Here is a 67,513-nt window from a genome sequence, read left to right as displayed (position 1 = left end):
TCTCTGTTAGATAGAGCATGTGTTCAGCTCCTCATTTATCTCCAAGCAAATTTAGACTACTCAAAATCGATTTGCTGGTTATAATTTTTCAATGCCTATGGGCAAACTCTTGGCTTCTGCTGTTCCCTGTTGCTGTTCCTGCTGAGCATTGGTTGCCTGGCTCACATGGGCCTGAGATCCCTCCTTGCTGTGTGACAAAATGTTATAAATAGAGGCTGGGGAAAATCACAGTGTTTTCACAGTGTTTCACAGGTGGGATTCATGGCTCAAAAGGGCTCTGCTACACCACTCTTACATAGTTAGCCCCGAAATTCTGATTCCCTCTTTTTTAGAAGTCAGTTCAAAGCACCTGTTCTTTAAAAGAACTGGGTGCACATGTTAACAGGCAATAAAGAGAAGCAAAGCACGTCAGGCAGCAGCTAAAGAGACCTTAAAAGGCTTCCCTGAGTGCCCCTGAGCCAGGAACCTGCAAATATCCATTAATGAAAGTGATTTTGCTGATGCAGGTTTCTCACAATAATTTGATTGGGTTGGATTGCAGTTTGGGAGGAGTGGACCTAAGGAGCAAACATCCCTGGACATTATCCTGGGGAGCCTTTTAAGGCAACACCAGCCCAGTGTCAGCACATTTTATGGACACTGCTGCAGCTCCTCTAGCTACTCACTGGATGGGATTCAAGCAGCAGCCTGGAGGGGATTTCACAGACCTCTGGCCTTTTCTGTTGAAGCTGCTGCTTACCCAGGATCCTGTCCAAATTTTATTTAGATATTCCTATTTGGCCTCCCAGTTTAGAATTTTAGTTACATTTGGCTGTTCCACATGCCATGAATCCAGTTTTCTGCTTCAGTGGGTTCTCCTCAGCACTGAGAATTCCTTACCTGTGGGGGAACCGAAGGGTCCTTCAGCCTTTATCACTTGTACTTCCTCTGAAACTCTGGGCTTGGCAGCCCTGCCTGTCCCAGAAGAGCTTTCCCAGGAGCAGATCTGCTGCTTTTAACCTGTGTAAGAAGCTGTGAGAGCAGCCCAGACTGAGCTTAGCTCTGTTATCAGGAGATTCTGTGATCCTCTGGAAAAAAGCTGCTGTTCCTCACACAAGTGACACAGGTTTGTCTAAAGCTGCTGCTCCTCACACAGGTGACACAGGTTTGTCTCACGTCACTCAGCAGCTCCTCTGATGTTGGGTTTAGCACTGAGCCATTGTGCCTTCACTGGGATCCTTTGTTCTTGCAGTACCTTACACCAAACACACTTTTTGGAAATGCTGAAAATTTACATGATATTAAAATGCATGTTCCACTGGGCTTTCCGGTTAATTCTTTCTCCTTTTTTGCCTTTTTTTTTTTTTTATTTTTTTAAACAAATAGGGCTCAGTTTTACCATTGTTCAATTTTTTCTCTTTTATTTAAGCAAAATCTTCAGCCAGTCAGCGCCTCTGTTGAGATTTTTTTCTTTCATTACTTTATGGCAGATGAAAGTTAAGAGGTCCAATTACTAACATTTTATGATAGCACAGAATATTATTAAAGCACTTAAGAGGTTATTAACACCTTTTATGTACCTCATTATTTAAAAGCCTGCCATATTTAATCATTTTAGCACCATTAAATTGGCATTAACAACAACCCTATGACTTACACTCAGAAATGTCACCATTTGACAACACTAATGCAATAAAATATCTCACAGAAACCTGGAGGCACCAGGTGAACTATTAAAAAAAAAAAAAAAAAAAAAAAACAACAGGGATTTTTCATGGGTTCCAACCACAGAGATCTGCAAGGAGAGGCATGGGGTGCCCACCTCACCCTGCTGGCAGTGCCTGCTCCAGAGGGAATGTGTTTGGCAGGAGAAGCTGGGTTTGCTGTAGGACCCTCTGCAGTGGGTGAGGGACACGAGGGACACTGAGAGCTCCCTGTGCTCTTCTCTGCAGCTCAGGGCTTGGGCAATGGGAGTCCTGGGAATCCTTTTGTGTCCCCGTGGGTCTGTGGCACCTTTGCTGTGTCCATGCCACAGCACAGCTCAGGCTTTGAGGGTCCTTTATTCAGTGACTGTCACACTGCTCCCTGAAGGTCCTAAATTCTGTAATTGTCACACTGCTCCCTGAGGGTCCTAAATTCTGTAATTGTCACACTGCTCCCTGAAGGTCCTAAATTCACTGATTGTCACACTGCTCCCTGAGGGTCCTAAATTCACTGATTGTCACACTGCTCCCTGAAGGTCCTTAGTTCAGTAATTGTCACACTGCTCCCTGTGCCTGGCGATGGACGAGCACACCTCACCTCTGACAGTGAGAGAACAGCAAAACCCTTCTTCATTCCCTGTCCTGCCAGGGCCCCACGTTCACAGCAGTTACACATGTGCAGTTCCTTCTTAAAGTTGGATAATTATTCCTCCTGTGAGTCTCCCCTTGGATCCCTCTCCTTTCTTTTTTCCCCTCTGTCTGTGCTGGGGGCTGACACAGACTGGTGGTTGGTGATTGCACACTCAGCATCTGCCTCTGCCCTCTGATTATCAAGGACAAAACCCAACAGCAGACTGGAACATCATGTTAATCAAGGCAGAAATATTATTTTAGCAGCCTTCTGATTATTTCTAACAACCTGCTAAAAGCCAGTGGGACTGGGTGGGTCGGAAAAGCTCTGGTGACATTGGGAGTGTTCCAGCCCCTGGAGGTTTTCCAGCTCCTGCAGTTTTCAGCTCACCAGCTGAAGGTTTAATTCATGTGGGACTTTTCCACAGCAAAATATGGGATGAATTGTGTTTTCTCTGTAAGGTTTACAAATAAATCCCTTTCCTATAATCATTATTTTCATAGACAAGTGTTACTAATATATTTTGGCATTTTAAAGCACATCCTTGAATTTACCCTGGCAACTGCTGTACAGCTGAACACACAATCAGGGAAATCTATTCCATTACTTTAGTAGTATTTGCATTCTTTGTGATGGTCTAACAAGGGAAAAAATGGGAAAAAGTCCCCAAAGCATCAAATTTAGATCCATAAAAGGCCTCCTGAGTTATTTTTCAGATGTTGGCACTCAGACAAGTGACTGTGTCAAAAACCCCAACAGGTCTATGTACAAAAGCATCTGCTGGAAGGGTGCCAGCAGCACTATCAGGATATTAGTTCAGCCTTCTGGGGAGGGTAAATGTCAGTGTTTGTAGCTGGGGAGGGCTGGGGTGTCCAGTGTTAATGAGGCTGCCTGTCCACAGCCCAGTCCCTCCTTCCTACAGATCTGTGCAATCTTCCCTGTTTCCATTGCCCTTGAAGGGCTGGTTAATATTCCAGCTCAGCCACGCTCGGGTTTGCTTTGCTGTTTGTAATACATCCATGTCTGCAGCAGTTAAATGCTGGTAGGTCCTCAGGTCTGTTAAACAAATTATGGGAGCCTTTAAACATCATTGCACTGGGCTTCATCCCCCACAGCCAGCATGCAGATCACTCAGGTGTGAGTGGAGAGGAGGGAACGGGGCTTCCTGCCAATCCTCCTCTCCAGCAGAGCCGACTCCTCGTTATCTGGGAAGGAGGGGGTTAATCAGCATGTCTTGGTGTAGGGTTTACAGCAGTGCCCTGGCCCTGAGGACTGAGCTGTGCTTTCTCCCCCAGGTCTGGGTCAGTCTCTCCAGGTGTCTCTGAAGTTCCCTGGCCCTCCTTCCCCATCTCCCGCTCTGCCCAAGGGTATTTGTGTGTTTGCCTGCTCTCTCACCCTTCACTGGGAGCTCTGCCATGGTGATGGGGCCAGCCTGTGTCCTTGGGACCTGGGCCATGGGCTGCAGCCCTGCAGGACCCTGGGGAGGAGGGAGGCTGTGGCTGAGGTCTCTGTGCCCAGCTGCTGCTGCCAGCTGGGCTGTTTGGGACAGGAGCTCCCCTTGCCATGGGCAGTGAGGGTCTGATGCTCCTGCAGGGGCTGTGCCAGCAAAGGGAGGGATCAAACTGGGCAAGGACTGGGGAAACAGCTGCTATACATTTATATTTTATTCTATATGATGCTATTCTGAAAATGGCAAAGTCCAGATCCTGCCTATAGGAGCAAGTTTGATCTGTTACATCAATACACTATTGCATTCAGTGCTGTACAACAGCTCCCATGTGGCTTTTCTTACCAAATCTTCACTACCAAAAGAGGTAGTGAACATTTTTTTTTTCTTTATAGCCAGTTAGCTAATAAATGGTAACTATTTTCCTGTAAAATCTGGGGATGATGAGACTCTAGGCCCAAAGGCAGCACTGCCAGGTGAGAGTAGCCATGGGTCACTTGGCATCAGCCAAGGGAAATGATTCAGTCCCTGTGGTATTTCAGACTCACCATTGTTCTTTACTTGCTGGGTTGACTTAAAAACCTGTCTCAGCACTTGTTCTGCTCATGCCTAGGAACTGCCCTGGAACACCCATCCCAGCCTGTGCAGCCAGGCCAGAAGTTTCTAGTTTAACCTGCCCTTCCTCAGCAAGCAGAGCTGGACAGTTTGGCTGTGTTTTGCAGAGCATCATCAGCCCAGGCTGGTGCAAACCCAGGATCATTTATCATCTGGGGCTGTGATGGATGAGGTGATGTGAATTGGTGGCTTTGCTCCATTAGTGTTGGAACCAACTGATCTCCTTGTTGGCAGCCTCAGCTGGAGAGACTCTTGTGCCCTGTGCCACCTTTCCCTCTTTGGAGAAGCCTCTGTCCTTCAGAGGGGACTGTGAGCAATCAGCACACTGACCCCTGAGATTTTGCTGTCTCTGCTTTCTGGAGCTCTCTCCTCCTCTGCTCAGTGGCTATTTCAATTCCTGCTGTGAGGCTGAATCAGCTCCCTGGGGACAGTGCCCAGGACCCCCAGGCAGGTGAGGCAGATCCCACAGCTACTTTGCAGCCTGGGATTTGCGTGTCTGCATAGTGGCTGGTTTGCAGCACCGAGTTATTTGCATTTCTGTGGGGTTTTTTCTGCCCCAGATCCCACAGGAGCTCTGCTCGGAGCTCTGCCTCTCGCACGCAGCACAGCCCAGGCTGCCTCACTCCTGCAGCTCACCTGATGCTTGCCACAGATTCAGCAGCTCAAGTTAAAGTTAGCCCTGGCTTTTAAGGTCTATTCCAACCCATTTAACTCCTCGGCTTTGTGTGAAAAACAAATGGGAAATATAAAAGCTTACATCAGCTCCTGCAAAGTGGATGGGAAAGCTGCAATAAATTTACAGTCAGAAAAAGAACTGTGTGTAAACTCTATTCAAAGACAGTTTATTATCAAAAGATAATTTTAGGTGACAGTTGTTGCTGGGGTATTTTGTGCTTTTTTAAAAATTATTACTACTTTTTAGTTATACAGTGTAATTCTTGAGCAGATACTCAAACAAGCGAGATTGGCTCATCATTCCTCTTTAATTCCACATCATGTCACTTTGGAAGGGAAATGGCTTGGTAAAAGCCAAAGAGTTCAGATACGATGCTGGCAGATCGTTATGAAATATTCACAAGACATTTAGTTTAACTTGGTGCTAATTGAACACTGACAGCACAAGTTACTCCTGCCTGCAGCAATAGTCTATCACGTTTAGGCAAGTGGCATTCCTTCCCCTTTGATGCTCTCCGAGATTGGAGGCTGTGAGGGAGCACAGTTAACAACCAGTAAACACTCGGGGAGCAGCACTGCAGAGGATCCTGCACCGAGAATCCTCCAAAAAGTGGAGAGAGTTCATTTGCACAGGGGCTGTGCTAAGGCTTCCACCTTGCCTATGAAAATACTCAGCATTATGTGAAAGGTGACTAAATTGAACCAGTTTTTTTTTTTGTTGTTGTTGTTGTTTTGTTTTTTATTTTTTTTAATATTCTCTTGAGTGAAGACACTTACAAGCAAGACTATTTGCAGACTACTTAATTTCTGAAGCCATGGCCCAAAAGGTCTCCTTGCCCTGAGATGAGGTTTCCAGGGCAGTTATAGCTGTACTGGTGTAACTCTATTTTTCTATGCAGACATAGCCTTGTTTACTTCTTTCATCTTTATTTCTATAGCTCAAAATTCTGTTTGCTGATATTTGTGAATTTGTTTCTTATTTCTCAGTTCAGCTTCCCAGTGGACATTTAATAACAGGAATTTTCCTACCATTTTAATTGTCTCTTATTCCAGAGCCAAGCAGAGTTTGAAGCAGAGTATAAATGCCATCATTTTAGTCATCAGACATGATGTGTGGTCTAAATAGCTTGGATCAAACTTGGTGCCCAGCTTTTCCTGAAGTCCTCTGGCCATCTGTGGCTTAGATGCAGTCATCTGCCTTGGGTGCCTCAGTTTCCCAGCTATGGAGAAAGGCCAAGTTGTTACTCAAGGACTTTTCTCATCTTCCCATTTGGAGTTTGCTGCAGCCTCCTCCTGTGTGGCCAGCACAGGGGATGCCCAGCAGGAATGTGCAGGAACAGCTGCCTCAGCAGGGACCCTGCTCCCCCTGCACTGCGCCCGTGCCAAGCACATTTTGTCACTCTCAATGCAGCAGAAGGATTGAGGGACTTCCATGTGCAGCAAAATATTAGAGAAGTGACCCAGAACATTTTTAATCTACCAGGGGAAATGTCCCTGTCTGCCTAATTCACCTGTCCCAGGGAGTTCAACTGGAGACAGATGGAGTCACATCTGAGAAGGTGCCAATGAAAGTGTCACTGAGCACTGAGGTGACAGTGGCTGAGATTTCAGGAGTCCCTCTAGCAAATGGGGTGGTGACTGAGCACTGCTGGCTGTAGAAAGGCAGTCAGTAGTGCAGCCACCATGACTGACCAAAGCAGTAGCAGTACAACTGGTAGTAACCATCTAGGAGCTCCAGCAGCTTGGAGTAAAGCCCTGCTCTTCAGTGCTTCTACAAATGCAGGGAAAATGGGCATCCCCTTCCCCATAGCCCTGGTGGGAAGCTACAAATGGGTGTAAACAGCCAAGGAATGAGTTAAAATGTGAGGAATATTGCACACACTGGTGCTGAGGCTCTGTTTCTCCCTTTTAAATAGAAATCATTAATAAATGGGGAGTGCCAAGAAAGAATTTTCAGGAGATATCTGTGATTTCTTTGAAGCTTGGGGTAGGTAGAGGATGAAGGATGGTTTCTGAGCTGGACAGACTGGAACCAGCAGCTGAGGGTGATCCCCACTCCACTTGCCTCCAGTGCCAGTCATGGTGAAATAGGGATCACCCCAAAAGAGCTTTGTCTGAGGTGGGAGAAGGACTAGAGGAAGGACTAGATAAATTTAAGCAACTAAGAAAAACATAATTTCATTAGCAGAAGGTTTTTTCATCCCAAGCAGATTCTGGATATAAGGCCATGGCTGAGCTGAAAGCCATAGAAAAGGAACTTTCCTGCCCTGGAGTTTTTTTTTGCACGAGTTGGTTGATGGTTGGTAGATAATGATCTGCTGAGAAAACACACCTTGCTTTCAACAAAAACATATTTTCAAAAGCCAAGGATGCAACACTGGACTAAAAGAGCTTCCAGACTTCCTTCCCATAGACCCCCCACCCTTGGATTGTTGAAAATCACTCTCCCAGTGATTCTGTCTGTGGGAGGGTTGAATAAACTAACAGTCCCCCTCTGCAGAGAAGCAGCAGCAGAGGGAGGGACATGAAATGTCCCATCCTCCCCAGAGTCCTGTTCCAACTGCCTTCCATAAGCATTGCTCTCCAGGAGGGAAAACAAATGAGGCTTTCAAAACTGTTTTACTTAATTCATTTCATTCTGGGCTAGAGCAAGGCAAATAGACAGTGGGAGGACTTCACTGATAAAGTTTTTTGGGTTTTTTTCAAAAGCTGAGAATACCAGAAGATAACACAACAGCAAATTAATGCATATTTTAAACCCTTGTAGCTAAACATTCCCTTTTGGGGCTGCGCCAGGTATCTCGTGGTGCCAGTGAAAATGGGATACAGATGTTCACTTGTTTGGATGGAGACACTGCAATAATTCATGCCTGCTACAAATGATCAGCTGCCTCGTGCTCACAAAAGAATACTCTGATCTTTTTGTCAGGAATAAGGAGATATATCCCCTGTACCTATCTTAAGGAAAATAAGAACTGTGAAATGTGTTTTTCAGTTTTCAGAATGTGATTTCTGTTGTAGCACCACAGCCTGTGTTGGTAAAAGTGCAACCAGCACAATTCCAGTCCAAGGGTGTCCTCAGTCCAAGGGGAATGAGTTGGTGTCTGGGACAGGTATAGAGCATTAAAATACCTGATGTCAAATGTGTATTCACAGAGCTTTGGGATGCTGTCCCTGAGACATTTTCCTTTGTTTCCTTTTTTACAACTTCAGCTTTAAATATTTGTGTCTTTTTGTAACACAAATTTAGGTGGTTTAATATGTTTTACCTCTGACTTTGAACTTGCTCGTGGTGAAAATGACCTCACTGAAGTCCACAGTAAGAGTGCTCAGGAATGTGGTGTGTCTGCTGTAATGGACATGGTGGAAAAGGGAGCTGCATCCCCACAAAACACACAGGGACCTGAGGAGAAAGAGCTGAGCCCATCAGGCTGTACCACAACAGCAGGGCTGACACTCACCTTCTGCTTTTCCGTGTACAGCAGAGCTCTGCAGAACTGGCAGCTGCCAGAAGGATTTGTTCCCTCCCTGAATACCTGCACTGCTGGTTCCCCCCTGTCAGGAGAGGGACAAACAGGTTCACACCTGCTGCACAGCTCGGGCTTGAGGAATGCATGTGCAAATCTGGCAGGGGGAATTGCTCTCTTCAAATCACTTCTTGAAACAGGAGCTCTCTGCTTTTCCTGCCTGCTGTTCTATTTTTCACTTTCTTCTTGCAATGCCCATATTAAAATGAAGATTTTTATAACTTTTTTTTTTTTTTAATCTTCTTAATTCATTTTCATGGTGGGGCTGTAACCAAATCCAAACTGGCACTTCTGGGAATTCAGCCCCAATGTTGTATGAGGGTTTTAAAGGTATGACAGTTTTTTTCTCTCAGTCCCCCAATAATTTTTTTATTGATAATTTTTGTGATGTGGATTTGGACCTGACACAACTGGCATCATTTGGGACCTAATGACTTTTTCTCTTGGTTTATCTGGGAGTTGTTTAACATTTTGTTTACCTTTCTCAAGTTGTAGGTGACTTCTAATTGAAAAATCCAATTTAGAATCAAAACCCACTGAAAATCTTTGGAATCATTGCACATAAATGCAGTGCTTTATTTCCCTATTTTTTTCCAACTGTTTTTCTTGGCTTAAATGACTCACCAGATTTTTTTTCCAATTTAATGAAAAGTTTGGCATTCTGAAAGGGCATTTTTTGCAGGACTAACTGTTAACTGATTGCTTTTTCCTGTTGCTGTTTACTGCATTGTAATTGTAGTTTTTCACATCAGTGCAGACCACAGACAACCCCAGCTGGGCATATATATATATATATATATATATATATATATATATATATATATATATATATAAATATATATATGTGTGTGTGTGTGTGTGTATGCAGACTGTTCAAAACTTTTCAAGGGAATTGTGGATCCCTGGATAGCAAATTTATCTCTCTAACAGCTGACTACCTTTCCTCATTTCTCTGTGGACTCCTCGAAGTCCCCAGCCCCCAGAAGTTCACAGAGCACAGCTAAAAACCGTTTCAGGTTCATTCCCACTTGCTCACAGAATGTAGTAGTTCAGCCAAGACGTGCTGCCCCACTGGTGCTGCTTCACTGGAGCAAATCACAGCCAGAAATAAAGGCAGGGGCTATTTTTTTCTTCTCTAAGTATGTTCAAAACATGAATTTCCATGAGTTTCCAACATAAGACCTATATCTGCATGGTAAGTAGAGTCACTTTCACTTGCAAATGAGGTTGGATCTGCTAAAAAATCTGCTAATTTGCAATAAAAATAGCATCCATCTTTGCTCTGCAAATATACTCTCTTTGAAAACTGTCCCATTTTCAGAACTGCAGCAGCTTGTAGGATGGGAGAAAGGGGAAGGAGGAAATACCTTGCATTTGAAGTCACTTCGTATTTCTCCAGGACTATTTCACACACCTTTAGTCATTATGTTGCATTTTGTGTTGTCACATTAATTTTCACAGTAACAGACTGATATAAACAGTGTGACTGCACTGCAGAAGCGAGGGAAGCTGGATTGATTGGGAGGGAGAAGGATTTGTTCAGACATAAATATCTCCTGCCATATTGAGGGGAGTTTAAAAAAAAATGGCCAGCCAAGAAATTGCTTTTTTGTAAGAACGTTCTGTTTCTCTCTTTTTCCTAAATTTTTTAAAATTTTTTCTTTTAATACATGCTTTAATGTGAGAGACCAGGAACAAGGGGAAAGCAAGTGGCTATTTAATGAGTCTGAGGTGCTGAATCCAACTGTTCTTTCTGAAACTGCAAGGAATGGGAGACAAGGAAGGTGAAGGGGTTGTGGGAGATGGTATTAAATAAGGAGCCCTGGTCATGTAAGGTCTTGTTGGGGAAACTGCTGACTTTCTTGCAGGTTAAATGCTTAAAGAAATTGCAGAGTCAGGCTCCTAGAAAATGAGGGCACACACCAAAAAATCAGCACCTCAGCACAGAGCCAGGTGAGCACATCAGGTGCAGAGAGGAAAGGCAGAGCAAAGCCTTGTACCCCAAACTCCCTGCAGCCCAGGAGGGATGCAGAGACTGCAGAGAGCAGCAGGCATTGCTGTCCCTGTACAGCAGCACCGCCCTGGCCACCAGTTTTGTCCCTGGGATGGGGTTGCTCTGTGCAGCTCTGCCCAGACCCCCCAGCACTCACATCTGCTGGCTTGGCACTGCTGCTTTTGCCCTGCCACAGCCACTGGGATGAGTTTCAGTGCAGGCTGGAAGCATTCCCTGGGCTCCCATGGCTTTTCCTTCAAGGGAGGAGCTGAGAGGTGCCTCAGCTCTGGAGCTGACTGAATTTTCTGCTGGCACTTGTCACTCCTTGAGTATTCTGAGCTAGAGCTTGTGCTCTGGTGTAAGAAAATAAATCCGCCCCTGAGAAGCCTTGAAGAAAAGTCCCAGGATCTGATCAGAGGTTTTGCTGTTAAGGATGGGATCAGTTGCAGCTCTAGGAATGCCTTGTTCCTCACACTTCTGTGCTAAGGACAGCTGGGATGGGTCACACTGTCCCTTGTGCAGCATCTGAGCCTTGATCTGAGGTTTCCACTTGATATGTCCAAGTTTCTGACACCAAAAGCCTTGGGTGGAAACTTGCTTATGTCTGGCTGGTTGGCAGCAGGCAAAACTCTTAAAGAACAGCTAATTGCATATTCATAATGGCACATACTTGAGAAAAGCCCTTAATTTCTGCTGTGGTGGATCTGGAAATTCACCCCTGTCCATGCTCAGCAACATCCACCCCCAGTCTCTGAAGAATGTGGACAAGAAGAACTTTTTGGCCCTTTTTCCCTGAGAAACAACCACTAATTTCTTCAGTTGGAGCACATTATTTTTTTAACAAAAGAGCATGATACAGCTCTATACACCAGTTGGAAGCAATGTGATTTGTGTCATGAATACTAATATGCATTTGACGGTATCCTATAAATTCAACACATTCTGAAGAGCGTTAACAAGAGTTGTAGGAACCATACTTAAACTCTTCCCCTATTTTTTTGTCAATTAAAGGAAAAGGAGGCTAGTGAGAGTCTGTATTTGTATCCAAAACAAATATGGCTTGGGTCACGACAAGACTTCTGCACGCCGTGCTAGACCTGGGTCTGCAGTGCATTCATTGATTTTTGTCTCTATGAATCACCCTAAAGCTATAGGCAACAAAAGCTGAAGCTATGTAGATGTGATTTCTAGTTCATTTGTTGTTCATTAGAAAGATTTTGTCTCTCTCATTTGCAGCACCCCTGCTGCTGCGTGTTCATTAGGAGAATGGAACGTATTCCAAATATTTCCTAGCTCTGGCAGGGCAGATGGTGGAAAGTAATTTTCCAAACTCTTCTGGAAAAGGGGGGTGGGGGGGAAACACACCCAAATAACCCCAAGTCACCCCCTGCACACCAGAAGAATTTGGTATTTCTGAGTGCAGACGTGCCATACACTCTCTGTCTCCCTGGTTGTACAGTGCAGCGTGTCGGAGTGGTGGGAAGTGTGTATGAATGGGAATGTATCACATTACATGTGGGATGTTAGCAAGGCTGGGAGTTTTTTTCACAGGAAACTGCATTTGCAAAGAGCACACAGCAACACGCAGAACCCTAAAAGATGTGTGTGAAGGAGTGAGCAGGATTCATTTCCCTAAATCTTCTGGGCAACCCAATGCCTGAGGGAATCCCAGGGAGGGAGGACAGAGCCTGGGCCCCACTCCAGCTTCCCGTGCAGCCCCGTGCAGAGGCGTGAGGCAGACTGGAAGCTGCTCAGACACCCCATCCCCATCGCCTGCCCCGGGCCGGCGCGGGCACAAGGATGTCCCAGCGCTCAGACAATGGTGCAGGAAACAGCTCTGGCTGCATTTCCCTTCTGCTCCCTGGGGAGCCAGGGGAGCACACAAGCCAGGGCCAGATTTAGCTCTTGGATCCACATGAAACGTCCCCGTGCCGACTGCTGCCTTCCTGCGTGCTGGGGCTCCAGTCACGGGATGGAAGTGGCGCCCAGAGGGAGCAGAGGGGCCGAGCCCCAGTGCAGCAGCAGGGCTGGCAACACAATGAGAGGCAGACAAAGAGCAGGGCTGTGTGTGCTGCCTTCCCAGGCCATTCACTGCTGCTGGGAGCCCCTTTCCTCTTTTCAGGAGCCTCTTGACCTGCAGCTCCCTCTCGTCGGCAGCCAGACCCCAAAGCTGGATCCTAATGCCTCTTGAGATCAAACCAGCGAAGCACTCGGCGCACAGAGCCCGAGCTGTGTGTTTGCAGCCAGGCTCTCAGCTCCTTGGCGCTGGCACCGGGGGCTCCTGTTTGTTTTCCAGCTCCTGGGGACAGCAGTGGTGCTCTCAAAGTCAATACAAACAAAGCAGGAGAGGCTTCAGGCGGTGCAGCAGAGCATATCCAAGCGCTGCTGTCCCTGGGACTGGCTGTGCCCATGGAAGGTGCCTCCAGCACTGGCCTGGGCTGTCAGCTCAGGCCTGCACACCCCAAATCTCACACAAAGAAACCTGGCAGGACACAGAACTTCCTCAAAAGAAGGGGGCCAATTGATCCATCCATGCCAAGCCACTCGACTTGGGAGGGAGGTGCTCTGACAGCTGCTCTGAATCCGTGTCAGATTTTCAAAGCTCACTACCAGTGATGGATTCTCAAGCCCTCTCTTTCCCCAGGCACTCTCACATTGCAGTGAGTGGGTGCAGGTGGAGGTGCTGGGGGCTATCACTTGATTCATTTAATAGAATCACAGAATGGTTTATGTTGGACCCTCTGAGGCCATCAAGACCAACAATTCCTCTAGTTCTGCCAAGGCCACCACTAAACCCTGTCCCTAATCTCCACAGTTACACCCAGCAAGAGGCAGGAGAACCCATCTGAGCCCGTGTTCAGCTTTCATGCATCCCCATCCCCTGGCACCTGCCCTCTCTGCAGTTAGGTGCTGTTCCTACACGTGGTGCAGGCTCTGCAGAAGCGGGATGGGAACAGATCATCCCAGAGCCATGACCTCAAACCCCACTGCTCGCTCTCCCTGCAGAGAAAATGGGGAACATTCCTTCCCAACAGCAGAGAGTGGTGCCCTGTGGGTGCTGCCTTCCCTCTCTGGCTGGCCAGAGCTTCCTCCAGCTGGGACTGTCCCACCAGCTGAGATTTGGGGATTTGTGTACCCTACACCCAACACCTGGCTGTGTTTCCTGCAGCCAGGCTGAGTTTTCAACTCCTCTCCATCAGCTACAGCCAGTGGCCTTCAGAGATGAGCAGGGGCTGTAATTGATTCGTCAGGGCTCCTGTTAATTGGGCTTTGCTCAATTGTTGTGAAATATTTAGTTCCCGATTATTACGCTCTGGAGCCAAGGTTCCTTTAGGTAATTTATGCTGTAGCCTACGTATGTGTAAAAAATTTATTGCAATCATGTTTTTAATTAAAATGCATGCGATAATACTAAAAGCAGAGGGGGAAAGGGAGGGAGGAGAACACAGATTAAGTTTTTAATTGTTTTAATAGTGAGATTTGTTTCAGAGAGAACAGGGCATATTGGTTTCCTTGGAAACATTGGCGATGTATTAGCTGTATAAAATCTAGCATAAAAGATTTGAGAAAGTGAAGCCTTTAGGTTTTAACTGATGTTGTAACTCTTTTCATTTGGAAAATCAGATTCTCACATGCTCCCTGGAGTCCAAAAACGGTGTCTTATTTTGTGTTTTCTCTTAAACCTTAGAATTTATAATTTTGTAGATTATCAGATTCGTTAGAAATCCAAAACTGCAATAACAACAAGAAAGAAAACCCTTCAACAATTCAATATCCCTGATTCATACAATTTAATTAGATGTGCCTGTAAGTTCTCTTTGTGCCAAACAGTACCAGGCTCAGGCAAGACTCCACGTGATTTGAGAAAGAAGTGCAAGAAACTTGGCTTTTATAAATGTTCCAGTAAAACTAGAGATTATTGGTAATGGACAGGGGTGATGTTTTATATACATCCTGTGTTATTTTATTGTACATCACCTGGATGTACAATACACAATGCACAGACAGTTTCAAGTTCGGGGAATCACTGATGCTGCTGATGATGATCTGCCCTCACACAAAGTCTTCAAGGCCTCTGTTTTTCCTAGCTTGTACTTTAGGAACCAGAGAACGCCCAGAGAGCCTCATCCCCAGAAACAGCACATCAGTTTGGGGGCTACAGCACTCCAAGGCAGTACAGGAGGTCAAATGTACATTTTAAGGATGTTCCCATCTGAAGTTCAGACACTTTCTCTTCATCCTCTTTGAAAAGCAGGCTCTCAAATTATCAGTTTTGTCTCTTTGTGAGGGAGGATTCAGCTCTCTGCAGTTGAGTGGGACTGAAACAACCACTTTTAATATCTGAGATTCACCTCTGAGCCCAAACTGTGATGATACAGTGCATTTGGGGATCAAACACTGCAGAAACGCTCTCTTTGAAACAAAAGGGGGGAAAATAGACTGCAGATAAAGTACCAGATGTAGGATTTTGGACCATCAGAGTAGAGAATGGATGGCTCGGTTTTAGCACGTAAGACTAATCACTCAGTTGAAATCATTTCAGCAGCTGAGTAAATAGACTTATGGAAAAGACATTTATGGGAACATTTGTGTTCCAGGATCCTCCCTCTTTCCTAGCCCTGCCGTTTGTTTGCTTTTCTGTCTCGCTGGTGTCACAGCCTCCCCTCTCGCAGGTTTACGAGGCAGCGGTGACGGTGTCGTGCCCCGTGCGAGAGAGGAGCTCCGGGCTCGGCTCCGGGTCAGCGCCAGCTGACAGACCCGGGCTGGACAGACCGGGCTGGACAGACCCGGCTCGGACAGACCCGGCTCGGACAGACCCGGCTCGGGCACACCCGGGCTGGACAGACCGGGCTGGACAGACCCGGCTCGGACAGACCCGGCTCGGACAGACCCGGGCTGGACAGACCCGGCTCGGACAGACCCGGCTCGGACAGACCCGGCTCGGACAGACCGGGCTCGGACAGACCCGGGCTGGACAGACCCGGCTCGGGCAGACCCGGCTCGGACAGACCGGGCTCGGACAGACCCGGGCTGGACAGACCCGGCTCGGACAGACCCGGGCTGGACAGACCGGGCTGGACAGACCCGGCTCGGACAGACCCGGGCTGGACAGACCCGGCTCGGGCAGACCCGGGTCGGACAGTCCCGGGTCGGACAGACCCGGGCTGGACAGACCAGGCCCGGATAGTCCCGGCTGTCCCACCTGGCTGTAACCGAGAGGCACCGGGGGGTGTGAAATGAGTAAAGCCTGAAGAAAAGCAGAGTTTAAGGGCACGGGCAGGGCAGGGCAGGCACAGGGACGCCCTGCCTGTCCGTCCGTCTGTCCATCCTGCCCGCTGGATGCAGACAAACTCTGTCTGTCCGTCTGTCCGTCCGGCTGCGCACGGCGGCTGTGCCCGGCTCAGGGCAGGGCACGGTCACCGCTCGACACCCCGCAGAGGCGATGCCATATGTCCGTGCCTGCTGCGCGGGTGAGCCGGTTCATGACCGGGGCAGGGAGCGCTGGCAGCGCCGCGGGTGCCGCGGCACACCCGAGGCACACGGGGCCCGCAGCGCCGGGGTCGGGCCGGCGGCGCGGGGCCGCGCGGTCCCTTTAAGGCGGCGGCGCGGGAAGGCGCGCGCTGCGTCTTTGTCGCGGCCCCGGGTCACGGCGCGGTCACGGCCCCGCCCCACGTGGCGCCGCCGCCCGGGCTGCCGCGCGCCACGCCCCCCGCGCTGATTGGCTGTCTCGCGCCCCGCGGCCGCCGCCGCCACTTGTGATTGGCCGAGCCCGCGCGGCCCGGCGCGGAGGGGCGGGGCGGCGCCTGCCGTGACACCGGGGCCAGCTGGGGCTGCCCCGCGGCCTCGCGCCGCTTAAAGGGGCCGCGCCCCGCCGGGCCAGGCGTTCGGTTCTGGGGCACGGTCCCGCCGGGTTTTCCGTACGAGACCGGGGGTGCATTCCTGGAGATACCCTAGTGGTACCCGCGAGTGATGGTGATGGCGGGAGGAGGGCTCGGGCTCGCCCTGTGCTGCCGCTGAATGGCGGCTTAAGGCAGGGGCATCTCCAGATCCTACTCTCCTCCTCCTCCTCGCAGAGTTTCCCTGTGGCCGGCGCGGAGCGGCTCCCGGGATGAGTCCCAGGGTGCGGTGAGCGGGGCCTGCCCTGCCCGGTGTGCCCGGGCAGAAAAACGCAGAGCAGAGCCTGGCTTGGTCTGAGCTCACCTTTCGTGCAAGGAACAAAAGCGCCAAAGCGCAGCCAATGCGTTCTGACGAACGCGAGCGTGTGTAGTGGTTCTGCAGGGAGTGCACCGGGTGGGTGGAGATGGGCATCAAACAGGGACGGTTCAATGCATGAGCTGTTGGCAGCTGCTCCGCTTCCAAAGTCTGCCGAGAGCGGTTCGATGCCTTCCAGCATCACTCAAGTGCTTTCCTCGGATGAGCCTGAAGTCTTCACTTGGCTGTGCCAGAGCTCAGGGTCACCTCTGTTTGCTTTCCAGAGCGCCATCCCCCTCTCCAAAATGCCTCTTGTTCCAATAAGAAAAAGTCGGGGATTATTTTATATTTTTGCAGTTAGAACTCTTCTCTCGGTGCTGTTTTGTTTTACATGTTCCATCCTGGATTCTCTAGCACAAGGAAATGAAGTGTGCTCAGGCAGGAGCTGTGAATTCAGAGGGTGATGTATTTCCTACCAGTGTCTCAATAAAATGTAAAGGTAGGGTGGAGTCTTTCCAGTGATGTCTGACTTAAATCAGGCCCCAAATGAGAGAGAATGGGTTGGAATTACATTCTGGTGGCTTCAGTGAAAAATTTTCGTAACAAACAAATACTAACTGATTTTTATCCCTTCTGGTTGGGAGCAAAACCTCCTATGTGGGGCCCTTAACTAAAGCTGCTGAGCACCCATGTCCCCGTGGCATTGTTCTCCTCTGTAGCAGCAGAGATCCTGTTCTAATTGTTGGGGAGAAAACCCGAGTTTCTGGTACCAAGCAGTTAAAAAAATAAACTTCAATTGAGAGGTTAGTCACCAGAAAGTGGAAACCATGTCTGGAATTGTTAGAAATAAGGCTTGCTTGAAAATAAATATAGAATTATTCACCATGGTAACTATTGCCCTATTGCGTTAGTGCGTATCGATTTAACATTAATCCAAAGACTAATGCTGTGAAATATTTGGACTCTTTAATGGACAACTGTTTAGTTAACAAAGCTTTGGGGAGTTGGGGAGTTTTTTTGTTTTGTTTTTCCTTAGGTTGTCTTGAACACGATTTGACTCTTAAGGTTACTTATTTCTCAGATGGATCTTGCTTTTCCGTTACATTTTATGAATGTATCCATGGCGCTGCACTATAATGATCTAAGTGATGCTGGAGTGTTGCAATGAGGAATAAAAGGAAAGATTTAGATGTGACTGCACAGACAATACCTGACTTCTGGTCTGGCACTGAGTGAAATTACATTCCAGTCCCCAGAGCAGACTGATGTGCCCATGTCCTTCAGTTTGTCCAAGGATCCCCATGATCTCAGAGCTCCTGTGTGTCCCTCTCCATGGCTGCACAGCTGGAGGCCCAGGGAGCAGCCTTGGCTTTCCCTGAAATTTTACAGCAAGCCCAGGAAGTGAAGGGAGATCTCACTGTTCCAGACTCATCCTGGAGCTGTCTGAGGTGTCTCCAGGGAAAACATAAAAAGAAGTGGAAAAAAGCCCATCAGTGACAGACTACAGGAGCCAAAATCAACAACAGTGTGTTCTGGAAATGTCCCATAGATGAGCAGCACTCACTGCTGGGACAGAAGCTCTGACAAATGCATTGGGCTGGAGGCTGGATGGTGTCATTACAAAGAACAGGGTGAAGCACTTAAGTTAGCTGATGTACTTTTAATTTTTACAAGCCCATCTGGGATGACTTTAATTATTTGTTCTTAAATCATGGTGGAAAAATGCTGATTATTCTTAAAGCCACATGAGTCGTTCAGATGAAATGGGGATGGTAGTAAACAGCATTTTTAAACCAGCATCGACTTGCAAACAGTTATTTTTTCTTTATTTTTAAAGAAGGTTGGGAAAATGTGAGAACTTGCAGCAGCCTGCACCTGAAACAGGAGCCTTTATCCACCAAAGCTTTGTGAACTTGTAAAAACTCCCCCTAGAACAAGCTGATTCATGGGGTGAGGGCAGCTCCTCTCCCCTGCTGGGAGAGCTCCAGTGCAGCCTGGGCACCAGGCTCTGGCAGTGCCATTGCTCAGGACACCCCATCTCCTGTCCCTGTGCCCAGGGCTGGTGCCTTTTGATGCCTCTGTTGCAGCAGAGGTTGCAGAGAAGAACCTTCCACTCAAGGCACTGTCCTGCCTCAGAATTATCCTCTGCTTAGAGCTGCACTCACTCTCTTGAGACTGTTTTAGGGTGTCCCAACTGTCTTAAAATCCAAGAATTCTGAACTAAACGTGAACTGTGGCCACATCCACGAGGCCAAGGAGCTCAGAGGGCTGGTGCTGCCAGCTGGGATCTCACATGACACGGGGACACGTGCAGTCTTCACCTTGATTTATTTATGGCAGTGCTACGTGTTTTCAGTGCAAAGGATGTGAGTTGCAGGCTGTAGGCTCAGATAAGCTTCCAGCCACCTTTTCTGGCCAGTCAAGCAAGGTCCTTTGGAAAAGTGTCGCTAATATTCAACTACCAAGTGTTTTAAACATAATATAAAGATATATTTCCAGATAAATGATAGTAAAAGTGGGTTAGTTGATAAAGCATATCTGAAATGGAATTTGTCTTCAGAATTTTGACCATGTGTATGTTTGGCTTTAACTTCCTTTAACTTCCCAGTGGCTGGTGGGCCCAGAAACATAACAGGGTAATGTTTCTTCATATGTTCACATTTTCACAAAGTATTTCTAAAAATCTGACAAAAGAAATTGAAACCCCAGAAACAACCTGAAGGAATCAGGGTTGCCTCTCCTGCATTACTGATGAGGGAACAGAGGCAGGGAACAAAATATAAAACAGGAGTGGAAATGCTTTTTCTCCAGTTCTAGCACAGACTTTTTTTGGGTAATTGTCCCTAATCTCCCTGCACACCAACTCCCACCTCTGGTGCCACCCCAGCACCTTCCCCTGCCTTTGGGAATGGCACTTGTTGGATAACTCACATCTGCCCAGTGCTGGGAAGCACAAACTTCTCAAAGCTCACTTCTATCCAATCCTCTTCCGTGTTTCCTTTGGATTAGTAATTGTTGGGAGTTACCATCTGTCGAGTGGCAAAGAGTAAAAGATTAAACAACCTGGCAATTCCTTGTTCCTTCTCTCCAGGCATTTTCACAGGACTGGATGGGGCTGCAGGAGTAAAGTACAGGTGGGAATGTAACATTAGGTTGTAGTAGCCATGTAGAAATAAATTCCTTTTTTTGGGCAGGGAAATAAACCTTACCAACGAGTGCCACTGTCTGACCCAAATTTTGAGACCATCCATCTTCTGTGATTGCTCCAGCTTTGTAGGGATAGGATTTCTGCTGGTTGGTTGCCTGTCCCCACCTCTGTGCATCTTCCCAGCAGCATCTCTGGGGAATGCAGGCCCAGCTGGGGATGCCTCAGATGCTCCCAAATCCTAAATCAGAGCTATCAACAGTTATGGGGAAATGTGCTTTCTTAGAAGATAACTGAAGCTGCCTTTATCTCCCAGTAACAGGATTCACCAAGTATTATAGCAGCTACTTCACACCACTGTAGTTAAGCTTGTTTCAGCATTTTCATTATAAAGCTTTGTTTTCACAGGTTTATTTCCCAGAAACAAATAAAAATCTGTCATGACTAAAGCTTAACACACTGAGCCCTTAGGGAAGAGATGATATTTTTTCCTTTCACCTGTCTTGCAGTGAATGGGGTCACTCCATTTTACATCATGGGGTTTGAAACAAAAGTGGGAATGTGTCTGGAATAGTTCCTGAGCTCTGAGCATCACCACTTCTACCATGGGAGCTAATGGTAGAATTTTCACTGAGCTCAGCCATGGCCAGACTGGCCCTTACAGGTTTATCCCTGACATTTATTTTCCAATAGTTCCCATTTTTCTGTCTGAAATGCTGTGCTGGGGGCTGGCTGTGTGAGGTGAGGCTGAAGCCCTGTGGGTCAGTGCTGTGGGGCAGGGGCTGAAGGGGGTCCCCACAGCTGGGTGGGTGTTGCAGGGTGAGTCTGACTTCTGGGTGCTTTTCCAGCAGGATACACAAATCCAGGCGCTTTTGGAGCTGATCTGCAAAAGCTCTGCTGGGTCCTGCAGGTGGCTGGGAGCTGGGGGTGCCACTGGACCCTCCTGGGTGGGCTCAGTGCAGTGGGATTTTAAAGATCACTGTGGGTGGGTGGGTGCAGTGGTATGGCTGGAACATCTCTGAGGAGGAAAGGCTGAGAGAGCAGTTGGACTCGAGAAGGGATGATGGGAGGGCACCTCATCAGTGTGTGTAAATACCTAAAGGAAAGGTGCCAAAAAGATGGACCAGGCTCTGCTCGGTGCTGCTGAGCAATAGGACAAGAGACTACAAACCTCATGGCCAGGAATTTCCACCAGAACATGAGGAAGAACTTTGTTCCTGTGCAGGTGAAACGAACATTAAACAGATTGCCCGGAGAGGGTGTGGAATATCTCGCTGGAATATCTTGCTGGAGATACTCCAGAAGCTGTCTGGACACAGTCCTGTGCCCTGTGCTCTGGGATGACCCTGCCTGAGCGGGGCGGTGGGACAGCAGGGGAGGGGAGGGGAGCGGAGGGGAAGGGAAGGGAAGGGAAGGGAAGGGAAGGGAAGGGAAGGGAAGGGAAGGGAAGGGAAGGGAAGGGAAGGGAAGGGAAGGGAAGGGAAGGGAAGGGAAGGGAAGGGAAGGGAAGGGAAGGGAAGGGAAGGGAAGGGAAGGGAAGGGAAGGGAAGGGAAGGGAAGGGAAGGGCAGTCCCCGTCTGGCGCTGACGTCACGGTCCCGCCCGCGGCGGCGGCGGCGCGGCCGCGTCCCCGTGGCCGTGAATGAGCGCGGGGGGCGGGAGCGGAGCGGAGCGGGAGCGGGCGGGCCGCGCTCCCACCGCGCTCCCACCGCGCCGCGCCCCACAAAAGTGCGGGGCTGCCGCTCCGGGCCCAGCGCCGCCGCTTCCCGGGCCGGAGGGGCGCGGAGCAGCGCGGGCCGAGCGGAGCCGCTGCCGGGGGCGCTGCGCCGCGCCGGGTTTTTTATTTCCAATTTCTGATCGCAGCTGCATTTCCCTCCCTCCGCCCCCCCGCGCCGAGGAGGAGCCCCGGCTTTATGTGGTGCTGCCCGGGGAGCGCTCGGCGGCCGGGAAGTTCTTTGTGTCGCCGTCGCCTTCCTTTTTTTTTTTTTTTTTTTTCCTCCCCCCCCCCACCTTTTTTTTCCCTTTTTTTTTTTTTTTTTTTTTTTTTTTTTTTTTGGTGTGTGTGTTTAAATGTATAACTTCATGGGGCTGAACAGCACGGCCGTAGCTATTCAGCCCAATGTGTCCTGCACATGCAACTGCAAAAGGTCTTTGTTCCAGAGCATGGAGATCAGTAAGTACCCGTCCTGCTGCGGCCGGGGAGGGTGCGGGAGGTGCCGGGGCTGCGGGAGTGCCCGGCGGGCGGGGAAGTTCCCGCGGGGCTCCCGGCGGTGCCGGGACCCTTTGGCTGCGATGCGCTTTCCCGGTGCTTTCCCCCCCTCTCTCTCATCTGTTGCCGCTGGGATGTCGGTGCGGGTGTGACACGGGCTGGCGGAGCTGCCCGGGATCAGCCTGCTCCCCGCCGGCACCGCGGCTGAGATCCGCGCTCTTCCCCATCGCCGCTCCATCCCCGCCATGCCCCGGTGCCCCTGTCTCGCCTTCCCCTCCTGCGGGGTGATGCTCGCGGGCCCCCGAGCCTCCTCCGTGTAAATCACCCTCGCCCCGGTACCGGGGGGACACCGCGGTCCCCACATCCGAGTAGGGGTTGTGTTTCGGAACCCATTCCCCCCGTCTCCAGCCCCTCGAGGCGTTTTGTTCCGAAGGGCGATTTGGGTTTTTTCATTAATATTTTTCAACCCTCGCAGAGTAGCTGTGAGGGCAATGCCTGACCTAAATATCCACCACTTCTCTATGTGCTCTTTTCCTCTTGGAAATGAAATGTATGGAGGTGAGGGAGAAGGAATATTGCTGCCGAAGGGAGAGGAAGGAGTTGGGCTCTTTGGCAGTTTTAAGCAAATGGTATTTTCTGTAAAGGGAAGGTTCTCAAGGCATCCCAGACCGGGAGGGTTGTCAGGATTGCAGCCTGCTTAGCACCTTGTTCAGTGCCGTGAAATCCAAACCCTGCACGGACTAATGCAAAATGGCCCAAAAGGAAAACTTGGGAAAGAGTCTGGATTTTGCATATATTCCTGGCACTGCGGCGGGGCAGGCTGGCGCTCGGTGCGTGCAGGGAGAGCCAGCTGAGCTGTGCCTGTTTCTGCTAGCACAGGATCTGCCCCGTTACCTCCAGCAGGGCTGCAGAGCATCTGTCCCCTGCTATTTTGGATGGCTTTTGTCCAGTGTCAGCTGCCTTCTCCTTCTCCAGCTTCATCCTTGTTTAATTCAGGTGTCTGAGTCCCGGAGAAGGTCTGCAGGCATTTGTACTAAAATGTGTTCATTCTGAATTTTAGCATAAACCATACCCTTTGTACTGTATGCACTTTTAATCTTGATTTAATCTCATTCGTGTTCAGACAAAACTAAGCTGGATTTGCCTGATTTTATTAACACTACCGGTACTGAATAGACCATTATTCTTCCCTGACTTTAACAGGCCGGGCTAGATGTGCATACCAATAGCAGTGTATAAATAATGAAGATACAGTTCTTTTTTGTGTCAGCCAGTTGCTGAACATAAACTCTGTCCCACAGAATCCCAAGGATGAGACTTTGTGTCTGATCAAGGCTCATGGTTGTGGTAAAAGTTGTGAATTAAAATGTGTCAATGTCTTTTGAAGAAAAAGCTTCTCTTCCAGTCTAACTCCCGACATGAGGTTTCATTGGAACAAGTCAGGCTTTCAATTTCACTTCTTGACTTTTTAGAAATAGCACAGTTTATAATTTTTCCCCCCATTTTTGTCAGCATGTGAAAGGTTTGGTAAGAGGCAGGTGCTGCTTATGGACAAGGGGTGTGAGAGACAGGGAACAGTGAATTACACCGCAGGAGACCTTTCCTGGGTTCGGATGGGTGTTGTGGCAGCCTCGTGCCTGATGCTCCCGAGGTCCTTCCCTGACTTGTCCCCTGCCCTCTGTCAGCTCTGGGGTCCTGACACTCGGGTGTTGGGTTCCCATTAGCTCTGGGAGCCTTGGACTGAGGTCCCTTATTGCTGCCCTTCCTTATTTCATGTTGGGGTAGGTTTCTTATCACCGATGTTGTTATTTATTTCCTGCTGATGGCGGGCAGCATTCGCTCACCTACAGCTACAGGAGAGCTTTGGTGGCACTACAGGGGCTGTTACCTGATCGCTTCCTCCACCTGGCTCCCGTGGAAAGGGCAGAGCTGAGCCTCCCTGAGATAAATTCATTCTACAGCGTTTTTCCTCCTCCAGTCGTTTGGTTTTGTGTCTCTTTCTGCTACGACTTTGAGGGAGCCTCAGAGCAGCTACCACCAGATGCTCCTTAATTTTTCAGCCAAAATTTTCAGTTACCGGCAGGAACGCTTCAGGAAAGCGGCACGGGGAGGAACACGCAAACTCCTCTGATGTACAACCCTCTAAATAGGTTAACTGTCCAAGCGATGCCCAAACCCCTTTTCCTCGCAGGCTTCATTCCGTATGGCGGCTGCGGCGCTGCGGCGGAGGAAGCAGCTGGTTTCTGTGTGTGGCGCTCCCAGATTAGGATTATAAAAGGGTTTTTTTGGGGGCGGGGGCGCGAGTCTCGCCCGCCGCCGGGCTGGAGTGCCAATATGCCGGGCGGTGCTAAGCAGCCAGACGTCTGCAGCAGTGGGCTCTAATCGCCTCGGCTGCGTGAAGGAGGTCAGGGGTGAGCGGCGTGGCGGAAGAGGCTGTAAATAACTAATTATTTGGCGGGGGGAGCGGAGCGAGGGGCCGCGGCCGCCTCCCCAGCGGGCACCGGCACCTGCCCGGTGCGGGATCCCGCGGGCCCCCGGGCATCCCTGCGGGCAGGTCTCCGGGGATGGTGGCTCCCGGCAGAGGCTTTGCTCGTGCAGACACTTTGGAGTGTCACCGAGGTGTTCAGATTTTTGGGAGGTGTTGTTGCATCTCCCGGGAGCCGAGGCCGATCCCCAGCTGCGGCGCCGTGCCCGGCTGGGCTGAGCGAACCGTGAGAGGGGAGCAGGTTCCTGTCCAAGCCAAGGCTTCTAGTTTTCACATTCTTTGGTTTAATAACAAACCAAATGCATATGGCTCAACCAGGGATCACATCTCCTTTCTGCTTTCACTCTGCTTTTGTGACAAATGCGTTTCTTTCCTGACACTGTCATCGGCAGCTATGGCTTATTCCAGCAGAGTGGATGAGAACCATGTGCTTCTTTATTCTCCCCAAAGTTTTCCTCGTGGAGCGAAGCCAGAGCAGCTCCCAGTGTTTCAGCAAGCCCAAGAGTGCTTGCACAGGGGATGTTCAGTCTGTGGCATCTCAGTTTGCCCTCAGCCAAACCAGGGAGTTCCCTGTGTCTGGCTCTGGTCATGTGTCTGTGACAAGCTCTGCTTTTTGCTGAGATCAGCGTCCCAAGGTATTATCCTGGAGGAGCAGAGCACGGGTGGCTTTTGCTTCTGGTGGCCCAAGAGCTGCCTGTGTGTGCCCTTGGCCATCCCAGGGGACCCAAACACGCTGCAGTCCCAGCCCTGTGGGTCCCAAGGAAAGGCCTGATTCCCTGAGCCTGGAGAGCACAGGGGTCTTTATTAAAATTACAGTTAGTGATTTTAATCTTAGTGTTTGACAATCGATGTTGAATGGGAGAATGAAAAGACACAGAGGGGGAGATGCAGGGGAAATAGTCAAACTTTGTTTTTTCCTGTGGGTGAACACCTGGACTGTGCTGTGCTGCACAGCGGGCCCGGCACACGGCACCAGAGATGGTCCTGTGTAATCAGAGGTGATCATTTATAATGCCAAGTGGAGGCAAGACATGGCTCATTCTGCCTTTTCAGTCAGTGTCAGGGTGTTTTCAGAGGACTGTGTTTGCTGCAGTAAGTCTTGTTACCTTCTGGCATGGAGGCATCCTCCACCCCCTGAGTGTTTGTCTCTGTAGTGTGTTTTCAGATCCTGGTTGTGAGAACACCAGAACTGAAGGATATGTGGGGAACAGCAACCATATTATTTTCTTTACAGCCAGGAATTCCCAAGGTAGGATCTGGGATTACTTCTAAATTTTTGGAATATTGAATTAGATGCTATCACTGCTTCCTTTGCAAATGGAGAGAAGAGCACCCACAAGCACATGTTCTTACTTTTATTTGCTGTTGCTCACCAAATATACTAATAATTTTAGCTTTCCCAGGCTGAAGTTGGTGATTTGATAAATCCAGTTTTAGAATGAATTTGTAAACCTAAATTATAAGCGGAGAGACATGAGGAGACCTTTCCAAGGGAAGTACAAAACTACATGGTGTCACTAATAGAGGGTAATTACAATCCAGCTCCTTTCCTGAGTAACTCAGTGAACAGTCATGTCTGTCAGTGTTGTTTCATTCAGGTAGCAGCAGCTGTCAGAATTTGCTAAGCCTAATTAGTGAAAAAAAAAAGGTAATTTATTTGCAGTGGTGTCTCATGTGAAAACTGCCAACCAGTTTGCTTCCTGGAGGGAGATGCTGTACTGGTGTGCAGTTTGTCTTACCAGATCCCTCCTGCTCTCTGAAACATGGTGCATCTGCTCCTGGCAGGTTTCATCCAAGTGACAAAGCCTGGCTGGAGAGCTGCTGAGGAGAGAGGTGCAAGGGCCACTTTGCTGCAATTAAGTGCAAACCTGGTTCACGCCATGGGCACACCCAGACGTCCATAAAGCACAGGAATCACTGGTGTTGACAGGGATGTTTTTGTGCAGTGTTCTTCCTGTCTGTGTGGCTGAATTGCTGGGTGATTATTTTATAACTATTTTGGGTGGCAGGAGGTAGGTCACTCGGGCAGGTCCCAGGTGAGGAAATGAATCCCAGACCTGCTCAGTCTGTGAGCGGCACGGGGAGGAACAGGGAGGAATTCTGTGGCAGCAGGATCCAACCCCTCATCTCCATCTTCCAGAACTGATCAGTGGCTGCTGTGCTGCTGCTTCCTGGCTGCAGGGAGTGCAGTAGTGGTGTGGGAGCTCCTCCAGGAGCGATGGGTGAGTGTGGGGTGTAGGGGAGCAGGGTCAGCGTGATCCCAGTGCTGAGCATGGGAGCAGCTCCCTGAGTGCCAGCAGCTGGAACTGCACACAGTGCTGAGAGATAGAGACCCTGCACACAGTGCTGAGAGCTGGAGGGACCCTGCACACAGTGCTGAGAGCTGGAGAGACCCTGCACACAGTGCTGAGAGATAGAGACCCTGCACACAGTGCTGAGAGCTGGAGGGACCCTGCACACAAACCCCTCTGAGATACAGAGACCCTGCACACAGTGCTGAGAGATAGAGACCCTGCACACAGTGCTGAGAGATAGAGACCCTGCACACAGTGCTGAGAGCTGGAGGGACCCTGCACACAGTGCTGAGAGCTGGAGAGACCTGCACACAGTGCTGAGAGATAGAGACCCTGCACACAAACCCCTCTGAGATACAGAGACCCTGCACACAGTGCTGAGAGCTGGAGAGACCTGCACACACACCTCTCTGAGAGATAGAGACCCTGCACACACTCACCACCAAGGGCTGACAAGTTTTCAATACTTGAGGGGTCTCAGGGAGCTCTGTATGTGTGCACACAGACATAAACACATCTGTGAAACTTAATTTAGTAATGCAGGAAAGTGGCTCCAAATGAACTGGTTAATGAAGCAGTTGGTAACCAGAGAAAGGAGTTGTGGGGTTCAGACTTTTTTGATAGTTTGTTTTTTTTTTTTTTTTGTTTTTTTTTTTTTTTTTTTGGGTTTTTTTTGTATTTAAAGCAGATAAATTTCAGCTGTAAGAATTTATCATTCAAATCAGTGGATTTGGGGAGCTATTGAGAGTAAAGAGAGCTTTGATGATTTGGCAAGGAATACAGCTTCTAAGGCAGCACTTTGATCTGCATTTTAAATGCTTCTTTGTAATGACAGTTTCACAATTTCTTTTCTCATTTTGAGTCAGTTTTGCAGAGGTATGTTTTGAGAGAAAATAGTAACAGCACACATTATTCTTGTTGGCTTTGGAGCCAGCTAGAACTTGTAGTTCATCCCAGATCTTTTGGCTACTGTGGTAAATTTATGATTGCACCAAAGAGGAAATTAGTAAAGATGTTAAATATTATCAAAGCTTTGCAAGTCTTTTGAAATCTCTCCGGTGTGAAAACTAAACTTGCATTAGCATTTCTGCTGTGGTGTGTTGAGCAGTGTTTATCCAAGCATCCACCTAATACTGCAGGTTCCTGAATTAGCTTTTTTTTTTCCTTCAGAAGGACACACTACTGTTTAGCACATGCATCCTTTTAGTCTTGCATTGCACCTGAAACCTTGGCTCTAATGACTTGAGCTTTCTAAAGACAACCCTACTGGGAATGTTCTTCCTTCCCTTCTATCTACAGCACCTCCTCAGATAAACTCCTGTTGGAGGGAGAAGGTTGTTGGTGCCTGCATGTTCTTACAGAAGAGAGCTTGTTGCATTAATTGATGTAGTATGGAGAGGGATAGGGACTGGGAATTTTTATTAATTTAAATTTTCCATAGCATCTTGAATCCAGTTTGGGGAGGGGTTTATACCTCTCATTGGAAATCAGCAGCCTCAAGCACGAGGACCAATAAGCAGGTTTTCCCAAACTGGTGTAGAGCTGTGTGGCAGCTCTCCTGGTGCTGGTTTTGGCTCTCCTGAGCTGTGCCTCTGAGGAGCTGTACCAGGCTGGCAGCTCTCTGCCTGTGGAGCTGGTGTGTAAAACAGGGCACACATTTCATTTGCAAGGTAAATTCGCCCAGGAAGTTGGGTCTCAGTACATGCAAAGGGTACTGGTAGGCCTTAGATAAACAGTGCTGTGTGAACACTTGACTTGCATCCCTCCCAATCTGTCAGTGCCTGCTCAGTGGGGTGTTAGCCCTGGCTTTGGATCTCTCTGGTACAGGGTGCTGATTTGGAGCATGTGGCCCTGGGACATGTCAGTCATCCATCCCACTCAGAGTTGGTACAGCCAAGGCACTGTCTGTGTTCAGGCTCAGGTTGGCATCAAGTCCACCTTCACTTTTAGATTTTTTTAACTAAATGCTGTTGTTTCACTGTACAGCAGTGCTAAGGCCATAATCCATCAGTATCCCCTTTTTCTCCAGGTAGTCAGACTTCCCATTTCTCCCTGATGCAGGACTAGGCTGATGCTCCATTTAGAAGAGGGTGTGTTTTTCACTGTGTGTGGTGTGTGTTGGAGTGTCCCAGACTGTGGGTTACGTAAAGACACCTAGCACATCTTTGGAAACTTGCCTCACAAGTTGTCAGTGTTGGTGGATGTCCACAGTGCTTTCAAGTGGTTCACACATTTATGTTTGGTGTATTCAGTCTCGCACATCTCTTTAATAAAATGCCTCAGACTGGGTAATTTTTCACTTGCAGTATATATTCAAAAATGTGCAGTTAGAAAGGCAAGTGCTTTTGTACATGGCAGTTCTCTGAACTGTTCCTGGGACCCTGCTGATGCCTGCAGAGCTGAGGGATTGTGCCTGTGATGGTTTGTGCTCTTCAGCAGGTGCAACAGGATTTCCCACATTTGCAAACTTGGCCCAAGCATCCCAGCAAAGCAGAATTTAGCCTTGGCGAATGAAAACTGATTAACCCCCAGGCTTGGAGCGTACCAAGGATGAAAAAAGTTACTGGCACAAAAATCAAGGCTACTTTTCAAAGAATATGTGCAAGACATGGCTTGGGGATTTTTTTCCATCTCTTCATTCTGTCCAATATGTAAAGTAGCTGGTTTGTTACTCTAACCCCCTACAAATGATTGTCAGTAATAATTCTGTAAAACTGTGAATCAACTCTGCATGACTTTGTGCAAATAGACTGAGTAATTTCTTTGTTCTTTTCTTCTTACTTTGTAATTGGAGTCTGTAAAAGCCCAAAGGTTTGGTCTTGTGGAAAGCATGATTCATTTATTGGTGTCTGTGCCGACTAGTTATCTTTCAGTAATTCCAGAGTGCTGCTACAAGCCAAGAGTGATTCATACATGGCTAAGTGCACAAACAAATGGGGTCATGGCCATCTGCAGAAACTTTTCTAATCTATTTATGGTATCGGAGAAAGAAGTGGGTGTATTAAGGATGATGGAATAGGTGTCAATTACATTAGTGACTATAACTGGTTAAGTAATGCTCAGCATTACTCAAAACCACATCTGCTCCTTGCTGAAGATCACAACAGCAGGTCCTGTTAAAATGTTAACACAGGTCTGATAGGAGAGATGGATCGAGTGTCTGGCCTGCCTCGCCGTCCCCACAGCTCTTCTGCCTCCTTGAGATTCAGACAGGGATCAGGAGCTTGACTGGGAATATTTGTAGTGGCAAAGTCCATCTCTGCTGTTGCAAACTTTGGTCACTGTAAGCTTTACACACAGAATTTGGCCTTAGACTTACCTTGTGTTGGTGATCAGGGTAGGGTTTGTCACTGGCACACCAACATCTCATGGTGCTGGTCAGGTGGTCAGTTTTCCTTCCAAATGCATCTTCAGTAGTTTAAAATCTTGAGGGAAGATTTTGCTCCTGCCCTGCTCAGGGGTGGGGGAGTTGAGCCCAGGGCTGGAGTTGGTTGTGAGGAAGAGAGAGTTTGAACCAGCAATAGGAAACAGCAGGGCAAGAGGCACTCCAGAGGTGGAGGGTCTTTGGTGGGCTCCCTCTGCAGCCCTGACTGCCAGAGCCTGCCTGCTCATCAGCCTTGCACAGCTGCCTTTGCACCTGAGATATGTGCATCCAACAAGATGTTGCCCTTGCAGAGCACGGAGTGGTCTCACAGTGTGTTACAGGTGTCCCATGTCTGCAGGGTGGATGAGTGGCTGCTCAGGATGAGGTTTGGAAGTGGCTTCGTCTCCCCGAGCCCTGGGAGACCTGTACAGTCACTGCTCAGTTTGATTTCAGAGGACTTGACTGGAACACAGAGCTCACAGACTCCAGTTTCTGTAAACTGTACTTAAGCATCACTCTGGCCAAAAATATGGAAGAATTTGGCATTGCATTGTTGTTGTCCTTTCACTGATGTTTTGAGCACTGTGTTCTGCTGCACCCTCCCTGCACATGCTCCCATGAAGGGACACGAGGCCTGGCTGACACCCTGAGTTCTCTGTGCAGGGGGAAGTGACCCAGACTTTTGCCCAAAGGACTGATGAGCCTCTCCTGATGTCTGAGCAGCTTTCTTCTCCTGCCTTTGCTTTACTTAAGTCAACAGATTGTGTAAGCCACATGCGAGATTTACCTGCAGGGCAAGTGGGAGAGCAGCAGTGCCATTTGGATGGATTCCCAAGAGACATCTAACCACTGAGTGCTCAGGCTCACATTTCCAAGCTGGAGTCCTACAGCAACCCTGAGTCTGCTCGTTGCCTTTTCCATCCGTGGCTTTGGCTGAGGACGAGTCCCAGGGACTTTGCCGGGTGCAGCCGCTGGCTGCAGCTCCCCTGCAGGCTGGGCTCTGTGCTGAGCAAGCTTGGAAATTCTCCCCCTTAGTGGTTTCTGTTTGATGTTATGATTAATGTCGTTATTTCTCACAAAAACCAAAGATCCCCCCAAAGCGAGCGGAGCCTCCCGCGCTGTTCCCGCGGTGCTGAGGGGACGTGGGCTCCCCCTTGGAGCCCTGCACGGGTGAAACCCACGGCTCTGCAGCTGAAATGGCCTGTCCTTGGTGCCTGTTCCAGGCCTGAAACCAGGCTGGGTTTCCTTGTGCTTGTCACAGGTATTTGTGCAATGAGACCTCCAGAGTCAACATTGTTGGTGTCCCCTGTGCTGGCTTGGCTGCAGGGGCTCACCGAGGGCAGATGTCTTTCCTGGAGGAGCAAATCCTGCTTTTTCTGTGTTGTTTTCATTATTTCCACCTTTATTCCACTTTACTAAGGGTGACCTCTTGGCTTCAATACCTCAGAATAGCATATACAGATCAAGCTATTCATCACTGAAGGTACCTTGTCCTGCTAGCTGCTCTCTTTAGGACCCTGAAAAAACAACATGATTGATGGGCACTTGCTTCACACAATTCAGGGAAAAGTTATCTTAAATTGCAATTATTTCCCATGTAATAAGCAGGAATCTCATTTTTGTTGTTACACTTACATTACTGTAATGGGACTTTGCTTGAACGGGAAGATGTGTTTTCAAATTCACTGTTTCCCTCTCCAACTGCACAGGCACGCTCAAGGTGTGTAACATTTAATGATACTGATCACTGGTGTGTAATGCAATCAGGCTTTATGTTTCTCTAGTGTGACTTATTGATGCCAATATATACACACTGCACCTTCCTCAGCTTTTTCTCTGGGAATGCAGGTGCTGCCTGTCCTGTCAGCTGATGAGCCAGAGATGGGCTCAAAAACAAGGAGAGGGGGCAGAGGTCTCTCATGGGGGTCCTGTGCAAGGTGCAGAATGAGCTGCAGCATTACAAACACGTTCTATCCTGCTGATAGCTTTTAATCCTCATTGTTCTCATGGGTTTTCTTGATAAATACACTTCTCCACTGCGTTGCCATCCAGGCCTGAATTGTAAGGAACAATAAACATAATGGACAGACTCAATTTAATAGATTTTGCTATGAGCTTTTTATTAGTGCAGCTTTTTAAAAAAAGAAGGAAAAAGAGATGACTGCATTTATTTACTTGCAGTGCAGAAAGCAGCTCTGAAATCCAAGGGATGTCTGAGTGGGCTCAGTTCAGCTGGTGGCTGTGGAGTGAGGGAAGGATCCATCCTGCAGAGCTCTGGCCGGTCTGGAAGGAGTTAACAGCGCGTGCAGATGTTCAGGAATTCCTTTTTTAACTTGACCGTGGGGTTTTGCTGCTCTTCAGAGCACAAGTGCACTCCAGTCTCAGCAGGTTCATGGGTTTGGAGATGCCTTTCATCCTCTCCTGCTCTTGCTGCGTGCTCGGGGAGGGATCACGCCGTGTCTTGCAGCCATGTGTGTTCCTTGGTTGTGTTTCTAGAGATCTGCAGACCCACGTAAAGCATCCATTAAATGAAATGAAATGGCCTTTAAAAAAGCTACGTTTCAAGTGGAAGAAATGCTTTATGTAACGTAGGGGTATGTGAGGGGACCTAAATACAAGCTTAAATTGGCTGTTACGAAAATAGGTATAATTGGGTTTTTGCACAGTGATTTTACAGCTTCTGGGTTTAATGTCCTGATGAAATCCTGCATCCACTCCACGTGCAGCTGAGGAGATGGGGGTTGAGGAGCCTGAGTAATGGGACTTGTTCTAGGAACAGCCTTGCCCTCGATTGCAAAACTGGACATACCTGTCATTTGCTGAGGCTCTGCTGTGTCTGAGAGGTGTCTGGAGTGGTGATTCCCTCTCACCTGTGTTTGCCCTTCTGTCTGTGCCCTCAGCCGCCCTCTGTCAGGGGAAGGGGCATCTCTGACCGTGCTTGTAACTGCCTGCAGGTGAAAAATGCAGCTGTACCCTCCTAACTGGGCACGTGCCAAGAGCTGCAGCTTTGTTTTCCAGCCAGATCAATGCAGTTCGTTTAAGTCGTTGGGTAATTTAGTAGCTGGAGGCACTTCTGTGGGCTTGGCACGAGAGCCACGGCTTGGCCTCCCCCCTCGGGAAGGCTGGGGAGGGTTCCCTCTGAACCCAGGCTTCCCCAGCTGCATCCCAGCACAGGTGATGCTCTGGGGTCATTGTCCAGCCATTCTGGGATCAGGAGCCTGAGGAAGTGGAGCATATCACATTTTGACCTTGCATCCTCGTATTAATCCCGATGGTTTTTCCTGCTTTAGTATTTAAAGCCTTTCCGTTCTTCTGTCTGGGGAGACAGGGTAGAGTATTGGCTCTCCTGGGTAAGGACTGACACATCCTCTTTTGGAAAGCTCGTCCCAAAGCAGGTTTTCTTCATAGAAATCAAGGTGCCTTCAAATCCTGTTGGTAGGAATTAGAAGAATATTTTTGTTTTTTTTAATAATTTGATCTGTCTTCCACCACTTAGGCCTGAGAGCCAGTTTCCTTTCTAGCTTAGGTCTTGAAAGGATGAAAAAAATTCTTTTGCTTTCCTTGGAGTCTCTTAGCCAAGGCTTGGGAAGAAACCCTGGTACTGCAGGACAGGGTGGAAAAAGCTGAGATAGTATTTGCAGCTTCTTTGAAACTATCCCTTTTTAATTGTCTAAACAGCATTTCAAAGAAAATCTCTGCTCTTCTCTATCTTCTTCCAGAATTATAATTCTATATAATCACTTTTCTTTCTCTAAAAGAATAGAGCATGATTTTTTTTTCCAGAAGGGATAAATTCCAGATGTTGCTGGGATACATTTTTTGCCTCTGTTTAATGTTTAGTGGCTTTCAGTAAATATGCTGCAAGAGGTGGGGCTGGTGTTCTTATTCCAGAACAAATCATCTGCAACAAATCCCATCTGCCATTGGGGTGAGGATATCTTTTGGGTGTGACCTGGTGGGGTTGGAGCTGATTCTGCCAGAGAGTGAGGCTGGCCCAGCTGCTCCTTTGGGGTCTTTGCCCTTGGTCACTTCACGCTGCTCTTCCCACCCCAGTGCTGAGCCCCCGCTCTGTGAGCACAGGGGTCGGATCCCTGGCATGGGATTGGGCACTAAACTGGCACAGGGCATTTTTGGGAGCAGCTCTGCTCTGCAGGCAGCCATGGCTGGGTGAGGGCTGTCATGTCCTCTGTGCTGTGCCACGTGGGATGCTCGGCTTGGCGGGACTCTCCGGGCAAGCCAGGAGTTCTGGTGCTAGCCAGGGGCTCTGCAGATGGGCAGCCCTTTTCCCTCCTTTCTTGCCCTTTGAGTGCATGCTGTGCTTGTCCCTGTCTGCAGCCTTGCAGGCTGAAGCAGCAGTGATTTTCCAGCATGTGTTGCACAGAGGCGGTGTGGGACCGACACGGCAGCTCCGTTCCCTGTTTCATGTTTTCACCTGTTTAGGCAAAGAACATCTCTGCTTTGTTGGCAGCCTGTTGGGTTGCACAAACAGTGTAAGGCAAAACCACGAGCAGGTGTTGGTCCAGCCAGGGTAATTACTGGTTCCATGCTGCTGCTGGTAGGCAGAGAGCCTGAGCCACCCTTCCCATGGAGCTGTCTGGCTGCACAAGGGCTCTGGGCACGGCTCAGCCACTCCCTGCATCTCTTCCCTGCTGCTGGTTGCATAAAAAAGTTTATGCATATAAGGAGGGAGGGAGGAGAGCTGGGGGTGGCTCTGGTCAGATTTAAAGCACCAACTTTATGTGCCAATTCTCATTTGCATTTTAAAAGTTGGCAAATGCGTGGCTGAACCTAAAGGGCAGATGTGGGGATGGGTGAGGCAGGCGTGCTAAGAGAGAGGGGAGAAGCAACATCCCAAAATCTTGCCTGACTTCAGAGGGTTTGGGCTGGCTTGTCCCACACATCCCAGACCATGGCCAAACATTTTGGGTGAGGCATGATGGGGAACACACATCCACGTGTGCACAGGGTGTCCCACTGCACCACCTGGGCTGTGGTGCACAGAGGAGAGAGACATTGCTTTCTACCCTTTTGTAAGTTTAGCCAGATAAAAGCTGATCCTGATCCAGCCAGCTGCATGCACAGAGTCTCTTTTTCTCAACCTTTAAATTCCCTTTGGACTCCCACCCTTCTGGGTCTCCCAAGCCATTTTGGCATCCACTTTTTCTCAGACTCTGCATTTGACTTTTGGGACTCCCACCCTTTTTGGCCTCCAGTTTTCTTTTGGCCTTTCACTCCTTTCCAGCCTCCCACCCCTTTTCAGGCTTTGTGCAGTGAGCTGGCTGAGCAGGAGGAGGAGGAGGAGGAGGAGGTCCAAGCTTGTTGCCACACGCTGGAGTTTGGCTCGGCAGAATTCCTTTCTCTCCTTTGCTGTCACACTCGGTGTTGGTGCCCGTTCCAGGGGGTTGCTGATGGTGCACATGGGCCTGGGGGCTCTCAGCTGCCTGTGTGCATTCAGGTGACACCTCTTGTTTGCAGGCTCACTTGTGAACACCTGCATGTGAAGCATCTGAATCTGCCTGACTTCACATCAGTGAGCCCAGCCTGCTACCCCTCGTTATTTAGCTGTGCAGTAATTTACAGCGACTCTCTGATCCTTCATATTTTTCTGGGATTAAAAAGTTGCTTTTCTCTGTCCTCCCAGGTGCATGGAAAGTAACTTTTTAAAGCTTTATTTGGGAGCAGTGGTGTGCTGATGCAGTCCCTTGAGCCTGCTCTGCGGCAGGAGCAGTGTGAGGAGCTGTGTCCCTGGCCCAGCGTGCCGTGTCTGGCAGCTGCTGCCTCCCTTGCTCTCGGGTTAAAGGCCATTTTTATAGGCCAGTAGGACTCCTTCCGATCAGACTGTACTAATTAGTACCAATTAACCATTATCAGTGACAGACAGTTCTTACAGGCTTCATAAAAGAGTCCTGTGTGCACGTGTTTCTCTGGTGAACCTCCTGCGGGATGCAGAGCTCCCACCCAGCCCAGAATGTCTCAGCTTGCCAGGCACTGGGCAGGATCCATGTCCTGTAATCCCTTCAGTGTTGCAGGCAGTCACACACTGATGGGTGAGAGAGAAGTCATGGGTTGCCTTCTGTTGCAAACTTTTTGCTGCTTTGTTCTTCTCACTTGAAAATTCATCTGCTGGAGTGTTGTGCAAGATTTTGCTGTGGGTCTTCCTCTTCAGCACTCCACAGCCAGTGCCCCCACTGTGGGCATGGGGTGTCAAGAGACCCTGAGCTTTCACCAGGCACAGCAGCACGTGGGGCTCAGCTCTGTGTGTTTGCAGAGGAGACAGAATGGGATAAACAGCCCATCAGTGCCTTGGTGTGCAGAGTGCTGCCCTGGGCCACGGACAGGCAGTCTGGCACTGTTGGATGTGGCAGGGGAGGGTCTCTGGGGTGGGCTGAGTGATCCCAGAAACTTCACAAACCTCTGTGAAGCTTTGGCATTGCCATCAGGCGAGATGAGGAGAGCAGTCCTGGGGTAGCAGGGGAGAGAGGAATGGGACCTGGTGTGGCAATGTCTGGTGTGGGAAGAGCACGTGGGGCCATTAGGCAGGAGTGGTGTCACCTGTGGTGCTGGTGGCCCTGTGGAGATGGTGGGAGCAGGTGTCTGCTGGCCAGGGGGAGCTCTCCAGGCGAGTCCCCAGGAGGGAGCTGGGGTGTGTGTGCAGCCGCTCGGAGGTGGCTCCCATCACTGACAGATCCTTTCTGTTTTTCTCTCAAATGTCTCCAGGCACTGAATGTTTAGGTCGCACCTTTCCAGGTAAACTGGGTAAGTGAAGTATTTCAAGAGTTGCCAAGATCTAATTATGAAGGCTGATTGCATGATTGCAGCTGCTGTACCATAAACAGCTGGGTGCTGCTCCACGGGATGGTGGGACATTGCCTGGCCCCCAGAGCAGCAGGTTCCTGCTCTTCTGCACAGGGGGATGCAGTGGTGTCTTCAGAGGCTGTCTGTGCAAACCTGCTGGTTTTTGTCTGGCCATATCTGGCTCCATTTTGGTAATCATGGATGGGATTTTTTTTCTTCTGCTGTTCAATGTAGCAACATAATCAAAAGCTGTCATTTTAAGCACCAGTATTCTTTCATTTGCTGCTACTCTGGAAATGAGCAGGAAATTGAGGAAATTCTATTTTATGAAAGTAAAGTAGTTGCCATCCTGAACCTTTTTAAGCCATGGGATGTGGGACTTCTGCTGAGTGTGGCCAGAGATGCCCATGTTCAGCACAGACAAAACCAGGCATTGAAAGCCCTGTTAAACCAGGCTCCTGGATTTGAGCCGAGCCTGTTTGCAAAAGAGCATTTAAAAAGACACAGTTATAATGTTTATGAGTCTGTCTCTCAGTTTAGAATTGAGTTCATGACAGTACCTCAAAACTAAGGTGTCTTTGCTCAAATATGATGTCCCAAGCCTGCTGGTGAAGAACTAACTAAATATGGTGTTAACAAGTGGTGAATAAATGATTTTAATAAATGGCAAGTCAATTGCTATAGAGCCTGGAAAGTCAATAGAGCTTATGACCTTGGCTTATAACCACACTCAGATCCTTAACATGCTTATAATGCCTACAAATCATTCATTAGGCTTTTATCAAGCATCAATTAGTAAAAGTAATAATCTAAAATAAGAGTTAAAAAAAGAATTATTTCAGCCCCTTTATTCTGAGCCTGGTGGCACAATTTGGTTGCACAGCAGGATAGTCCTTGCTTATGCAAAAGAGCTGTAAGACACCAGCGCTCCCCCGGCAGCGTTATCGTGGTGCAGACATCAGGCAGGGAGCCTGAGGCTGGGATCAGCCCTGGAGCTGGGACACTCGCACCAGCCCGTGGGGAAACTGTCCTGCAGCAGTCAATGGTTTATTTACATTTATTTTATATTAATGCCTGAAGATCTCAGCAGATCAGGTGGGCAGAGGGCGTCCCAGCGCTCTGAGCGGTTCTCGGGGCGTTTTCGCTCCACAAAAGGTGTTTGGCTGTTGCTCTGTGGTTGTAAAACTCACACCCGTTTTCTTGTGTGTGATTTGGGAAAGTGTGTGAGCGGGGATGTGCTGGAGCTGTGCTGCTCTTCCTGCTTTCCCTGGTCTTCCCATTCTGTGTGTGTGTGTGTGTTTGTGCCTCGGGGAGGGAGGCAGAGATGCAAGTGAAAACATGTGGTTTTCTTAGAATATAAATAACAGAAAATTAAGTATAATTTTTGTTTGTTGTAGAGTCATTCCCTGCAGTCTCCAGTTGTTTGCTCCTTTGCTGCACTCCTGTACTCTTTGGGTTTTTTTCATCTTGCCAGATGGATACTGTTTGGAGTGTGCTGCAGGACACTTCAGTGATCTTGCTGCGGGGTTAATTGTGCGCCCAGCGAAGAGCTGTGCTTGCAGACATCAGTGCATGCCCGGGCTTCTGAAAGGCCGGCCTGCCAGACGGGGCTGCCTCTATCAGACGGCTTTTTGCCTCGCCTTTGTTGTCTGGGTCCTTGTCTGCAGCTCCAGCCCGGGCCGGCATTCCCAGACATCAACACCTCCCCACCCGCGCCCTGCCGGAGCGCTGGCGCTGCCTGCAGAGCCAGGACGGGACAGATGTCCGTGCCCACCCCTCTGCCACCTGGGGTAAAGCCCTGGGTCCGATCTCCAGACCGGGGCAGGGAGCAGCACTGCCTCCTGCAAGGGAGGCTTGGCCTCACTGGGCTTTTTTTTTTTTTTTTTTGTCTGGGTTTTTAAGGTATTCCACAATCTCCCTGGTAACTCCTGGGTGTCTGTGGTGTGGATGTCAGAGTCTTGGGTTCCTGTGAATGATTTGAGAATCCCTCTCGTGCCTGCTGAGAGGGAACAGTTTGGCTGAGCTGCAGCCTCTGCCCAGATCTGTGCCCTGGGGCATGGTCAGGCACCACTGTGTGCCCTCCGTGGGGAGAAAAAGAGGTGCTGCAGTTTCTTTTGGATTTTCTGTCAGCTCTTCTGCCTCTCACAGAGTGTGGCTTGGAAATGAGTACAGAGGGGGAAGGAGAGAATGCCCTCAACAAATGGCTGTTCATCTTATTTAGGAGGAGATGCATTCCTTGAACTCTGTAAAATCAAAGGGCAGGGTGGAGGGTTTGCACCAAGCAAAATTCACATAGCTAAACATGTAAGTACATGAAAATGTGTGATTTCTTAAAAGTTTGGGTGAATTCTGAGAGAAGCTGGGTCATGCTCTGCATTCACTGCAATGCTCCCCTGTGAAAATGCCAGTGTGCACCATTCTTTATTTTATTGTTGTGGGTTTGGACATTTTGTTATGTTAGTCTTAAATGCATTTGTTTCCATAGCTGCACACTGCTGATAAAATCCCAGTGTGGGATCTCTCAGTCTCCCTGTGCATGTGCACCAAAAATAAATCCCAGGCAGTTGTCAGGAGATGAGCTGCTGCCATGGCAGGTGCCAGGCTGTCAGGGAGCTCTGGCTGGACCCTGCTGAGGCTGCAGGTGTGGAGTCCTGCCCCAGTGTCACCATCCAGTGTCCTGCCACAGCTCCTGGCTCTTGGTGCCACAGCAGCCCCAGGGACCTGGAGCACCTGGGGAAGGAGTTGCCACAGGACTGGTGATGTTTTGGGGATGGGGTAGGAGGCAACAGAGGCAGGGGGAGAAGAAAGTCCTTGTCCCTCACCTTTTTGTTGTGTAAGGTATGGATGTGGTGAGGTGTGCTGGTGGAGGATTGGCATCTGGTGGCTACCAGGATACTGAAACTCCTCTCCTGCTCTGAATTCACTGTATTCACCATCAGCTGTTGATAAATCACTTCTCATCAGGAGGAGGTGGGGATCTAATGGCTGTTTAAGTGATCTCAGTTGCTGGGTCTGGCTTTGCTGGGTCTCAGGCTGTAGCTCCAGAGCTCCAGCAGAAGGAGGGAGGGTTCCCTGCAGCTGCCTGAGGTGGCTGCTGGCTGTGCCAAGGGCTGCAGGTCCCGTGTGGAGCAGTGCCACTGGGCCAGTGAGTGTCACTGATGCCCAGGGTGGCACCACCAATGCCACCATGAGTCACACTGGTTTAACATCTGTACAGCTGGGCTGGAGCACATCCTCCAGGTATTTACCTTTCCTTCAGGAGCAGTGTAACTGTAGGGTTTTGCTTTGCCCAGTGTTCTGGTCTGTGGTTCCCAGGTTTGTGTGCAGCCCCACTCTGTGCTGGCTGTGCTCAGTGCTGCTCCTGCTGCCTGTGCTGGCATGGTCAGGGCATGGCCTGGGTGTGGGATCACCCCAGAACCTTATCCTGAGGGCACGTGGGGGTGGTTGACTGGGAGTGCTTCCCCTCACTGCTCTGCCAGGGGTGTCCTTAACCCTCCCCCACCCCCGGATGCTCTCTCTCCTTTAATGCATCTTTTTAAGTACTGGGTAATAGTGTTTTCTTTCTGGCAGAGATGGAGGAGGGCTTTTAATAGGTCTTTTATTTTCTCTTCATGCAGTTCCCTGGCAGTAACCTGCCATTAGCTGCAGCATTTATTTAGGGTATTTGTGTTTTTATATGCAGGGACCTCAACACTGGGAAGCCAAGGGTTTTGATTAGGGTCACACAAGAAATATGTGTTAAATCTGGGACTCTGGCTTTTCCTGAATGTTGAGCTGACCTCTAGGCTTGGCAGAGAGGGAACATCTTGGTTTGTCCCCTTTTAACTGAGCCAGACAGGGAAAGCAAAAAAATAAAGGCTCTGTGGAAGGAAGCATGTATTTCTTTTTTGCTCTTTCCTGTTGGCAGTCTGCACGGGGCTGGAATTGCAGGATCACTGTGTTCAGGGATGCTCTGTGCAAAAACACACAGAGGCAAAGGGAAACCAGGGGCTGGAAATCTGATGGGCAGGGGTGAAGGAAGGTGAGTCAGGGAGAAATCAGAGTGCAGGGGTTGAATTAAAGCCTTTGGATGGATTGAAGTATATTAAGCCCCTCACACATAATGTAGATGTTTAAGTTAGTAAGTCAGTAAGTTTTAGGATGAGTTCTACTGCTTTTAGTGAGTGAAAAGTTTCAAATGCCATAGTAGTAGAGAGTGTTCTAGTTAAGGTTGAAACACACTGATATCTTCAGTAGAGGCTCCAGGCCCACAGCTGTAGAAAGGACTTAGACATAATAAAGCTATAGTAAGAATATTGTTTACATTTCTCAGATAGAACAAGATAGATTGCATGTGTAGCTCTATACATAACCTGGTGTGCTAAGAAACTGGAATTCTAATAGGTTAAGGAGTGGTGGTCTGAGTTTGCATCTTAGATGGTTGGAAAAAATCCTATATAAGAGTTTGTATTGGGGAGGGTTGGTGCTTTTAGCCATTGGCTTTTGCCAGGGCTTCTAGCCATTTGCTTATTGCTGCTGCTTTGCCATTGCTTGTCTGCTTGCCTGTTGAGACTGATGTGCTCTGTAATAAATAACCTTTTTACTATTAGCTGCTTTGCTTATTTAGAAGATTACCCGACAAAGTAGGAGCCTAAGAGCTCTGGAGTAGGAGCCTATAGAGCTGTGGAATTTGGTGCCTGTAGAGCACCGGGGGTCAGAAAGAACCCCCACAACTGTTGTCACAAAAAATAAAGGCTCTGTGGAAGGAAGCATGCATTTCTTTTTTGCTCTTTCCTGTTGGCAGTCTGCACGGGGCTGGAATTGCAGGATCGCTGCGTTCAGGGATGCTCTGTGCAAAAGCAGACGGAGGCAAAGGGAACCAGGGGATGGAAATCTGACGGGCAGGGGTGAAGGAAGGGGAAGCCGCTGTGCTGGGAGGGAAGGGCTCGGGGGGGCTGTGTGTGCCCCCTCCCCGGAGCGCTCCGGGCGGTGCCGCAGCTGGGGCTGCGCTGCGCTCCTGCCCCGCAGCGCTCCGCGCCCAGCCCCAGCGTGCCGGAGCACAATGCTCCCTTCACTCCCCGGCAGACTGCAGGTCTAGACGCTCTCCCTGCCTTTTGTTGTCCGGGGTCACAGGTTAGGGAGCGTTCCCAGCTCCTTTTCCCTGCGCTGCTCCCCGCACGCAGCGCTGCGCCGCTGCGGAGGGAGTCACCCCGCTCCCCGAGCACATCCAGACCGAAAATTACTGTGGCAGCTCCCAGAAAGAAATGTGCTTTTGAAAGGCAGCCGGGATCACCCCCACTCCAGCTCTTGCCGGCACAGATGCTCAGCTGACACCAGCTAAATAGAAACCTTTTAGCCCTTGCCAGTAAGTCTGGAGCAAACTGCCAAAAAGCGTCGAGGACCAAGACACAAAACGAAGTCAGGCCCGAGCAAAGTACTTGCAAATGAGGGATGGAACTGAAGTGTTCTGTCTCTTGATTTTTAGCGCACGAGGTGCTTCAGTCTCGGGGTTGGTTTTTTTCCAAAATACAATGGTTGCATTTTAAAGGTTTTCAGCTGATACAAAGCAAGTCCCCTAGCAACAAAGGGAAGGTTTTTACCTTAATGCAGGCTTTTTTAACATGAAGCATTTGTGAAATTTTCCTTCCCTCCTAAAAGACAAGTTTGGCTGAAGGAGACATTTTTAGTGGCTTTTAGACGTATTTAGAGATGGGACTTGAACCTGTGCTGTTGGCCCTGCCCCAGCCCAGCCTGGTCAGCCTTGCCCTGGCCAGGAGGTGCCTCTGGGCTGCAGCCCCTTGTCTGCAGGAGGGAGGTGCAGAGGAGGGAATGCTTTGATAAAGGAGTTGGGAACAACTTTTTTCTTCTTCCTGGCCAGAAGACATAACAAAAAATTGGCAGGTTCATGGTTTTTAATATTGAATTAAAATCTATTAAATAGTCACAGAGAGCCAAAACCTGAAGTTGCTGTTAGATACTGCTCTTGGTGAAGTGAAATGCTTTTGAATCTGGCTCAATTCTGCATTTTGTGTGTGTGTGCATGTGTATCATGTGTGAAGAATGAGTCTATGAAGCTCAAATAGAGGTTTTAAATAGAAATAATGCTGGCAGCTCTTTCTCCCTGAATCCAGGGCTATTATATGTCTGGCTCTTGCCAACATGAATTGCAGAGGAAGAGTTCATGTGAACTCCATGGCTTTGACAGCTGCACAGCCATGGTGGCTTCGAAGCCCAGGCACTGTTGAGCAGAAGTGATGACATTTTTTGGTGGTGAGGGGGGACCAAGGGAGCCTGTTTCCCACCCCAGTCCTGGCACATGCAGGGACGGGCATGTTGAGCAGTGGTGGCCCAACTTCTTCCCCAAAGCTTTATCTGTGATCCCAGATGCTTCCACTCGCAGGGGAATGTCACTGATTTCTCACAGACCACCCCACTGGCAGAAAAAAAACCACAGAGCCCCCAGACCTGCCCCTCTTGCCCCTGTGGGAATCCTCATGCACCTGTGTGCAGTGGGAACAGTTTGGGGTTAGTTCCTCTGCAACCCAGAGTGCAGCAAATGATGCTGCTTGTATGGGGTGTGGGGGGGAAATAATGTTAAATTAAACTCTCTGTAAGGGAAGAAAAGCATCCAGCCCCATTCTTTACTGCTCATTTTAGTAATTTCTTCCAGATAACCTACACATCTGTGTCAGTGCAATTAAAGCAGAAATTCTGTCTAATGAACAGTTGTAGCCCTTGGGCTATTACGGAATGAACAATGAAGTTGGAAACAGTCTTATTAAAATAATAATTAAGAAACAAGGGTTGGGAGACAGAGGGAGGTGCAGATGAGGTGGTGGTGGGATGCTATAGGGTGAGGAGCAGAGAAGAACTGAGTTCAAGCTGGTTCTGGGTTTCCAGGGGTGACTCTCACTGTGACCTCCCCCTGAAGAGGGCACTGGGCAGTGGGGTTGGACCCAGGGCTGGGCACAGGGTCGTGCCAGGGGCTTGTGCTCATGGCAGGTCACAACAAAAGCCTCAGGCCAGCCTTGCACTGGGGTGGAAGTGTTGGCCCAGTGTGGCCTGGCCTTGTCAGGGCAGTGTGTGCCCTGCTGTTCAGCAGATCTGTGATTTCACCTGTATATTTTATTTTGGGTGTTTTGGTTCTTCAACAATTGATAAAACTCAGAGAGGGAGAGTGTTTTGTTTTTTGTGTTAGACAGGATTGTATTTTGTTTTGCTTTTTCCAGAAAACCATCCTTTCTCAGTACAAAATCCAACACTCTGCACACCCGCATAGTTTGCTTTAACTTTCTTTTCTTTTTTGCATTCCTGAGGATGGGACTGAGCAGGCTCAGCTGTGTCAGTGATGGCGCCAGTTTTTCTCATGTGATACAGTTTATTCTTTTGTTTCTAAGTAAATAGAAACAAAAATTCCTTTTCGATGTTTTTAACCCTTGGGGTTATAATAGTGTTTTTCCACGAGTCATCATTTTATGCCAATAAATCAGTTAAAACTTGGAGCTGTTTTTTTCAAACTTAATACACTCCTATTTAGAAATGCATGTGCTGCAGAAAGCTTCTGACATCTCAGATTAATAAAATAAATTTAAAAAAAAAAAGCAAATGCCATAAAAAAGAGGCCAGACAAATCCCACTGGAATGATACATTGGAATGATTTTAGTGGGATTTATATCTATGAGCTGTGGGGGTTTTGTGGGTTTGTTTTTTTTTTTTTCCTTTTGAAATGGTTGTGAACCAGAGTGATTACTTATCATTTTCATTTTAACTCCATCTGACAAATCGTTTTAGATGGAGAAAGCAATACTGCGTCTTTAAATGGCCACTCTGTCAGCGCATCTTGCAGGGCTTTAAATGCCCTTTGTTATCGCAGTCTAGACAGGACGCAGGCGGAATATTTGATATGTTATAAGGCAGAGATGTGACAAGGTTGAATTAATTTACTGGCTTATTTAAAGCTGAATTTCAAAACATTTTTCCTTACAAACTTGTCTTTTTCTCTCTCTATCCTGTATTTCTTTTTTTTTTTTTTTTCCCCCCGAAGTTCGTGCAGTATGTTTCAACTGTTTAGACTGGGAGAGGAGACATTGGCTTACTGCAGCCTGCAGTACTTTAATTGCCCTTTTTATGACTGTCTAGACATCATGCAGATGCATGTTTGTGGTGAGAAGACATTTCCCCCTCTGGTTATACGATAGTCTGAAACCTTTACATTCCCTATCTCCTTACCCCCTCTGCCTTGGAATGCGCTTTACTCCCTCCATCCCCGAAAATCACTTTTCCCCTCAGTTTTAATTTTTCGAAGGACACTTCGGCCCCCGTTTTCCTGCTCTTTTCCACATGCTGGTGTGCGGACGCGTGGTGGGGATGGAGGTGTGAGGAGGGGATGGCCGCCCCGGGGTGTCCCGCAGCGCTGGCTGCGGGTCCCCTACGAGCGAACATCGCCGGCCCTTGAATGGGTGCGCAGTTTTAGTTATGCAAATCGCTGCATTAATTAACCCCGTTGCTATAGCTACTGCTTTATTGTTAAATGCAGTGAAAAAGGGGCAGGCTGTGTCCGTGGATAATCCTCCCGTCGGTGCTGTGCCCTCTCCCGCCCCGCGCCCGGTGCGGGGCAGCTGCCGCCCGCATCCCGCATCCCGCATCCCGGCGGGCAGGTGGCGGGGCAGGGCCGGGGCTCCTCCAGCTCCCCCCGAGCCCTTTGTGGGGGCTGACCCGGGGGTCGGCTCCCCGCAGCCCCCCTGCCCCGCGTGTCTGGGGACGGGACGGGGGAGCGGCACAATGGGGCGGCAGGAGGGGCGCAGATGGGCCGGGATGGGGATGGGGATGCTCGGGGGAGGGGGCAGAGCACCCCGGGATGGGGATGGAGATGCTCGGGGGAGGGGGCAGAGAACCCCGGGATGGGGATGGGGATGCTCGGGGGAGGGGGCAGAGCACCCCGGGATGGGGATGGGGATGGGGATGCTCGGGGGAGGAGGCAGAGCACCCCCGGATGGGGATGGGGATGCTCGGGGGAGTGGGCAGAGAACCCCGGGATGGGGATGGGGATGCTCGGGGGAGGGGGCAGAGAACCCCGGGATGGGGATGGGGATGGGGATGCTCGGGGGAGGGGGCAGAGCACCCCGGGATGGGGATGGGGATGCTCGGGGGAGGGGGCAGAGAACCCCGGGATGGGGATGGGGATGGGGATGCTCGGGGGAGGGGGCAGAGCACCCCGGGATGGGGATGGGGATGCTCGGGGGAGGGGGCAGAGAACCCCGGGATGGGGATGGGGATGCTCGGGGGAGGGGGCAGAGCACCCCCGGATGGGGATGGCTGGGGAGAGCAGGGGTCCCCTGGATGAGAATGGTGATGGGGACAGGGATGGGGATGCTTGGGGGAAGGGGCAGAGCACCCTGGGATGAGGATGAGGCTTCTCGGGGGAAGGGGCAGGGATCCCCGGGGTGAGGATGCTCAGGGAAGGAGGGAGAGCACCCCAGGATGGGGATGAGGATGCTCAAGGAGGGCAGAGATCTCTGGGGTGCTCGGGGAAGGGGGCAGAGCACCCCGGGATGGGAATCGTGATTGTGTTGCTTGAGGAGGGCAGGGAACCCCAGGATGAGGATGCTCAGGAAGGGCAGGTGACCCCAGCCCTGTTCTTGGCCCCAAACCCCATCTGTGCCTGGCCTTCTCTTTGTGTGTGCCCTAAAACCTGCACATGCAGAACCCCACCATGAAACAGACTTCCCAGCAGATCTGCTGTGGGAGTTAAAACCTTTCTCAGGCTGTTGCTGCAGCTGAGGTGGAAGTAAATTTATTACCTTTAATTTTGTCAGATTTGGGGCGGTTGTACTCACCTCCCCCATTCACTCTGGTGTGTGTGTGTGTATATATATATATATGTATATTAAAAAATACAATTTCTTTTCCCATCTCTGTGAGACAGTGCACATGCATTCACTCCCATCTGGTGGTAGCGACCAGTTCAGACCAGTTCAAGAACTGAACCTGAACCCTGCAGTGACCAGACACAGTGTGCCTTGTCTGGGCATTTGCATGCATTTTGCATATTTTTTCCCTGCAATGCATAATTTTGCCTGTAACTTAAGACTGTCCTTGTTCCTAGGAGTAAGTTGCCCTGTGGAAGGTCACTCCTCTGGCGAGCAGGAGCTGCAGGGTGGCACAGGTGATAACAGTGCTGGGGCAGGGCAGAGCAGGGAGCGTGTCCCGTTGTTTGGCCCTGGACCGTGCTGAGGAAATCCGGTCGCAGTTCCAGCCCTGTCATGACCTGTGTGGCTTTGGCCAGCTTGCTCAATCTGGGTTTCAACACCCGTCTGCGAGCCAGGGCAGCCCCTGTGGCACTGCTGCACGTCCTGCAGCCCCTGGGGGAGCTGCAGCCTGGGGACAGGGGCACAGCAGGGTCCCAGCACCGTTCCCAAATGCCAGGGGGCTCCTCGGGGCTGTGCTGGGTGATAAGTGAGGTGGTGTGGGGGAACCATGCTGGTACAGAGTAGAAATGCTGGAGGATCACAGGTTACCCAGCCACAATTCAGAGTATTCTGTGGCTTTTCTGCACCTCAGTCGTGTCCCTGAGCTGGGTGCTGGGTGTGAGTTGATGGGTGTCATGCTTGTGGCAGGGAGGCACAGGCACTGCTGCTGTCTGTGCCTCTCTGGAGGTGCCCCTGCACGAGCACTGGTCCCACAGGACTTGCTGGGCACTGTGACAGGGCTGGGTGCTGCACCTGGAGCTGCTTTGGGCTCTGTGACAGGGCTGGGTGCTGCACCTGGAGCTGCTTTGGAGTCTGGCATGGTCATGGCTGAGCACACTGGGAATTGACCAGTGGATGGTTTGATCCCAAGAATAAGTGGAAATGGAAACTTTCTAGGGGACAGCCAGCGTGGAGAGACACCTGGTGAAACCCGGTGTGTACAGCCCCTGTTCAGCTGGGAGAGGCTGTGGTTGATGCTGGTGACATCCACAAACCCCCATCTCCACAGCCCTGTGCTGTGTCCCTGCTGTGTGCAGCCTGCTGGGCCCTCCTGACCTCCAGAACTCGCAGCCTGTTGTTGACAAATGCCTCCCACGTTCCCTGGTGTCCCCTGGCAGCAGCAGGAGGGGGCAGGCTGCTGCCCTGCTGGGTGATGCGCAGGTGGATGCAGCTGGGGCAGGCTGCAGGTGCCTGTCAGCACGAGGCAGCTCCCTTGCAGTGGGAGACGGGCTGGGAGGGAGCTGGGATCAGAAACAAATCCCTGTAATTGCCCCTGGCTTTCTGGAGAGCGGGCAAAGCCCTCCCTGCATGGAGCACTTGCTCTCCTTGGAGCGGCCGCGTCTGGCAATTTGTCTGTCGAAACAGATGTGGGCAGCGACAAACATCTATTTCTATAACTAGAAACAAATTTGGTAATTGCCTCTTTCAACAGGACTTGCTCAAGCAGGAAATGAAATTCCTAAATGGCAGTTAGCAAAAGTATTTATAGCTAAGTTCATAAATGAGATGTGCTTTCCTTTGTCATGAGTTTCTGCTGGCTGGAAGGGAAAAAAAACCCTCTACAGTAGCAAACCACATATTGATCAGGAGTGTTTCCAGGGTACACGAAAATACTTATTTATTAATGTGTTTATTTTTGCTGGCTGTTAGAAATACCCCTGACAAACAAAACCTCTTTGGTCTTTCGGGGTCAGCTGGTGGGGTTTGTTCCGGATATTGCGTGCTGTGTTTTTTCACTCATTATTTGGTAGATTTTTTTTTTTTTTCTGGTTCAGGCTGTTTATGATTGCAGATGGTAAACTCTTGTTGTTGTGTCCCTCTCTCTTGGTGCTCTTGTTCAAAAGGTGGGTGATGTTCTGCCCTCACCCTGCCCAGACATCATCCAGGCCTGATGCTATTGTGCTTCCTCTGGGGAAACAGGAGATATTTTGGATGTTCTCAGCTGCTCAAAATTTTCTAGCAAGCAAGCAAATTTACCTGTCTTTTAAGTGCAAAATCAAAATGACTTTATTCTTTTAATCCAGTTCAGCTGTTCTCACCCTTGGGAGTAACTTCAGAAGCCATGTACTCCTTCAGTCATCTCGGCAGGCTGGGATCAGCCTGACTGTGTGTGAAATACCTTGTCTAAAAATCCTGGAAAAGGGGAGGTTGAGAGAAATAGGCAGAGAAAAGAGAGAAAGGGTTGGCATATGCAAGATTTCAGAGAGTCTGTGTGTCCCAAAGAACCTTGTTAGCTCTCATTGCTCTGGGGGAGCTGTTTCATGTCTTCAGGAGTTTCTCCAAACAAGTGTCCAGTTGACAGGTCTCTGCTCAGAGCCAGGCTGTCCTGGCTGGCAGAGCTGCTGACCCCAGCTCTCACATTTGCCATTTCCCTGTACAAGCTGAGTTCTGCCATGCTGATGCTGCCTCTCTGGCCCTTGGATGTGTGTCCCCCTCCCCACAGCTGCCACTGAGCTGAGTGAGCTTGGGAAGGGAAGGTCACCTTCTGAAAACAAGCCCAGGACAGTTGCTGTGTTTTTTAAGCACTAAAAAATGTTCTGAGCCCCAATCAGTCTGATATTTCTGTGACTATTAAGCATGAAATGGGGCTGTTTCCTTTAAAACAAACAAAAAAGGAGGTGGGGGGATGAGGCCATCATTTGCCAGTGACTCAGAGGATGTGATGCTTGATTACCTGGGGTGACATCTGAAGAAAAAGAACTGTATTAAACACAGTTATGGCCAAAAGCTTGGCACTATGAGCAGAACTTCTTGAGGCCCTATCCCCTGTTTTCCAGCAATGATTTTTTTTTTTTCAACTGGCTCCTTTTTCTGAGTCTCACTTGCTCCCTGCCCTCCTGCCTCACCTCAGCCTGTCCTCACTGGCTCACACAGCATCATTTCTGCTCAGAATTGACTGTGCTGAATGCAGAAATGAAGTTTAGCTGTTAATTGTGCAGGCCCAAAGTGATCCCTTCCCAGCTGTCCTGCCTGTTGTCCCAGGCCTGATCCTGGTCCCTTTGATGCCTTGGTGCTGCTGCAGGTTCAAGGTGCTGCCAGTCAGTGCCAGCAGCAGCACTCTCAATACTGGGGTCATATTCTGTATCTATCTGCAGTACTGTCTTGTAAACAAACACAATTGTTGACAATCTGATGGCCCTTCATATCTGGTTTATGGAGGTATTAGAAGATAAATGTAGCAGATGCTAATACAAAAATAGTGCAGTAATGACTTTGCCTGCTCTGATTGTTTCTAAGATGACCTAGTGGATGAGCCAGGGTGAGTAATCTGCCATCTGAATTTCTTTGTTCTTTCACCTCTTCTTTGCTGTCCACAGCCTCTGAGAGGGGGATCACTCTTTAATGAGAGTAAGAGCATGTGTGAGTGTGTAGGAATGTGTAAGAGGGTGTGTGAGTGTGTGAGGGTTTTTTAAACTCTTTTCCTTAGGAGTTATGGCTAGTGCAGCTACATTTCTTCATCTTAGCTGTTATCTCCTGAGTAATTTCACTTTTTCTCATCACTTCTCACATGATACACAATTCCAGTAGATATAGAAATTGTAATTGAAACTCAGGGATGATTGGTTTGACCTGCAGATGTGTGTTATATGTGGCTGAAAGTACAGGTCATCTTGGCTGAGACCCTGCCTCTGAGCTGTCCTGTCCACCTGTAAATGATAGGTGGAGTGTCTGGAATGATTGCAGCAAAATACAGGTTTTATTTGTTTTTTTTCCTCCTTTATACTTGTGGTGGTTTGGAGAGTTTGTGTTCTGCAGATATACTCTGTGTGGAAAGAAGAGCATTAATAAAGTTTATAGGAAGCATTTTATGAACTGAAATGTTGCTGTAAAAGGCAAGGCAATGCATTTAAAATACAACCCTATGGCTGTGAGGGTGCCCCCAGCATCACCATTGACTCAAATCACTCTCCTCCTTGTAAATACATTAATTAATTTGAACCTGTGGGTGCCAGTATTTTGTTTCTAAGGACTCAAGGAAGCTCCCAGAGGCACCTTCCTGCAGCAGCTTCTGTGGGAAGAGCATGGCCAGCACCTCAGTGTGGGACCCACACATAAATCCATGAATTTCAGACGCTCATGGTCGTGGTGACTGGGCAGCAGGGTGGGCAGCAAGGGCATCAGCTTCTTCTAAACCCAGCAGAGTGGAGTGCACAGGCTTTGGGAAGCAGGAAATCTGCATCACTCCCTAGGAGATCTCCATCATCCTCTGTGCAGCCCTTGTTCAAGGCCAGGCGTGGTTGGAAGTGGCAAGTGACTGTGAAGGTGAAGAATGGGAGGTGCCAAGTGCTGCTCCCTGGTCAGGAACGCCAGTTTGGGGCTGGGGAGGGGCTGGGGGGGAAATGCAGAACGCTGCACGCACGGCAGGCAGAAAACACGGAAAAGCAGGTTGTGTCACTTAAATGTGATGTCTGAACCTGTTAGTTTGAAATGTATTCTGGAATCAAAATTATGCAAAATTAAATTAGTGCGACCTTGCCTTGCATTTGGAGGCGGAATATGCCCGTCTTGTAAAGCCTAGTGCATTTATAACACTTCCCTTGGGGAAAATTACAGAGAGAAATGGAATGAGGTCTCTTCTAATTGAAAAGTGACAATGATTAGGAAGCCAAATACAAAATGTGTTGAGTGGTTTTTTTTTCTTGTTTTGTTGTGTGTGTGTTTTTAAGAATACCAGTAGAATTATAAATTATGTGCTTTGCAGTTTGGCTTGTTTTTCATTCCCCAAAGGCTTTTTATTAGCATAGCAGCTGAATTGCACTTGTATAATAACATATTAACTCAAACTTTGGGTTTTTAATGATCTTTCTTCATTAGTTTGACTGAGCTGCTTGGATAAAAATCTTACTGAGTATATCCAGCTTTGCAGTGTGTTGGGTTTGTTTTCCCTTCTGCAGAAAAGAAACCCATGAAGACAAGTTAAAACAGAGGGAGAGTTGGCAGAAACTTTGGTGCCTCGAGTGGGTATGAGTCTCTTGAAACATGAAAAGCACAAATTGAGTGTGTGGGTTTTTTTTTTTATTTGGTTTGACTTTTATTTTATTTTTTCCAAAGGCCAGATTGGGCAACCTGAGTGTTCTTGGGATTAAAGCTCATCCCTGCATAAGGGATGGGTTTGCTCCTGGGCATGGTAACGCTCCTCAGAGCCTGGGCTTGGGGTAGAGATGGGGCAGGAGGAGCATCCCTGCTGGAAAGCAGCATCCCCTTTGTCCTGGTGATCACCCTGTGCCTTCCTGGGGCACCTCTTGGTGAGCATCCCCAGTTAGAGCAGTCCCAGAGTGCTGAGGGATGGAGGAGACACTGGTGTGTTGTCCCAGATGCTGCTGGAATTCCCACCCTTTCTTCTGCTTCAGGCTCTGCTGGCTGTGTGTGTGCAGGAAGCCTGGTGTGGGTCATTTGTGAGTGTCACATCTTGTGTGTTCCCTCCTGAGAAGGAGTTGGGGCAGCACTTCCCAATGGCCAGAACTTCACCTGTGTCACTGAATTGGTCAGGACCAATTTAGCAAGGTTTGGTTCATTTAAGGGATCTCTTGTTCTAGGAAAGGAACTTGTCTTTACTACTACTTTGGCCTTGTTTTTCTTTAGAAATATAACCCCTTTTAACAGAAAAGGAAGTTTTCCATCACCAGCTTCGTTTATATTTTTTCTTGTGTTTTCTTACCATGGCCAAAGCATACGCTGCATTTTGAGGCTGAAGTGACTCATCCTCTTAAAAACATTTGGGGTTTTTTTTTTGCTTAGTTTTTCCTTTTCCATGATGCTTTGTGCAGGAGATGGGCTGTGCACCCAGGCTGGGTGGCTGCTGTGCTGCCCAGGGGGAGGGCAGGCCCAGGGGCTGGGATCTGGCTCTTCATGGGTGACCAGAGCAGCACCCAGGGCAGCTGTGGGGTGCCCTGTGCCTGGCTGGGGTGCTGGGCTTCACCCTGCTGGGGGCTCCTGTCAGTGCTCAGTTACAGCACCAGGACATGTCTTTGGGATGTGTAGGGACACCCCTGCACAGTGTATGTGACATGGGAAGAGTCACTGTGACTTTTCTAAATGGTTTTGCATCGCCCCCTTTCCCAGCCCTTTAGGTTTTGGTGTGGTTGTGCCTGTGGTCAGTCTGGGTTCTGCTCAGAAGCAGTGAGCTCCTGTTCCAGCCAGTTCCTCCAGCACAGGGCACCAGGAGCAGCTTTTGGGTCCCACAGATGAGCTATGCTGGATCACATTTATGGGATATGGTTTTCTTCCACGCTCTTCCTCTCACAGTGGTACTGGACAACTTGTTTGGCTTGCTGTGAAAGACACAGAGCTTATCTTTTATTCTAGCTAAAAAGCATTTTTAAGGCCAAACTCTTGTACAATGTTTGTTTTTTAATCCCTCTCTTCCCACCCCACGTGTAGAGGCAGCTGTGTTTTAAGGGTGCTGGAAGGATCTGGCCTCCAAGTCCCTCATCCATCCAGCTCAAAGTGCCAGATAAGGCTCCTGCTTTCAAGGCATAATTCTGCTTTCTGCAGGCAGTGGGAAGAGCTGGTGGAGCATTTTGGGCAGTGGCAGAAATAGCTGCTGTTTAGCAGAAAGAGCTCCAAGGTAACTGGCAGCCCTCACCACCTGGACTGTTTTCTTGACATTTATTTGCTTTTACTGGCACTCAAATGCCACCTGTCAGGAGAAAACTTTCCACAAAAAAAAAAAAAAAAACCCAAACAACCTAAACAAAAGAAGAGAAAAAAATCCAAACCAAAAGCCTAATAAATTTGCCTGACTCAGCAGAAGCCACCCCAGCTGGTATGAGTGGTGCCCTTTGAGGTCTGATGGGCCTTGCTGTGTGTCTGCAGATCTATATGTGTGTGTCTGTAAAGATTAAATATAGATGGCAGCATCCATGATAGCTTAGCTTTCCCCAGCTGGATTTTACAGCTGTCACTGCTGAGAAGCAAACTAAGTGTAAATCCCTGGAATGATTGAATTTTGCTGTCTGGCCCCTCCTTTATGCTGGGCACTGGAGATGCTGCTGCCCAGTCCTGGGCACTGCTGGCATGGAGGGGACTGGGGGTAGTGACTGAGCAGTTTGGGAATGGCATGTACTCCCAGGGCAGCAAATTCATGGAAATAATGACCCAGCACAATGTTTGCCTCCAGAACTCAACTTTCCTAAGCCTCAGAGAGGTGTGAGGAATTATTTCCTTAGGAAATTTTAGGAGCGACTTCTCGCTGCCTCCTGCCAAGTGTCTGCAGAGTTAACAGGATAGTCTGTTGTTTGCTTGTTCTTGTTTGTTTGGAGGGCTTTTGGCAGCTTTCCTTTCTGCCAGTTCAAGCCACTCAAGCTGCCACTGTCAGCTGGCTGAGCCCTGAGCTGAGGGCTGTCTGGAGCTGTGGGATGTGGCCCCGTGGCAGAGGCATCTCACCCATCTGTGTCTCACCCAAAAGCAGGAGCTCTCCCCTCCTGCTTCCCCTGTGGGTGGGCAGCCTCAGAGATGGGGGCTGCCACTGCCTGCTGTGCTGTGCTGTCCCCTGGGCCACCCCTGTCTGAGCCCTGGGACAGAGGGACCTGTGCTTGTGGAGGGATGTGCTGAGGAGGGCTCAGTCCTGTCCTCCCTGGGGGAAGGAGTGGTGGTGATGGGAAGGGAACTGCAGAAATTTAACTTGCATTAGCTGAGCTGTTTCATTAGCATGAATTATGTTGATTCCTGGCTCTGCAGCCCCAAGAGAGGCACGTGAGGCCCTGGGATGCTCCTGGATCCATGCCCAGCACTGGGGACACCCAGGAGGTCTTTGGGAAGTGCAGTCTGGGCTGTAGCTGGGAAACACTCTGAAGTACAGATTGTCTGCAAAGATCCCTCCTGGAGACTGTTCTGTGACACTGAAACAGTGAATGAGTGAGGTTTTTGTGGGCTGAGGGCACACAGAGCCCACGTGGGAAGGCTGTAAGGGAAGGGTGCAGCGTTGTCAGTGTTGTCTCTGCTACTTCACTGTTCTTGTGCTCATTACCTGCTGCTGCTGCTGATGGCTCAAAGTCTGTCTGTCTGTCTGTCTGTCTCTCTTGCAGCGGAGCTGGAGTTTGTACAGATAATCATAATCGTGGTGGTGATGATGGTGATGGTGGTGGTGATCACGTGCCTGCTGAACCACTACAAGCTGTCTGCGCGCTCCTTCATCAGCCGGCACAGCCAGGGCAGGCGGCGGGACGAGAACCTCTCCTCAGTAAGTGACACCCTGCCCTCCCAGCCTGCTTCTCTTTGGCCTTGGCATCATCTCTGTGTGTTGTTGGGGGTGGGCATGTTAGGGGTGCCTCTGGCTCTTTGGGGTGCTGTGTGCTGAGGTGTGGACAGCATAGCCCCTGCCTTCGCCCTGAGCTTTGCAATTTGGATTTTTCATTAGCAAAGTGTCTGCTGTTCTTGGCATGTCCTGTTCCTGAGACCCTCAGCTGGTTGGGGTTCATGTGCCTTGGTTCAGCAGTCCCAAACTGTCCAGTCCTTTGCTCCAGTTAGATTCTCTGTATAAAACCTTCCTGCCTGCCCTGCAGAGAGCAGGAAACCCTGACTGACTGGCTCCAGCTTTCCCCAGTGCTGCTGCCATTCCTGCAGTGGAAGGGGCAGCAAACACTTGTCAGCCAGACAAGCTGAGAGCTCTCCAAGGGGATGTGCAAGAGGCTCTCTGTAACCCAGGCTCCTGGCTTGATAAAAGCCTGAGGAGAAACGTGTGAATTGTACCTCTGACAGGGATTTGAAGGGAAGCTGTGCCAGCCTCGAGGCAGATGTTGGTTCATGCAGTTTCCTCAAATGTAGTGGCTCAGAGAGACTTAGAAGGATGTATAGAGAAAAGGCAGCACATTTTCTTGGAGGGTGAGCATGTACTGTTCACTGCTGCCTCTGTGGCTCTGTCTCCAGTGGAGGGATGGCTTGTACTGATACTTTTCTTCTTTAGCATTCACCCTGAAGGGTCTCAGAGCCCTTTAAACAGGATCCCTGCTCCATGTCCCCTCCTCTGCAGGCTGCCAGGGCAGGCAGGACACACTGCTGGTGCTGTGGGGTGCTCTGTGTGGGGCTGTGCTCCCCTGAATCAAATCCATACTTGCTGCAGGAAAAAGATCAAATATAGGAATTTCTTGGGGGTTTTTTTCTTCTATTTTTCCATTTTCTTTCCTTTATTTTTTTTTGGGGGGGATATCTTTCCCCAAGCCAGCCTTCAGTGCGGCTGCAGCACCCAGGGGTGCTGTTTGTGTCACACACCACACACAGCAGACACAGGTCCCTTCTTGGCTGCTTTGTGAAGCAGAGCTGTGCAAACCCCAACCCAATTCCATCCCCCCTTGTTCTGTGGGCTGTGGAGCCCCTCTCCAGAGGGCAGGGTATGATCCCAGCTCAGGATGGGGGTGCTGGGAATCCCACAGGATTCCTGATCCCACGTTCAACCAGCTGGTGTGAGGGTGGAGATGGCTCAGGCACCTCCCTGCTTTGGGGATCAGAGCCCAGCTCCCCACACATGTCCCAGCTCCCCCCAGAAATCTTCTGTTCCTCTTAGGGCCCCGTGCACCCACTCCCAGCAGCAGAGTGTGGGCATCCAAGCACATGAGTTATTGGAAATAGCAGAAACATTGCTTTCCCATTTTCAGATTCTTTCACTGTAATATCATGTCCAGAATGTTTTATCTGCACAATGCCAGTTGTGTCGTTTTACACTTTCAAAGCCAAGTTCAGATCAAGCCCTCTTTATTTTAATACAGTGATTTTTGTTTTCTCAAGTGACCTGCTTTTTATTTTCTTTAAAAAGAGTTAAGAAGGCTTACATGGAAAGAAAAAAGAAAATCACATGGAGATTTACCCAAAATTTCAAGTTGAATGAAAAATTGACTCTTTAAAAAACAATTATTTTTCCCCTTTATTATTTTAATCTACTTTAAATTTTACCAGGCCAAAATTTCCAGCCATTTTTTTGGCTCAGCTCTGTTACTTATTCAGCCTTCAGACACATCAGAGATTAATGGCTTTTCAGCAGTGTTTGACATCTGTCCCTTTGCTCGACCCCAGTGAGGATGTGGAGTCTTCAAAACCTTTTTTGGAGCTAAGGAGAGAAATAGGAATGTATAATTTTGAGGGGGTTTTTTTATTATTTTTTTTTCTGGTTGTTCCCCATCTCCCTGCCCTGTCCAGCACTGGTGGAGTGGCAGCAGAGATTTCCTGTGGTCCCAGCAGCCTCCTGCTGGGACAGAGCATCCCCTCGTGCCCTAACGAGCGGGGAGCTCGTTACAGTGGGATCCAGCCTAATAAAACCTGACAGGCAGCACCTCTCAGGCTCAGCACAGCGTGTCTGTCCTGGAGAACAGCTCCAGAACGGGCTGGATACATGGTTTATGCAATCCATTAAACTTGCACTGAACTGGTGTTGGGCTTTTTGAATCCCAAACTTCATTTTGGTGTCGTGACCGCGGTCGAGCGCTGGAGCTGCGTTCACGCTTTTCATCTGCTGAAATATTAAAGCAGTTCATCCCATGGTCAGGATGCTGCTGGGTCTGCTGGAGTTGTCCTTTTTTGATGCTGCAGCTCCAAAATTACAGCTGAAGGAGAAATTAATTTCCCTAAAGGGTTTTTTAATGTGGCTCTCGCTGGCAAGCAGTTTTTGTATTACTTCTTGCATTTCTCCATCACCATTCTTGCTGTACTTAAACTCTTGTCTCCTCATGACAAGTGCCTTTTATCTTCCAGAACTAAGAATATAAGAAATCATACTGTTAACTTTTTTTGCTATAAGAATGGCACTGTCCCTGCACCTTTGGAACAGTGGTATCCCACTCCCCCAAGAAAAAGTAGTATAAGTGCAATTTCCAAGCACCCCTTTGTCCCCCAAAATAGAAAATGAGTCTTCCTGAGGGCTCAGAGACTTAATCTGTACCATGCAGCTTTACAGAGAAAATTCTCTGACATCACTAGAACAAGTAGTTCTAAAAAAGTTGAAGATTGATGTCTAAAAAGAAATTTAAAAGTAATTTTAGGTTCTGCATCAAGTCCTGCAATACTTGTGGAGGCTTTTACAACTGTATCACTCATGAGACAGCAGAATCTCACCTTTCATTTCAGAAACCTGTGGTTTTCTAGGCTGTTCATTGTTGAGATGGATTCAAGTCCTACATATTCTGAAAGTCAGAGGTGGGTGAGGAGAGGCTGAGGGTTTTCAGTGATGTTGCTCCTGCAGTTTTGCTTGGCTCAGTGGGGCCCTGGAGCCATCCCAGGGCCAAAGTGAAGGCTAAAAGCAGGGATATATTCTGTCCCAGAGGCTTTGCCCTTCTCTTACTACTGATTTCCAGCAGTTTTAGTCTTGCTGTGGAGTTTTTAGGGGTGCTGAGCTGCTCCCCAGATGGGTTTCATGGTGGTGTGTGTGGCAGGGGTCTGTGCTGGGGAGCCCTGGGTGCCAGTGGTCAGTCAGCTGTGGGCACAGGAGCATGGCCAGGCCCTGGAGTCCTGGTTAATAGTGGCAGAGATCCAGCTCCTACAGAAGATGGATCTCCTGCCTGCTCCTCCTGTCTCTGAGCATCCCATTTTAATGCTGTTTGTACTGTTTGCTACTCTTGCATCCACGTGTTGCCCAGGGCATCATTCCTGGACCTCATCTGTACAAACAGATGAATGGTGTGTGAGCCAGAGCTGTGATTCCAAACACATGGGCAGGATCCTGGTGCAGGCTCTGGGTGAGTGGGCACTTTGGGGCATGTTTTGGGTGGAGCTGCCCTGCCCATCAGCTGCCACAGGATGCCCCAGCTGAGCCTGGCAGGGCTGGGAAGCACCAGGCTGCAGCCACCCTGGTGGGAGCTGCCTGCCATCACTCCCAGGAAAGGGGGGAGCAGATGGGATATTGCCATGGCACTGCCCACTGCCAAGTTAAATATAAAACCTCTAGCAGAAGGCAGCAGGGTACTCGCTGCTCAGGAAGTCTGCCAGGGGGGCAGGGCAAAGTAAACACAATTTTGGGAGTGCTTCCCGCTCCTGCCCACTGCTTCAGCGTCCTTTGGGGTGAGGTAACAGGCTGGCAGTGCCTGTGGTGGCACTGGAAGTCCTCCCTGGGCCCTTTGTGTCAGAGCTGGAGGTGAGGATTTGTCCTGTGGCAGGTGCAGTTCCTCTTGGATCCTTTGACTGCAGACAAGAGGTCTGTGTAAAATGGACCAGACTAAACAGGGGATGCCTGTGTAAACAGTTCCATGTGGGAGTCTCGAGCTCTGGAATGAAACTGGGCTGTCTTGCTCAGGAAGGGCCATGGGGCTGCAGCTCAGCCAGCACATTCCTCAGCTGTGCCCAGGGAAGGTGCTGCCTTGTGGCACTTCACCTCTGCTCCAGAAAGGTGCTCCTGAAAAGGGGGAAGACTCTGGGCAGTCTCATTTCCAGTTAAATCTCCCTTTTCCTTGCACTGGCACCAGCCCTGCCTTGAGGTTTGTGTGCAGGGCTGAGCTTCAAAATCCAGAACCTGATGGATGCTCTCCGTCCCTGATTCCAAAGGAGAAAATATATTCCAGCACTGGGGAAAAATGAGAAAACAGGAAGGTGAGGGATATAATGGGGGGTTTCTCTGCAGATTTTAATGTGGTGCTGGTGCTGTGCTTGGGGCAGGTAGAGAAATAGGAGTTCTTATAGGAGGAAGGTGTGTGGTTTGCTCTCAGGGTAGCACTTTAAGGGAAAAAGGGGGTTTCTTTTTCCCTTGTCATTTTTTTTTCCCACTGGTGCTAAATACTTCTGGCTTACTAGTGCCAGAACTGGAGATTCACCTGCAAGGAGCTGGGAAGTTCCAAGTTATAATTACAAGCCTCCTGGCTGTTTTCCTCCAGCTCTGCCTGCCAGAGGGATGTTGCTATATGTGAATATTAGCAATATTTAAATATTGCAGATCCTAAGGCAAAAATGTCTGGGGTGAACAGTGCATGCTCAGAGTATCACCAGCAGATGGGAAGAACCTTTGTTTGTTTGTTTTGATCATGAATTGTAAACTAGTCTCAGGGTTTGGGGGAAATTGTGGCTTCACCGTGCCTGGGGTTGTTGGCACTGAGGTTTGGATCTCAGGATCAGGGTGATGCTTGCAGTGTAAGAAAACCTCTACACTTCAGTCCCTCAGTCTATTTAAGCTAAGGACTACTTACTCTTTGGGGAAAAAATACTCTGAAACCTTCCTGTTGCTACAGAATTTTTTTCTTTTTTTTTTTTTTTTTTTATTTAACTTTTTTTTTTTTTTTTTTTAGCGAAATCAAAATTAGGCTTAACATTTGGTTATTCACTTATTATCTTTATTTTCCCATGATGTCCGTGGTTGTGAGCATCAGAGTGTGGGTGTGAGGGGGTTTTTTTGGGTTTGGTTTTTGTTGTTTTTGTTGGGTTTTTTTTTTAAATCTTGTCATTATTTCATGGAGCGTTTTTTGATGTCTTGTGAATCACCCACGGCTCATGGATCACAAATTGAAAAATACTCCTCTGGCATGTTTGAACCAGGAAGGAGCTGTGCTGGGGGTGGGAGGGGGGGAAGTCTGCAAATGGGAGAGGGCTGTTTGCTGGTGCTGTTCTCATCATTCATTCTGCAAATTATCCATTAAATGGAGATGGAGGTGCAAGGGGAGGGAAGTTTTGATCTGAAGGGATGTTTGCAGTGGTGATGTAACACTCGAGCATGTGTCCATCCACATGATTGTGTTGGAGATGCTGGTTGGAGCTGGTTGTTACTCTATGGGGTGATGGAGTGGTGAGAGAACCCAGTAACGTGACCCCTCTTGCATGCAGCAAGAAAGAGCAATTTATTGAAGAAAACCACAGCTTTAAATAAGAGACTTTGGGCAAAACAAAATACAAAAGATTCATAGGTCAGAGAAGGAAACACCTCTTGTCCCAGGCTTTCTCAAGGATCCAACAGGTGTTTATCTTTTGTTATAATTCATTATGTTTACATTAGAGAAAGGTCTCTAGCTTGGGAAAAACCCTGAGGAAGTTAGACTGGATAAATCCTTTAAGATTTTCCCTGGGTGTGTCACGCAGTTGTGACAGGGTGACAGTGTCATCTCTGGGTGACACCTGGCCGTTCGCAGAAGGAGCTTTAACCCCGCTGCCATCAGACTCACCCTGCCCTCTCCTCTGCTTTCCCCCGCAGGAGGGAAGCCTGTGGCCTTCGGAAAGCACCGTGTCGGGGACCGGCATAGCGGAGGTGAGGGCTCAGTGCCTCTGCCCGCCCCTGCCCCCCGTGCCGCAGCCCCCAGCCCTGACCGCTCTCCCTCCTCTCTCCTTTAGCACATCTACACCCCGCGGCCCAGCGAGCGCCTGGCCGTGCCCTCCTTCCTGCAGCGGGACCGCTTCAGCCGCTTCCAGCCCACCTACCCGTACCTGCAGCACGAGATCGACCTGCCGCCCACCATCTCGCTGTCGGACGGCGAGGAGCCCCCCCCGTACCAGGGACCCTGCACGCTGCAGCTGCGCGACCCCGAGCAGCAGATGGAGCTCAACAGGGAGTCGGTGCGGGCGCCCCCCAACAGAACCATCTTCGACAGTGACTTGATAGATAACTCGGTGTTCGGGGGGCCGTGCCCCCCCAGCAGTAACTCTGGCATCAGCGCCACCTGCTACGGCAGCAGCGGCAGGATGGAGGGGCCGCCGCCCACCTACAGCGAGGTGATCGGGCACTACCCCGGCTCCACCTTCTACCAGCACCAGCAGAACAACAGCGGGGTGCCCCCCATCCTGGAGGGCAGCAGACTCCATCCCCCGCACATCAATGGCCTTGAGAGCACAACGACCACCACGACGACGACGACGGCGTGGAACAAAGAGAAAGAGAAACAAAAAGGGCACCCCTTTTAAAAAAAAAAAAAAAAAATTATTTAAAAAAAAAAAAAATGGGAAAAGGAAAAAAAAAAAGAAAAAAGGCAAGAAAGTAAATGAAACACTCTGCACTTCTCGTTAAAAGAAAAAGGAGAGAGAGAGAGTTGAGGAAGATGAGCAAAGAAAAAAAAAAAAGAAGCCCTTCCCCATCTCTCCGTGTATAAATATTTACTTGTTATGTCTGGTCTGAATGCACAAGCCTACCAAGCTTGCAAAAACATTTCTTTATTGAGCTATGTCTAGACGTTTAAAAAGGAAAAAAAAAAAATCAACTGTAGTCTTTTTTTTTTTCGTTTGTTTCTAGTTGGGCTGTGTGTGAATGCTTTTTTTTTTTTTCGTTTGATTATTTCACTTATCTTTAAAAACAAAATATTTGCACAAAAACCATTTTGTTTAAAGATCTGCAATATAAATATATAAATATATATTAAAAATAAGAGAAAGTGTATGTGTAAGGAGCAGGAGTATTTTTGTATTAGAAGAGGCCTATTCAAAAAAAAAAAAAATTGTTTTCTGAACTAGAAGAAAAAAATGGCAATTTTTTGAGTGCCAACTCAAAAAGCATGTATTACATTGTAAAAAAACAAAAAACAAAAAAAAATCAAAAGCAGGGGTTTAGAGTTATTTATATAAATGTTGAAATTTTGCACTATTTTTTAATATAAATATGTCAGTGCTTGTGTTGGTCAAAGCCTCTATCATGTCTACCATGAACCTGTTAAGGGATCTGTGTGGAAGTGAAGAACAAAGTAGCTGGAAGGGGAGGAGGATCGCTGGAGTGGAGATGCCAGCCCTGGGCGGAGCGGTGAGCGAGACTGCAGCTTATGCAAATCCTTAATTTCCAGAGTCCCTGCCCGTGGCCGCCGACAGCCACGGCTTTTATACATTCCCTACAAAGCAAGAGGAGTCGGTGTGTGTCTGTCTGTCATCCCGTAGGATTATTGGAGTAACAAGGTAAAATGAAAACTCCCTGCTTCCCGCAGTCAGGAATGACTGAAGCAGGCAAAAATTACTTGATTTTTTTTTTTTTTTTTTTTTTTTTTTTATTTGGACAACCTCTAACTTTTCGGAGGGGAGGGTGGTGGGGGTTGAGAATAAACTTCTGTGTCTGAAGGAACAAAAGTGTTTTTCGGTTTATTTCTTTCCATGTTCAACTGAAGGGCCCTGTTGGAGCCAAAGCAGTGGTGGTGGAAGTCAATGTGAGGAACTGGTAGCACACCCACTGGCTGCCCTTCAGCTGGGTTTAGATGTCTCGTTGAAAGGACGAGCTGGAGAGTGTGCTGAACATCATTTTAATTTTATTCCAACCTCCCAAACCTCAATTTGGGATGAGCGGGCGCAGCCGTGTCCCGCGGTTGTCGCTATTTTTTACTTTTGTTATCCAGCTAAAGAGGCACCAGGTAGAGTAGATGGGAATGAATCTGCTCCTGTGTTGTATTAATTAAAGGCTACAAAAATCATGCTTAAGGCTTTAGAAGCAGCCCCCACTCACCTCTTCTGGAGCCCTCCCCCAGGTCCCGCTGCCCTCCCGCCGTTCGTTTCTCTCGGTTTCGGAAGCGTTTTTGTCTTGCTCTGCTCTTGCTGACATTTTCTGTCACCTCGGTGTCTGGTGAATTTGTGAGTGAGTGGGAAACCTGAGAGAGCGAGGGGGAGAAGGCAAAAGGGAAAAATCCCATGTGGGTCCCGAGGAGGGGTCGGTAGGAGCCACAGAGAGCGAGGATTCTACAGGGGGGTGTGATTTGATTTCCTGCAGGATGCTATCTAGTAGAGTGACATAAATGAAAGATATAAAGGCAATAACTCTTGTTTTTAAGCAACTTTTTTATTACTTGAAAAAAAAAAATAACCATGAGAACGGTTTTGAAGTTCTGACCATTTGAACAATATTTATATATATTTTAAAGAAGATGATGAATAGCTGAACTTGAAGTTTGATCATTGTTTTTTTTTTTTTTTTTTTGCTTTTTTGCTTTTCTTATTTTATTTCTGCCTAGAAATAGTCCTGTACCTTCTCAATACTTCAAACTGCTTTTCCACAGCTCTTGAAATGTTCATAGTTTAACAGTCACGTAACCTAAATTTTGCTGACCTAAAAAAAAAAAGAAAAAAAAGCCACAAAAAAAAAGTACCGCAAAGGAATAAATCTAGTTTGTCACGAAAGGTACAAAACTGACGAATTTGTACGAGTTTTTAAAATGTATCTTTCCTTTATGTAACATGTCTATTTAGTGCCTTATTAAAGAAACAGTAACCCTCAATTCTTAGAGAGGGGGACACAAAATCATCGTTAGCATTACGAGTAACCAGCGTCTGGTCTCTTGCTCCTTTGGACCTTGCATTCACTTTTCCAGTCCCTTTTTCCCGGAGCAGCTCCCTGTGCCTGGCCACACCTGCTGCTCCCTCGGCCGCTGCTCTGCTCCGACTGTTCTTAGGGAACTTGAACACGTTTTATGCACATTATCCTACCCGGGGAGGTAGGAATCCGTGGTGGATATTGTAAATGAGATACCAACCAAAAGAGAAAGCGAAATATAATATCTACTGCCCTCTTGAGCCAAAATGCGTGAATAGTGTTGTTGGGGTTGGGTGTTTGTTTTGTTTTTCTTGGTTTGTTTTTTTTGGGGAGGGAGGGGGGGTTGTTCAGTGACCTGAACTAGTTTTGTTTGCTATTAAAAAAAATACGGTTACCTCAGCAGATTTTGGGTGGAATATGCATCACATGTTTAAAACTGAGCAGTGAGTACAGAGGTGGTGTGGAGACCAGAGGTTGTCAAGGAACGAGATTGTCTTGTCCCAGGGTGTCACCTGGCCACCAAACCCCGTGGAAAAGTCAGGGAAGCGGGCAGGGGCTGGATAGGCACAGAGGGGTAGTGGGAGAGGGTCTGAAGATGCAGTGCAATTGAACCCAGCTCTCATGCTTGAAAGTCCTCAAAATTTCAACCAATTCTCTTTTTCTTTTCCCTCTATTTTCTTCCTCCCTCCCCAGACCTCTCCCAGTGTGAGCTTTTATTTGTCTGGTGTCACCCCAAGCTCTGCAGTTGAGTGATCAATTTGTTGAGTTCCTGGCTCCAGTTTCATTTACCTCTTTCTCTAGTTTGGGGAGCCTAATGAGTGTGAAACGGGGTGGCTCATCAGCACCAAATTTCTGTTGCAAACGATGCCTTTCAGCCCATCCATGCACAAACCCCAAGCTCCCACTTTTCCCTGGTCTGCTGCAGCTCCAGTGGGGAGAGCCCCAGGCCCCAGGCAGTGGGTGCAGCTCCTCAGCAGAGCTCAGCTGTTATCTTTTGTCTTTTCTTCTGTCCATCCCTCTCTTTGCAGTCCTGACAACTGTGTATTTCAAGTGCAGATACCAGATCTGGGGCCCAGATCAACTCCAAGTTCTGAATGGGTGTTTAGAAATAATGGTCTGTTCTTTTTTATTATTATTATTGTCGTTGTTATTGTTATTATTATTATTACTACTATTTAATGTTACTTTTTGCCTCGGGGTCCATTTCTTCCCCATTCCCACATCCTGAATTGCCACCAAGGCAGGGAATTTGCTTTGCACACCCTCACTGATGCCCCATTCCCTCTGGCCTTGGTGCAGCTCAGTGGAGAGCGGTGCTAGATTGTCCTGCAGCTGCCAGCACAGAGATTCAGGCCCCTTAAAAAGTGATTTATTTTTAAAGAAGTACAGAAGAATCAAGGCATTGCTAATGCTTAGCAACCTCATGTCCTTAGCCTGCCTTTTTGCTCGGAGTTTTACGTGGCGTTAGCTTTAAAAGGGGTTGTTCATCTCACAGAGTTTCTCAGCTTTCAGTACGGCAAACAGCATCCTTAAAGTGCCCCCAAACCCTCCTGGAATGGGATGGGAACATGGCTGTGCTGATTTTGGTGAGGAGGAGGGATGGGTTTTGTTTGGGGCTGACACTGGCCAAACTTGTGTTCCCTTCACAGCCCTTGGGTTACACTGGTTTGAAGATTCAGCTTTACTAATCCAGCGTGTTGTTTCCATGTTACAAAATTCATTCTGTCTTAAGTGGGGTCTAAGGAAATCCAATTGCTTTCTGGAGAATCACCCTTTTGTATGTGTATTGAATTATAGAATTGCACTAACTGCTATATTAAAAAAAAATAAAGACATCAAAGCCCAATGGTTTTCCTAAGAATTGGGAAAAGACTGAATCAGATGTGTAGCATTAACAGTGCTAGGCCAGAACAGAATGAATTTTAATCTCTTCTGTCTCTGTACTGCTCAGAGATTTTTCTGTGTACAACACAAAGCTACAAAAAACAAACAAAAGTTTTCCAGAAACTGCGCTTCAAAGTTTTGCTGTACTATAGAAGCTCATGAAGGACAACATTAAAGTCCTAATTTGCCTGCCTTATAGACACATTTCATTGTATTAATATTTTCTTAAACTTCCAGTTGCATTGTGTTGGCTTTGGAGTTTGTTATAGGCAGTCCTGTATCCTGAGTTCTGTTCAATTTAAACTTATGTAAACTATTGACAGCACATGCAATGCAGTACTTATCTATATTTTGCTGTTTTAGTATGAATATGTACTCTGATGCCAATTTACAAAAATCTGTTGTAAACGCTTCTTGTGTACCAGTAACCGATAGCGGCAATTATATGTCATTCTAAAAGCTGCAATACTTATACAATAAATTTTACAATACTTTGGAAAATTTGCCTTCACCTTTTGCTTTGTTACCCAAAAAAAAAAAAAAAAAAAAAAGAAAAGAAAAAAAAAATCAGGGTTTGTCAACACAATGTAATTTCGATTTTCCCATTTTCTTCTGGAATGTTGGAAAATGAATCTGCTCAGTTTTGGATATTTGTGTGGGTTCCCCCTTCCTCGTTCTGAACCACGGCCCCTCCTCTGTGTTGCCACCGTGCCCTCCCCGTGGAGCTGTAGCTGGTTCCTGGTGCATTTGCATGCTCCATGTGTGTGTGTGTGTGCATGTACAGCTGGTTCCTTTGGAGCAGAGCAGGTGGCACAGCTCTAATCCCAGAAGAAGCATTCCTGGTTTGCAGCACTCTGCCCAACACTCGCGGTCCTGCCTTCCAGCCGAGAACGTCACTGATGCTCAGAAGGTCTTAACTTGAATAACGTCAATCGACAAGAACTGCCCAGATTGACTCAAATCCTAAGCACAGAGAATTTGTGGGACTTTTATTTCCTTTCTGAAACTGTGGTCAAATTGCAGTGATCACATTAAAGCGATTGAAAACTTGACTGTTTGCAGGGGGTTTTCTTTTGTGTGTCTGAAGGATGGATGTGCTGCAGGTTCACCCTGGGTTCCCTCTTTGGGCTAAGGGATGTGTAGTCATTAACCCCTGGGTTTTTCTGCCAGTTCTGCCCCAGCTCTCAGTCTCCCCAGCCCTTCTCTCTGTTTCTGGCAGCACTGTTAAAGTGGCCCCTGGTTTGGCAAGCAGCTTCTCCAGCTGCTTTGGAGGACACTTGGCTTTGATTTGGGCACAAGGAGCTCCTGTGGGCTCCAGCAGGATGCTGGGATGCTCTGCCTGTCCAGTTCACAGCCCCAGGCTGATGGTCAGCTGGGAGAATATCTCTGGTAAGGAATGAAAGCAGCTTTATTGCAGCCCAGGGAGGAGAAGCCCAAATCCACCCCTCTGGCTGTGATTCTGGAACTGTGCCACTCACCTCCCAGTGGTGGATTGTTTTGTGGGATTCCTGGTGT

At 48.7% G+C, this 67,513-nt stretch overlaps 1 protein-coding gene across 3 annotated transcripts; it reads left to right on the top strand.

Moving 5' to 3' along the window:
- Positions 1-21,526: 21,526 nt before the first annotated feature.
- Positions 21,527-67,050, top strand: PMEPA1 (prostate transmembrane protein, androgen induced 1). 3 transcript variants are annotated; one of them, XM_056507327.1, is made up of 5 exons: positions 21,949-22,079; positions 36,976-37,014; positions 55,029-55,183; positions 61,097-61,150; positions 61,234-67,050. In XM_056507327.1, the coding sequence occupies exons 1-5, from the start codon at positions 21,977-21,979 to the stop codon at positions 61,798-61,800; spliced, it is 918 nt and encodes a 305-aa protein (XP_056363302.1). In that variant the 5' UTR covers positions 21,949-21,976; the 3' UTR covers positions 61,801-67,050. The 3 variants fall into 3 exon arrangements, with proteins under 3 accessions (XP_056363303.1, XP_056363302.1, XP_056363304.1); XM_056507328.1 differs by lacking the exon at positions 36,976-37,014 and having other exon boundaries at positions 21,527-22,079; XM_056507329.1 differs by lacking the exon at positions 61,097-61,150 and having other exon boundaries at positions 21,950-22,079.
- Positions 67,051-67,513: the final 463 nt, after the last annotated feature.

The sequence above is a fragment of the Oenanthe melanoleuca genome, chromosome 20 (assembly GCF_029582105.1).
Source record: "Oenanthe melanoleuca isolate GR-GAL-2019-014 chromosome 20, OMel1.0, whole genome shotgun sequence".
Taxonomy (NCBI): Eukaryota; Metazoa; Chordata; class Aves; order Passeriformes; family Muscicapidae; genus Oenanthe; species Oenanthe melanoleuca.
This window is presented reverse-complemented; position numbering and strand designations above follow the sequence as displayed.

Bases quoted from the DNA above. Each gene is read 5' to 3' on its own strand.
- PMEPA1 (XM_056507327.1), top strand. From the start codon at position 21,977: ATGTATAACTTCATGGGGCTGAACAGCACGGCCGTAGCTATTCAGCCC. The intron at 22,080-36,975 runs GTAAGTACCCGT...AAATGTCTCCAG, and splicing joins GTTCCAGAGCATGGAGATCA to GCACTGAATGTTTAGGTCGC. The intron at 61,151-61,233 runs GTGAGGGCTCAG...TCTCTCCTTTAG, and splicing joins CGGGGACCGGCATAGCGGAG to CACATCTACACCCCGCGGCC.